This window comes from Ornithorhynchus anatinus, chromosome 8, assembly GCF_004115215.2.
Source record: "Ornithorhynchus anatinus isolate Pmale09 chromosome 8, mOrnAna1.pri.v4, whole genome shotgun sequence".
NCBI lineage: Eukaryota > Metazoa > Chordata > Mammalia > Monotremata > Ornithorhynchidae > Ornithorhynchus > Ornithorhynchus anatinus.
The window spans coordinates 55,107,835-55,176,954 of record NC_041735.1 but is presented as its reverse complement, the minus strand read 5'-3'; the positions used below and the strand labels follow the sequence as shown (position 1 = coordinate 55,176,954).

Below are 69,120 nucleotides of genomic sequence, written 5' to 3'. Positions count from 1 at the left end.
ACGCAGGGAAGCGAAGTTGGCCAGCGCCGTTCGGACTTGACGCCGGAGACAGCTTTCCTGCTCCATCCGGGCCAGGGTCTCAATTATAGAAATTTTCCCTGTTTCTAAAACATTAAAGATAAATGTTCCACCTCGAGCCCATGCTGCCGAAGGGGCAGCCCCATAAAAGTGGGAGCTGTTTCCGCACACCCGCTTTATCTATGGCAGCCAGACAAAACAAATGAAAAGGCTTTTGTGGAAAATCTTAATTGTGGCTGGACAGTTGTAAACTCATTAAGGGCCGAATTCCAGACAGTTTGCAGACCCGTCCTTTATTACACACTCTTAATGCTCATTCTTTGAAGTTTCTTCTGTCTGCAACAACAGAGGGCGTCTCAACATGGATCAATTAAGGGTTTTTTCTTTAGCCCAGCCGAACTATTTCCCCTTTAATTATAACACATTCAGCTTTCCAGAGCTCGCTTTTTTTTTAAAAAAAAAAGGAAATAAATGGTGACGATGCAACCTTCTCCCGCACTTTTGCACATCTGTAAAGTCCTCGCGGCTCCCTAAGTTTGGTCTTCGCCTGCAGCGCGTTACACCCCATAAATGCTAACAGCAGTCATTTTCTTTTATGGCACTCCATGGCTCTGAATTTTCCTTACAGCATCTTCTGCCAAGACTTGCCACTCTGAATGTTCTGGCTTGTTTGCCCCTGAAAAACAAACCCACATTTATTCCCTGGGGTTGCCAGCGCTGCGCTCTGGGGCTGGAGCAAAGGCATGGATCCGGGTTCATTCATATTTAGGAGCCGAGGTCTGACTTTCTAGGAGCCGTAAGATGTCCGCCCAGGCAGGAATAACTCTACAGGCACCGGACGTCGGTATTTTATTCGTTAACGGCCCAGTTCGCCCCCAGTCATTCCCCTCCTTTACCTCTCCGGCCCCTCCGGCTCTCCGAGACCCCCAAAACAGACCCGCAAGAGTATTCCTTTGGCCTTTGGACTCTTTCAAGTTTTCTTTCGATGCAGATATTTCTGTCTCAAGAGGAAGCTCCCCTTGGGGCCATCTCTTTTCCTTGGAGCTAAAAAGAAACCAACAAACGAGACACAAGAAAGGAGCCTCGGTGACTGTCAACGGAGCCCGTCAGGGACCCTCTCTCTTTCTCTCTCTCTCCGTCTACCTGATGGGAGGCCGTGGTGGGCACAGGCCCGGTGGGCACCACCAGGAAGCCAGGGCTATAGCCCGGAGAGCGGGGCTTGCTCTAAAGAGGAGCTTTCCTTTTCCCACCCGACTTCTACCCAGCCAGTCGGGTTCAAGCCTGGGCGGGTGGGGAGTTTGGGCTTTGTCTATTCAAGTGACGGGGGTTGGAGGGGGAGACCCTAGATTCCTGGGTCGGTCCCCCGATCCTCCCCTCTCCGCCCGGAATTCATTCATTCATTCTTTCAATCGTATTTGTTGAACGCTTACTGTGTGCAGAGAACTGTACTAAGCGCTTGGGTCCCCCGGCCCAAGAATAGGGCCTCTCGGCTCAGCTCTCCCGGGCTGCCCAACACCGCGCTGGAAACCGTCCCTCCTCCTGCCCTGGGAGTCGGGAACCGGACGACAGGCTCGGGCCTCGTCCATGGGACGGGAGAGAGAAAACGAAAATTCCGGGCCGTAAGATTTGTTCCCTGGCTTGACTCGGCAGGCTGGGCAGGGAGAGGAGGAAAGGAGCGAGGCAGTTAGCCGGGCCCCCACCGGTCCTCTCTGGGGTGGGTCCGGGGAGAGAGAAGCCGCCATCCCCGCAAGAAAATAACGCGCAAACAGCCACCCGGAAAATAGAAAAGAATCAATATATTTTATTTGGCAAAAAGTTAAATATCATTTCAAGACAGCGATTTGGTCAATAGGCCATGAGGTAACTCTATTGCGAAATATACAGTGTATGTTCTGCCCGACAGAAGTGGCCCAATTTCATCTAGTGATACAAATCTACAGTAGCCCAATGGCAGGTTTCATAGTGTATAATTTATTATCAATAAAATTAACTCCATTACAATAAGCATCATTTTTTTTCGGTTAAAATTAAACGTAAACCATAGGTAGTTACCTTCTTCACATAAACGTATAGCTCCGAAATCTGATAACTGTTTACTGGTGCAAAAACAATATTCAAGCTAGTCTGATTATTTATTTTTTTTCTTTAATATATAGAATATATATACAACTGACAAAGACAGTACTAGAGATCAACTGTACATACTAAAACGTCTTGCTTGGAAAAAGTTGGGATGACCACGATTCCTTAAGGATCTTGGACCAAATCCTCTTTCTTTCCTTTCTTAGTTTAACTGGGATAGATATATATGTATATATTACAATCAAAGGTTAACTGTCTAGTTATACAGAAGAAAGACTTATTACACTACAGAGCTATACTCTATGCAACCTTTCTCATAAACAACCTGAGTTCAAATTGAATTCTAGTTTACACACTCACAACTGGTACGGCACCCAAGTACATAAGTTGAGTCACAAACATAATCACCACAATAAAACACAGTGTTCAAGTATTACAGCAGACCTCTCTGCCTCGCAAAGAGCAAATAAAATTAACTACACAGACTAAACTCTACAGTCCATCAATCGTTGTGCATTATGAAAAAGGTAGTTTTTTTTTTAAGTGAAGAACAGGTAGATTTATTTTTAATACAAGCCAACACACAGCCATCAGCGCTAATGCCCCCTTGTTTTTCCTATAATAGAAAATTAAAAGCTCCACAGTACCTCCTCAATAGCACGGGGAAGCCAAGATCTTGGTGCTACTGTGACAAAGTACGATAATGATAAGTGTTTGCCGGGGGTGGGGGGTGTTGGAGGGAGGAGATTGGAGAGAAAATGAGGCCTTGGATTCAGGCGCATTGTATGGGGATGGGAGAGGTGGGGGCCAGGAGGACAAGATGGGAATGGAGGGGAGGGGGATTTTCCTTTTAAATGACCTGGGTAACATCATTCATCTTTTGCTCGATCCTTGTTGATTTTCTTCATTTTCATCCTTCTGTTTTGAAACCAGATTTTCACTTGTCTCTCGGTTAAATTAAGGAGCCTCGCCACTTCGTATCTACGGTCCCTAGTGAGATACATATTGAACAAAAACTCCTTCTCCAGTTCCAGCGTTTGATGCTTGGTGTAAGGACATCTCTTTTTTCGGGTGGACCTTGCATGCAGCCAGTTCGCAGCTGGATTATCTACAGGGAGGTAGCAAGAGATGTGGTTAAAGGGATTAGAAAGAGTCCTTTCCTCAGTATCCTCCTTAGCAGAGGCAGCAGCAGCCTTCAGCAGCCACCCAGGCTCACCCCTACGAGCGTCCCCTTCTTTCAAAGCCAAGCGGATCCGAAGGGAGGACGCCTCTTTTCTTTCCAAAGACGTACAGGAGGGTTAGACACAATAGAATCAAAATACAGACCCATGACGGGGTCACATACAATTGCATGTAGTAAACCTCAGCTCCCGCCTACTCTCTCCCCTTAGATTGTTTATAGAATGTAATTTTTAAAGAAACCTCTCCTCCTTTCCGCCCCGTGGGAAGCCCCTGCCCTACATTGGCATCGACATTTTTTTTCTTTTGCTTTCTTCCTTTTTCTCGTTTTGACCTTCCACTGTGCTCTGCCTAGAAGGCTGGGAGGAGCTAAACAGAATCTCTACAGCTGGCTTAATCAAACCTGGGTTGCTTATGAAGCTTATTTGCATAGAATGGTATTCGGAGCTGCAATATAGACCCTATGTGTACGGTCATAGGGAGGATTTATATAGCAATCAGCTGAGGGAAATGAGTTCAGGACCACCTTTGCCTTTCCCGGCCCTGACTCTCCCAATCTCAGGCTGCTCCTACTACCACCGCAAGCACAATTCTCCTCACAAAAGAATTCATCAGGATCCAAGCGTTCGAAGAACCGGCCCAAAGTTATTTTGCCTCTGGAGCTCAGCAGGGAACTCCGAAAAGCCCAGGACGGCGTTTGTAGGAGAAGGGAGAGAAATCCTCTGGATTCGTTTTTGCACGGCCTCCACCCCACCCCCACTCTGTACAGCACCAACCCCTTCAGCATCAGCGCCGTGTCCGGTTCACACTGGCCACACAGTTAGCTCTGGTTGGGATTTGGGGTACATCTGACCCATCCCAGCCAGCCACCCCTTCGGGGGCGGGGGGGGGGGGAGATCTTGGTCGAGACAAAGGGGGGTTAAACAGAAGGAGACGAGAGAAGGAGCTGCCCGGGTAAAGGAAGAAGAAGGAGGGAAGCAAGAAGAGAGGGGTCAGAGAGAGGGGGAGGGAGAAAGAGGAGGGAGATTGGAATAAGAAGAAAAAGAAGACTGTGAGAGAGGAGAGCGAGAGAGGAGGGAGAAAGAAGAGGGAGATTGGAAGAAGAAGAAGAAGAAGGTGAGAGAGGAGAGCCAAGAGAGAAGAGCGAGAGAGAGAGGGAGAGGAAGGAAGGGAGGGAGGGAGGGAGAGAGATTCCTCTATGGCAGACAGCAGCAGTCTGCCCTGGTAGCCACGGGCACGGACACATCCGGTGACACTTACTGGGATCAATCGGAGGCTTGTCTCCGCCGGCCTCATTCTCCCCATTGTTTTCCGAGAACGCACCTTCGCTGGGCTGCTTATCCCTATCAACTGGAGGAGAACCACAAGCATAGTCAGACAGAGACAAAGTGTGAGTGTCAAACGTGGTACAGTCACCCCTTCTGGCCGAGAGCGGTTCAGGTTTAATGCCGTAATGCCTGCTCGAAGGCAACCCCGGGAAAGACAGGGAGCCCGGCATGGGTTCCAGCCAGGACCGCATGTACCTGCCGTCAGGCGCTGCCATTGGTGGCTGGTGGTGCATATACGGGTGGTAAACGGCGGGGACATTGTTGGCGCTCGGCGGGGGCACCGGGTTCCAGGAAGTGCCAAACACCGAAGTTTTCGATTGGAAGCTGCACGGGCTGAAGTCCGGGGGCTCGCCCAGCGCCGTCTGCCTCGCCGGCTGAGCCAGGGCACCCGAGGCGTAGCGGGACTGGACCAGGTCTTCACTCTCGTGAATGAGGAACGAGTCCACATAATAATTGCTGAGGGTCCCCGAAGTCGACATTGCCCCGCAAGCACCCCGGCGCCGGACCTGCGGAAATTATGAAACTGCAGATTTCATGTAACAACTTGGTCCTACGGAGAAGTACAGTCACCTAATAAGTTGAAGGCTGCCCGTCACCCCATTGGCTGGCCGAGTCACGTGCCGGGCCAGCAGAACAATAAAGTATAAATCACTCCGCAGGCTATTAATGGGCCAGTGTTTTCCAGTCATAATTTTTATAGCAAAGCCATATGTTTTTATGCAAAGGGATATTCGAGTTACACGATAAAGTTTGTTTTAATTGTGGCCAACGGAGATTAAAAGATCAGATTTGGTAGGACTACCCTTTTTAAGCGGACTATTTTATATCACAATTAATCATGCCATCAGTGAGTCGAATTCCCTGCGAAAACCTGGTGAGCGGAGACCTTCACATAAAATTATACAATAATTGAAGCCATAAAAAAAGCAAAATCGCATTCTCGGTATACTGTATTTAAATATATATTTATGATATTTCATAAGGAGTTATTGTTTCGGGAGCCACGGGGCTGTTATTAAGTCAGTAACTATGAGCGTATTCATTTGCATCGCTGTGTCTCACGGCAGTAAAAATTTACGAGTGCTTGGAAAGGTTAAATTATACTATTGTGTTTGGTTTGGGAACTCACTGTAAATAATACCGCTCCGTTTAGTTCCGAGCTACCCGGGGCCCCCCGCGAAAACTCAAATTCAACATATCCCCTTTCTGAGTCGGGACTGGCCCTCGCCTCCCGGGTCTCGGCAAGGACAGGGACCCGGGCCCGATTTCGCCTTCGAGTCGGAGATTTGCATTTTGGAAACCACCCTCCCCGCCCGAACATCATCACCACCCCACTCCCGGCTGAGGGCTGGAACTGTCGGGGCGGCTAAGGGGACAGTTGAGAAGCAGCGGCGTCCCCGGGTTGTGTCGCGGGAGAGAAGGCTCGCTAGAAAAGCCATGTAACCAGATGCACAAGAGTTAATGGATTTATTTGCACTACCTAACACACACACAGACACACGCACACACACCCACACTCACACACGCACACAGACAGCCAGTCAGGCAGGCACACAAACCGCATTTTCCTTCTCCCTGGCAGATTGGAGACAGCCACGTTTGCCGCCTCAAATTGGGGGACGGAAACATTGAGCGCTCTACCCGGCTGCTGGGAGGCCCCAGAGGGTCGGGTGATGTCTGCCGACTGAGGGACCCCCCGCCCTTCAACCCTCCTCAAAAAATATACATATATATATGTATATATATGCCCATCGCCCCTAACCAGTCCCTCCCAGAACTGGGGAAGTGGAGCGGGGGTGGCTGAAAAAGCTCAGAGGTGGACGGGGCCCAAACCCAAGGCCGAATCCTGTCTCATCCAACGGGGACTGCGGGGCTGCCCCTTGAGGCCTGGGGTTCGGTTCTGAGCTGGGAGGGCTGGGGATCCAGGGGAGGTCTGGAGCGCCCCGAATCGCAGCTGCGAAAGACACGGAAAGAGGACTCCCCGAAGCCCGGGAGCTCAAAGGGGAAGGGGGAGGGGGAAGTATTTAACGAGGACGAGTTATTCTTCAACAAACATTCACCAGCAGGAACCACTCTCTCTGGACACTTTTCCGAGGGAGCCCCTAATCCTCAGGGAGACCAGAAAGGGGAGGCTCGGAGGACGCCGGAACCCGGTTTTGAGGCATCGTAGGAGGGTTGGGGGAGGCGGAGGAGAAAGGGGAATATGTATTTGTTTGTTCATCTGCTAGAGGTGCTTGGCTTCTGTGCACGAGCGAACATCAAAACCAAGCGGAGGGTTACAGTTCCCTTCAAAAAAAGTGATACGGCCTTCAGATCAAGTCCAGTGCTATGAATTAAACTAAGGCTCGAGTGTTTGGGGCGGGGGGATTGGGGCCATTGACTTTAATCCCTTCTTTGCTACTCGGTTTGGGAGTCGTTTATCTCTTTTTTGGCCATCCAGAGGGGCGAATAAAAAGAGCGGGCAGCCACTCTGCTAATTTGAAAAACCCAATCCAAAACAGAAAGCAGCGACTACCAGAAACCGTATAATAATTAAATTCATGTGTGAAAATTCCGCATGCAAAAGTATGTTTCTCATTAACTTTACATCACTATTTGCTCTCTCTTCCTCTCTCCAGACCCCTTTTCCCTTCTTTTCAAGTTTTCCAACAGCTTTAGCAAAAAAAAATCTAAAAAGAACCCATTAGTCCCCTCAATTCCAAGGCTGATTTCAGGTGATAAAAACCATATGAATTTCTTATCTATCCCAAACAGTGAGAAAGGGGCAATCTCTAAACATTTTTTTTTTTTAAAAACCGGTCCATCCTCTTCCTAAACAAAATATGAGCTGGGAGTGAAAAAAGCTCCAGACACAATGAACTCCAACTCCAACTCTGTCTTCGTTTTTGGCTAACGTCGTTGGGATATCCTCAAGAGCACACTCATTGAGTTAATCTCCTTGTAAAATAATCAAAACAACAACAAGAAGAACAAGAACAACAACAACAACAATAATAGTAATAATAATAATAAATAAGCGCGGTATTTTTTGAACGGAAAATTAGGTGTTTTCTGACCGTCTTTTCACTAAGAAAAATGCTCTTCAGTGTAAACCCTAGAGTGTTAATGAACTACGATACATCGCCCATTCTGGACTGCGGCATGCCTTGCTTTCCCTTTTAGTTGTACCAGGAAAGAATCGGGGTTTAGACGATCAACAATCCGCAGCCTACTCCTCCCTAAATTGGACGATCGCTGATTAATTGATTTCAATGCATGAAGGCGGGTTTTATTCATCTAGAAATTAAAATATAAACAAAGACATGTTAGTTGCAAGCGGTGTGGCTTGTGGTAGGAAAATTGAATCCTCTGACCTCAATTTTTATTTTCCAGATTTTTTTTGTTCAAAAAAAAAGGACAATAAAATGGTGAAATTAAGGCACGCCCCTGCTCCCTGAAGATAATTCTTTGCGAGTATGCTGCATCCCCAATAACCGGACATAGCAGCAACAGCGATCGCGTTCCCAGCGAGGCTCCAGACCAGAGACATCAGCGGCTCCTCCAGCCCGCACTGTGGCCTTCGGAGAAGAGTGCGGCAGGTTGGAAAGTGTAAACGATTGCTTTCTCGCGGATCCAGCCCGGACCTCCTCCTAGCTCTCTGACCTCACCCGCTCGGCCCGGAGAGGAGAAGAAAATTTGACTTTTCCCCGAATTTTCCGCCTCGCGTGACCCGGACGGGGACCCTGAAATCTCAGATCCCGGTGGGTCCGGGCCCGTCCGTGACCCTCGAAATAGACCCCGACTCGGGGCAGGAACTCGGGGTGGGAGTGGGGGTGGTGAGGGGAGTCTGGGGGCGGGATTATCAGCCTCCTCGAGTTTTTTTCTTTAATTTTCATTCCCCCCTCCCCGCCCCCCAGCATTTTAGCCGGCCGCAGCCGGTCGGTCGGCTTCTTCCTTAACCTTTATTTTCCCTGCCACCGCACCCTGTCCCCCTGCGACAAGCCAAGCTCCATGTTTACAGATCTCCGTATCGCTGAGATCACTGAGCCTCGGCTGTTTGCATGTGGGCGACAGGATCCCGCCTGCTCCGGCCGGACGAGGGCTTTCCCCGGAGCCTGGTCCTAAACTGCAGGCCGAGGCAGGGGGCATCGCCAAGCCCCTCTTGCTCCCTCGGCAGCCCGGGAGGCCAACTGGGGAGCCGGTTCCTTCGTCGCCCTTGTCCCGTTCCCTCGACCCCGCCGGCCCGGCCGGGGTGAGCGGAGGAGGCCCCGAGGTGCAGGCAGGGGTGCTGGCGGCCGGGGTTGCGGGCCCGCTGGGCTGCGGGGCTCCCCGTTCCCCGCTCCCGCTGGGAGCTCGGGGCTGCGCGCACAATAGGCCGGAGCGTGGGGCTCCCCGCGTCAGGCCCAGCGAGGTCGCTGTTGCTCATTCCGCCTCAAAGGAATGCCGGCGCCTGGCCGCAGTCTAATCATGATCGTAACCGAGGCCTTGTGAGACAGAGGAGGCAAATTATGGGGTTGCGTCCACTTAGCGACCCTCCTCGCCACCCCTTCCACGACGCTGGTCCAACCGTGGGGACTCCTCTCCCCCAGGAAGCCCCGAGCTGGACGGGGGGAGCGAAGAGACCGAGGCCGGATCTCAGGACGTTTGCCCCCCTCTCCCCCTCGGACAACACCTCCTTTCCTTCCCCCCACGCCCAGCTCCCACACAGTCCTGCATCCAAAAAGCAAAATGAGAGGAGAGAGAGCTCGAGAGAGAGAGAGAGAAGAGAGAAGGAGAGGGCAAGGGAGAAAGAGAGGGGACAGAGGATGCAGTGGGAGAGGTAAGTGATAGGACCAGATCAAGGCCCTTCGCCCTTTCCCCTTCCCTTCCCTCCCGGGCTCTTCCTCCCCCGGCCCAGCCGCTCCTCTTCCTGGGTTGAGTGGCCACCTCAGCTCCGGGCCCGGTTCCCGGGAAAGGCCCGCTGCGGGAGAAACCCGAGACCACGCACCCGAGCCCGGAGTCACCAGCAAACCGCACCTGACCTTGAATGCCCCTTGCCTAGAAATTCATAACCCTCCCTAGCCGCGGAGTCTGGAGGGCCCTCGCTCCCTGAACCTGGCTACTCCTTCCGGAGGAGGAGGAAGAACCAGGAAAGGGGTCTCCTTTCCCCGCGACGGGGATCCGGGAAGAGCCGAGCAACGGGGCTCCCAGAAGAAACAATGGCTTTGGGATTTGACGCCTGAGACCTTTTTTTTTTCTTTACCTGTCTTCGGACCCCAGCTCCCATCTCCCTGGCCCTATATACCTGGTGATGATTTCAACTGAAGTAATGAAGGCAGTGTCGTGCTGTCGAGAGAAAGGTGGAGCCCCAACAACAGGAAACTACCTAAATCACAGACCAGTTCTGGTGTTCTAATGAGTACGATTCCCCCATGGCAGGCTCCTTTACGCAGGGTTCCCGCTATTGAAAGAAAGAAAGAAATACAAAGCGAGAAACGTGACTCCAACCTGTCCCCGCCGCCGCCACCGCAGACTTACAACGGTTTAAAACTGTGCCAACCGAGGGTGGGGGAAGGGTGGGAGGGAGATTGAGGGAAGGGAGAGAGAGAGGGAGGAAAAAAAAGGGGAGAATGAGAGCGTGAAAGGGAGACAGAGGGGGAGAGAGAATTGAGCGAGGAAGAGGGATGAAGGGTTGGGGGGAGGAGAGAGATCCGGTGTGTGGGCTTGTTTTCCCAAACCTTCCTGGAGAGCGAACCGTGGAGAAAAAGCGAGGGCGGTAATGGGCGATCATAAAGCGCTCCGGGGCTGCGCCGAGCCCGGGTTCAAAGTCTGTCCTCTGAGAGGAGAGCCGGGCAGGCGGCGTGGACGGGCAGAGCTCGGCCTCCCCCCACCCCCCACCCTTCCACTCCCTCCCCCTCCCCCGCTGCGGCCCCTCAGCCACTCACCCACACCCCCCTCGCCCCCCAAGGCGGGCAGGAGCCGGGCAGGAAACGCGTCTCTCTCGCTCAGACAGCCAGGTAGCCAGGGGCCCACGAGCTCGGCCTTGGGAGAGGACAAGAGCTCGGTGGCGTTGAGGTTGGGGTTGGGTGGCGGGGGAGTGGGGAGAGAAAAGACGACTCTGCCTCTAAGCTCCATTCCCTGTCCTCCAGAAATAGTATTTCGCTTCCTCGGTCTATGCAGCTCCACACTCAACTGAAACCACTCGTCCAAGACAGCAACAATCCAGATATACTAGCAAGTCATAAAACTGAACAAAAGCCGACAAACCTTACAGCACCATTGCTATATGGCCCAGACAAATTACGACCGTCTAGGTAATATTTAAATAGATGCCTAAAGTAATTGCAGGGGGTACAGGCAACTATTCCTGTTGTAAAAGTTGGGGAAGAGATAAAGTGGAAGGTGAAGATAAACAGTCACAAAAAGAGGTAAAATTAAAAGACTTCATTCCACGGCTTTTATTCTTCTATAAGAACATAAACATCGTCTTTTTCACGCACAGCAGCATTACAATATTAATTTATTCCGATTTAAGGTAAGAAGTAAATAGCGCTAGAACTAACATTTATAATAACGATAGAATGCATTTGCTTAAAACAGTATCGGCATTTTTAATAATAATAGACATTTATACAGATTTGTATTTATAGCTTTTTTGCACCTATAGGTTTGACCCTTTTATGCATGTAACTTCACAGTATAAAGGAAATACGAACAATGTCTCCCTTTCTCTCTCCTACTTCGCCTGCCAAAGCCCCCCAAACTGTTCCTTGAATTTCAGTGAGAAAAAAAAAAGATTGTTTTTCCTTGAGACAGGGAGAATTGTTGTGTGCTTGTCACGTGTTACCAGTGGTAACGTTACTTATAGACAAAAATCCACTAATTTCACATATTTAAGCAAAACTACATTAGGCAAATATCTACAACCCGAAAGATACTGAAATTCAGAGGTAAGTGTAATCATTTAAGTCCAAAAGCAACACAAGAGCTTGAAGGTTCTTGGAAGAGAGGGCGTCTCATTTTCCTGGTCAATTTTTTAAAGCTGTGATATCGAAAGGAGGGAGAAAAGTCCCTCTTTCATTCTCTTTCTTTCTCTCCTCTCTTTCCTCTCTCGCCTCTCTCCCACTCTTCCTTTCGGCTCATCTCTCACACCAGCTCACGCGAAACCCTAATTTTCAATCTGCGTTTACCAGAGGGTCAGTCGTTCTATTTGCCAAGAAAGCCAAAACAGACAAGGTCTAGGTTTCCCTGACCTGCCCCCAGCCAGCCAGGAAAGACTTCGATTACTCACCATTCACCTAAAGCCTGCCCACAGACACTTTAGCGCTTACAATGGGAGTGCTCTTTTCACTGGGGGGTCGCTTCGTCTCTCAACTCAGATACGTGAAGCCCTCCGAGATGACAGTTGTTAGTTCAAGGAGTGGGATACCGTGAGACGAACCAACCCTCGTCAGAGTCACCGCTTTACATACATGGCAATTTTTTTTGTTTTGTTTTGTTTTTTCGCATTATGGCTTATCCCCCCAGAAAACCAAAATCAAAACCCTGCACAGATGTAATGGACAGATCGCGAATGTAGAAGGGAAAAAAAACCAAATCGGGGCTCCATACAGGTGCGAGTTCCTATCGCCTAGGAAAACGATACTGGCTCTTTCGACCGTAAAAACGGGGTCGTTTTGGACGTTCATCAGGAAAAATTAAAGTTGGCTGTGAGCTCTCGGATTCTATTTTCTCGGTTCATTTTCTTCAGTTTCATCCTTCGGTTCTGAAACCAGATTTTTACTTGTCTGTCTGTGAGATGGACGCTGCGGCTGATCTCTAGGCGACGCTCTCGAGTCAGGTACATATTGAACAGAAACTCCTTTTCCAGCTCGAGAGTCTGATGCTTGGTGTAGGGGCACCGTTTCTTCCGGCCGCTTTTTGCCGTGAGCCAGTTGGCTGCGTTTTCTCCTTTGGTGTTGCCTGAGTGTGGAGGGATAAGAGAAAGATGTTACCTCCAGTCCCGAGTGGTCCCGCGGGGACGCCGCCTGCCCTGACCTTGCCTGGCTCCAAAGACACCCAGCAGCTCTTTCGGTTCAAGGTGGATGTGGATTCAATGGCTTTGGGCTGCCTAATCCCGAGTTCCCAGCCAGTCAGCCCGCCAGCTAGCCAGCCAGGCAGCGGGATGGTGGGAAAGGCTGACAAACACTCCCCCTAGCCCGTCCCCGTCCCCCCTCCCCCCGACCACCACCACCACCAGTCGAGGGTGTTTCCAATTTTCCCTTTTCGTTAGAAGAACTGGCTGAGCAGCGGCAGGGCTGAGTTATCAGGAAATGGGACATTTTCAAAAACGCCTCTTGGTTTCCTTCTGCAACCCTTTCCCCACTCCCCTCCCCAAAGTGGATCCCTTTTAATTGATTTCCTAACCACCTGTTTTAGCCCAAGTTGGGGGAGGGGTGGGAAGAGAGGAGGAAAAGGTTTTAAAAACACGTTGGGCAGGGGACAGGCGAGCAGTATATCTCAAACTTAATGCCTTTTTCTGTGCCTTTCCTCCCTTGGCAGACAATTGTTTCCTCCCCGCCGGGCCGGGCCCTAGTGAGCCCCACTTGCCAAAGGGTCAGGAAGGAGCAGGAAGGGCCGGATCCGGAGGCGGAAAGGGAGCTTTGGGCCAGGCGGAACCTCCTCCCCCCCAACCCCCCAGCGATGCAACGGCCTGGGGTCTGGGGGTTAGGGGTTGGGGTCTGGGATCTGGGATCTGGGGTCTGAGGTCTGGGGTCTGGAGGTTGGGGTCTGGGATCTGGGGTCTGAGGTCTGGGGTCTGGAGGTTGGGGTCTGGGATCTGGGGTCTGAGATCTGGGGTCTGAGGTCTGGGGTCTGGGGGGTTGGGGGTCTGGGATCTGGGGGGGGGGGGCGGTGGGCAGGGGCAGCCCTAGTTAAAACGCATAAAGCGTCCGATCGGTACGCTTCCAGTTTCGCAGCTCGGGAAGGGGGCGCGATCGTCCTTCATCCGTCTCCACGGATGGCTTCTCGCGGAAAGAGTATTTCAACGCGCCTGTTAGTTGGAAAAAGCATTCGGGATCGTAAAATAGAACTTAGCCCGTTAATAGGCGTATTTATGGGCACTGGCGGCTGCTTGTTTTGGATGCTTTACAAACATCCGTGTTATCTGCGAACCACCTTCTCCTCGGCCGGGGGGCTCAGCGGGCGGCCGGGGGTGGGACTGAGCGGGGGGTCCGGGCTGCTGCTCCTCGGACTGGTGCTGCGGGAAGAGGGGGGTTGCGGGAGGGGGGGGGGTGTGGGTGGGTTGGGGGGGGTGGGGAAGCTCTCCCGCCCCGGGCCCTCCCCTTCGTTCGAGGCGAGTGGCCGGAGGGCAGGCTTTGGAGCTGGCTCTTCCCCACGCCCCAAGGCTAAAAAACAAGTTCACCGGGTTAACTCGGCTCCCTCCGGCCTGGCAAGGGGTGGGATGGGGGGAGGGGAGGGGTGTCCCCTCCCGGAGGCGCCCCCGGCCCCCTCCTCTTGTCTCTCTCTGTGTGTCTCTGTCTCTCTTTCTCTCCCCTTCTCCCGGCTGACTGCGGCGCTTACCTACGGGGTCTTTCTCGGGCGAGGGCTTGCTGGCCTCCGAGGGGGCCGGAGACAGGTCCTCGGCGGCCGAGGACGAAGCCTGAGCCTCTTCCTCGGCCTGGGAGCCGCAGGGCAGCGCAGTGGAGGGAGGCGAGTCGAGGGCGCCGTCCTCGCCGCCAGGGTCGGCCGAGCCCTGGGCCAGCGTCGGCGGCGAGTCGAAGCGGACTTGGGGCTGCGGCGGGGGGAACGGGGCGGCGCCGAGCGGAGCGGAGCTGTAGCCTTTGGAGATGCCATAGGCTTGAGACAGACGAAAGTAGCCGGGCACGGGCACCCCGCTGCCGCCGCTGAGGGAGCAGCCCTCCGGCGGGCCCCGCGGGAAGGAGCCCGCCAGGTCGGGGGCTGCTGAACTTTTGGGACATTTGTCCGAGTCGTAGAGACAGTAAGAGTTCTCTTCTTTGATGTTCTGGGCGAAGGAGCAAGAGGTTGCCTGCTGCTGCTGCGGCTGCGTCTGCTGCTGAGGCTGCTGCTGCTGCTGCTGCTGCTGCTGTCCTTGCTGCTGTGCTTGCTGCTGCTGCTGCTGCTGCTGTTGCTGGGGCGGCTGCGGCTGCTGCCCCTCCGGCTGCTCCATCCGACAGGACCTGGGGGTGTCTAGCCAAACCTCCATCCCTGACATGTAGGCATGTGGAGAGGACACCACGCCGGGCGAGCTGCCGTCATTGCGCTTGCTGAGCACGGGGAACAGCCCGCAGCTCTGCAGCCCGTAGGACAGATCGGACGCCTGGGGCAGGTAGACCCCACTGTGGGGGTAGTAGCCCCCTCCGCCGCCCCCGCCGCCGCCGCCGCCTCCTTCCCCTCTGCCCGTGCTGATCAAGGAGTCCACCAAAAAGGAGTTCGCGGCCGGGCTCTCCGAGCATGACATTGTTGTGGGATAATTTGGCGAAGGGAGCAGATAGCCCTTTCTGGCTGACATTTCTTGTGCAAAACATGCTGAATATGATTAGAGATCCTCCCGCACCGCGGCGGGCGCCCGCAGCCAATGGAGAGCCGCGGTTTCCCCGCGACCCCTCCCAGTTTGGTTTCGTAGGCACCAAGCTGGTCTCAGGTCGACCTCTGAATTCAGAATTTATATAAATATGTAATGGATATGGATGGACCTGGAGGCGCACACCCCCACACCTAGGACCAGAAGCGCCTGGGCTGCCGGGACAGAGCGTGGACAAGAGCGAGCCGGTCTCCCCCCGCCCCCCTTTCTCCGCCCCTGCCCCTCCCCCTCCGCCCCTGCACCCCCATTTTCCGAGGGGAGGAGGCCGACCGCGCCGCTCCCCGCAGGACCCCCCTTACCCCAATCCCGAACAGTAAACGGGAGGGTGTTTATGACACCTCAGACGGGGCGCGATCCGGGAGACGGGGAACCCAATTCCCTGCGCCCTTGGCTTCTCCAGGAGCCGGGCCCCTCGTTGACCCTGGTGGGGTTTGGCTTCGACCTGAGCCAAAGTGGTGGTCCCGTTCCACTCGCCCGGGAGCCCCCGGGTTTCTCTGCGGCCGGGCTTGGAGCTCTCCCGCTCGCCGCCGGCCCGCTCCAGGCCGGGGAAAACTCGGAACTTGGCAGCCGCAGCGTTAAATTCTTGGGGAAGTAATCCTTTCCCAAAGAGTGTGGCCGGCACCGACCCAAATGTCGGTTATGGTCAAGGCGACCCCGCTCGCAGCAGCGAAAGCCGGCGGTCCGGGATGCAGAACCGAGCGGGGAGACCCGGCTGCTGCGAGATGGGGGAACCGAGGGCCGTGGGGGCGGGCGGGGACGGGGAGAGGGGTTGTCTCCAGACCCGGGACACTGAGGCCCGGGCGATGGAACGGACCCTGCCGGAGGAGATCGCTGATTCACTGCTTGGTGAGGGATCTCCTCCTGCTTGGAAGTGGAGAAAGGACGGCGGCCTTCACTCTCCTCTTCCCAACCACAACCCCTAACGAAATAATCCACCCGACGCCCTCTCCCTTCATCTGCCATTCCTTCTGCGGCCTGATCTCCAGCCAGAGCTCGGGCCGATCATTCTATTCCATCTTCTTTTCCTCTGCCTTCTCGGAACCCGGACCTGGGTTCAGAGAAACGGAGTCCGATCTGAGTATATATCCCGGCGGAACCTGCACTATGAGGTCTCCCTGGGAGAGAGGCGCCAAGCCGGGGATCCGGGGAAGCGGGGACCTGGAGATCGTGGCTCTGGAAATGGTCCGGTGAATGATGTTTCTGCTCTCCATTCTTCTTTCCCCTTTTCCTCTCTCTTTTGCCCTCTCCTTACCTCTCTTCCTTCCTCTCTCCCCTCTCTTTTCCTTCGTTCTCCTCTGTTCTCTTCTCCTCTCCTTGATTTTCCCTTCATTTCTACCTTCTTATCTCTCACTTGATCTCTTCCCTCTTCTCTCCCCTCTATTCTTCCCTCCACTATCTCTCTCCGATTCACGGCCGGTGGATTCCGGGCCACCGGCCTCCTTTTCCCAAGCAGAGAGATCAAAGCTTCAGGTTGCAGGAGTGGGGCTGTTACCGGCGCCTGTTTGCCCGAATGGAAGACACCACCCCATCGTCTCCAGAGTTGGCATCCCATAATGGGGGCCCTGACGCCTGTCTCGTAGACTTAAAGCCCCCTTCCCGGGGACCCAAGTGGGCCTAGCTTTCCGCAGTGTCCCCGGTTGCTGGCCGGCATTCTAGGTGGAAGCTGAGCGGGGAAGATCCATCCGGCCGGCCATTCCGAGCCTTCGCTTTTACCCTTGGCGTTCACTCTCCCAGAGCCAGGGACCAGATTCCCAGGATGGCCGCTCTCCGACCAGACCTCCCAGCTCCTCTTGCCGGCCCCCTCCCTTTCCCAACCCTATTGATCCGTCAGGCCACTGCTGTTTGGGTCTGTGCCGTTGGCCTTCCAGGAGGAAATGCACTCGGAGTTTTTGACAGGCCCTGGGGCGAGTTATTGGGGACGGGCATGGAAGGAAGCGGGACATGAGGTAGGGGGCTCTGAGGGTAGCCCTTCAACCCCGGGCGCTTTGTTTGCCAACTGAAACCCCGGGGCTGAGAGGTTGTCATAACTTTGCCGGCTCACCGAAGCTTTCTGGAAAGGCTCAAACCGACCCAAGGAGGCGGCCCCTTTCCGATGGCGGGGGGCGGCCGGGGAGCCGGAGGCCGAGGTGGGGTCTGAACGCGGGCCACTCCCATTTCCTCCGCCAGCCCGAGCTCCAGGGAAACCATCGGAATCCCCAAGGCGGCACCCCTAGGCCCGGAGAAATCCCTCAGTGAGCACCCCTCGCCGTAGTGACTCTCGCTACAACCGCAGTAGCCCTCCTGCCCTCCAGGCCCCGGCTTCAGGCCCTCTCTCTGTTCCATGAGGTCCAGCCCGGGTCCCAGGAAAATGAGCGCCCAGCCCTCTCCCTCTGCCGGGTGCTGGACTGGCTAGGGCCGGAAAGAGTTCCGGGGGGAGAAGAGGGAGAGGAAGGGAGAGAGAGGATGGGCCCAACGAGGAGATCGCGCTCGGGAGCGGCTCCTCAGCCCCCCAGCAGAGCGCGGCCGAGAGCTCGGGCCCGAGCCTCCGCCTGCGCGCAGACCGCCCTCCTTCTCCACTCCCCCTTCCACCCTGTGATTTCCCTGCGACCCAACTGGATCCGTTTGCACAAGAGGTTCCCTCCGCCACCCCGAGCCCCGCGGTGGAGAGAGAGAGGGAGGCAGAGACAGAGAGAAAGGGGGAATGAGACCGGGAGGGAATGGGGCCGAGCTGGGCCGAGCGCCGTGCTCCCTGCGGCTGTGGGACTGGGATTGGGCCTGAGGTTGGGCCTGGACCTAGGCCTGGGGCTGCGGCGGCGGCCGCAGCTGCGGCTGTTCGGGCAGCGGAGAGCGTTGCAGCTCGGGGCACCGAGGGTCAAGTCACTGGCGTCTGGATGGTGAGATCATGAACTCCGGCCGCTCGCCGATTCCCGATGCTTTCTTTAATCGCCCCCAAGGCCAAGGCAAATCGTAACCCAGCTCGTCAAACGCAGCGGAGGAAGACTAATCACGCTCATTTAGGCTGTAACTGGCCGAGGCAACGGTCCACTGCAGAAGGACGGAGCCCCGGGCCCAAGATGGGACTGGGGCAGGGGGGCTGAGAGGCATCCCCCATGCTCAGACCACCAGCCAGGGCGTCTCGGACCTCGGTGGTCAGAGCAGAAACATTCAGGGCGGCTCAGGATAGCGGCACGGGGACAAGCAGAATTATTGAGTCCCACTGGCCAGTCTGAAAGTTTGGGGGCGGGGGAGGAGAAGGGATTGAGGCCTACTCTCCCCTATACGGAATATGGTTGTTTTTGAGTGAAACCAAAGTTTCGGATAGAGAGCAAACCGAGCAGCCCCGAACTCCTTACCTATTTGAGCAATTAAATGCCACAGTTTAAAACTGATCCGTTTTCTCCAATTCACTAATTTAATCCCCGGACGAGTTGAAGGGTTTTTTTTCCACTTTTAGAGCAGCTCTTCTGTTATTTTATGCTAATACAAAGTGTGTGTCTGTATATGCGTGTGTGAGTGAGGGCGCGCGCGCTCTTTACCTTCACTTGGCCAATTACCGTTAGAAAAAAACAAAACCATCTAAGGGATCTTAATCTCCATGGGGAGCTCAACCTGGGTAAGGAGCCCGCGGGCGAGCAGCCGTCCGGCCAGGCAAAACATAGGGAGAAAATCCATTCCGGCCTTTTCGATTTCAGCCGGTTTCGCAAAATGAATACACTCGTTGCGGCCCTATTTAAATCGCCTTGTCAGTTGTCAAAATCTTGCGAAGGAGCCAAATGGGTTTTCGGTCTGGATCAGATCCAAAATAGGCGGCTTTCCATCAGCCGTTTTAGGAACGCTGACTGTGCCAACAAAGGTGACAAATGACAACCTCGCTAATTTTTATCTTTACTAGAAATCCTTTCACGCTGGAGCAGCGGCAGGGATAAAGCACGGCCTGGCCCGAGGCAGCGGGGAATTCCCTGGAAGCAGTGGAGGCAGTTTAATTGTCCCTTCAACATTCTGGAAGTCTTTAGTCCATCGGAATGGCTTTATACCTTGTGGGTGGCGTCTCTGATTGCAATAAATTGAGATTTTTCTCTCGTTCTCCATATATCCAGTGCCCACCGACATACCACCATACGCGGTCCAGTTGACTGGAATCCCACGGGGCACGTTTGGAAATGCAGCCCGGCGGGATTCCGGTATAGTAGAAGCTCAAGTTAAACGCCATCCTCTGATCTATTTGCCCTTCGCTCCCTGCCCCCGATGCCGCAGGCGGACCAGCGGAAAGCTGCCCGTCTGGGCTCTGCCCCAAAGCCAGCTCAGCCTCGAAGCGGTAGGGAAGTAGAGGGGTTACTTTCACTCAAATATTCCGCGTCTTGAGCTTTCCTTTCCTAGCTAAGATTCTTACCCGGAGACTGGGCAGGGACGGTAAATAAAAACGCGGGGCTCTACCTCCTGGCTATCTTTCCTCCTCTTTTTTTTTCTAAAAGACTTCTTTGACTTAAAATGCTCGCTTCCTAGGGTACCTCTGCCTCAAACAGTGCCTCCGTTACGGCATCGCTACGGTAAAACCTAATGTCGCCTCTGTCTCCCCGATTTTCCCAAATCTGCAGCACTATCAGGACCGGTTGAAGCACAACCTTCCAGGCGAGGATATGAACTCATACCGCTTACCGGCGTTTCTACCGCAATCTCAACAGCTCTGGTGCACTGCCTTCATTCTCCCTCTTCCAAAATGGTCCCTTCCCGATAATGAGAAATAATAAACCGTTATCATAAGAAACGAGTTTGTTTGTTTGTTTGTTTTTTAACTGGGTCCCATGCCCGAAAGATCCGGTAAACACTGTGTAACCAGAGGGCGTTTTAGCTGCTGTTTAGGGCTTCTTGAAGTATTGGGATGGGAGCTTGGGACCGGAGAAAATAAATATTTCATCCATTTTTCTGGGTCCAACCTAGTCCATGTAAACTAAAAGGAAATCCACAACTTCGCCGTCCTCTCCCATCCCTGTTAAGAAGGAGTTTTCGTAAGCAGTGATGTTCTTTCTCGTTTATGTTTGTAAAAAGTCAACGTGCCCAAGGAGATATTCATTTCAAAGCTTTAAAACGATCCGAGTCAGATTTCGCCTCCCCAAATCTATTTTAAAATGTCTACCCCAACGCCCAAGTCAGCACCTTTCCCTGAGTTTCGTGGATTGTAATGTCTTCATTCCACACAATACCACCCTCGAGTTTAAACCGAGACTACCATCGGCGTTCAAACCAACGTCCCGCTCGAGTGAGCAAGGCGCACAGGGTCAGAGCTGGGTCTCACTACAGCCACCAATACTCGGCCAATTCTGAACCCCAGCGTCAACAAAGAATTGGGGCCCGAGTACTGAGCAGCACTGGGTACTGCAAATTCCGTTATCTGGGCTCATAATGGAGTTAGAGCTGGAGAAACCGAGGCCCTTTTTTATCTTAGAAATGTAAAGGATGGCGAACGGGAAATGGGAAAAAAAATAATTAAGGAGAAGAAAGAAAAAACATGGATAGCATGGAAAGAATTTAAGAAAGAAACAGGGTAGGAAATTTGGCCCAGAGCATATAAATAGTGAGTTATGTCCATTTAAATCTAGCTGGACGAAAAGACTGATTTGGAGATTACTTGAGCCGAGTTCAAGCCTAGTGCAAGCTCTGGAAAATACCTATTTACAAAGAGCGGCTTCCAAGAGCAGTTGCAGAAATAAAACGTGTTTGCTCCCAAATGGCCTTTTCTCGAACAAAGAGTCCCAGGAGTACGGACTGGAGACTTTGAACCAGAAAACAGTATGAAAACTTGACGCTCCAGTACAATGTGCAAAGCAAAATAGTCCGCCCTATAGTAGGTTTAGCAAAGGATTTATTTCTCTCTCTCTCTCTCTTTCTAACCGAAAACTCAGATAGAGATCATTTCTAGCCACTGCATTTGACCAGTAACCCTGCGAAATGACCTTACTTTCTTAAAACTTTCACCCCGCCTTCAGAATAATACAGAATGTCTTGTATAACTCGATATAGACATTAAGTATTCATTTAGTTGAATTTTCAACTTTAGAACTGTTTCTTTCTCTTCCCCGCCAAGTGAGGAGCTTCTCGAGTGGAGTAAATACAAAACACTACCCGTAGCCTCGGAGAAACTCTGTGAAAACACTGAATTAGACTTGAATTTTTAAACTTGAGGGCACTTACCTTGACGCATTTCCTAAATCACTGCCAAGAAGGATTTCACTTCACCTCGCAGGAACGCCCTTCCCAGCCTCGCACATATGTTTTTTTCTAAAAAAAAAAAAATAATCTTTCGAGGACACTTTTTCGAATGGTAGCGTGGAAAGTGGAATTATTTAACGTGCTTCTCCTAGGATCTGTAGTGAACAAAGGCCAAGATTCTTGCAGCGGTTCGCTTCTCCCCCGGCGGCATTGACATTGATCTGAAGCACGCCATCTCGTGGTAGCAGAGATCCTAAGGAGGAGAGACTAATGAATTCAAACTCGGGATTCTAATAAAGGGATGCCGGAGAGGGTGCCCAGACCACTGCTATTCAGATCTAATTTTTACATCTAAGAAATTGCTGCAAAACCTCAGCTGGGTTTATAGCAGCGCATTCCAATATGCAAATGGGCCCGTCTCGGACGGGTTTTATGACCACATTGTCACAGCAGCCTAGAGGATGTGCTTTTATTGGGCTAGGAAATCATACCCCAACCAGAGAGCAACGCTATGACTCAACTGTCTCTAGCAACTTGCAGAGAATCTCAGTTAATTTTTAACCAGCAAAGGAAGCCCCGGCCTATGCACCGGCCCCTCGATTTGTCTGTCTGTCTGCTTCCACATCCATCTCTCTCTGTCTGTCCGTTTCCCTTTTCAGCTTGCATTCCATCCGATCGTGCCAGGGGGACAAACAAACAAACACATGTAGAACCCCCTCCCTCCACCCCCTCACCAATTCTTTTCCAATTTTGTCCATTTCCCCGGTGCCAGACGCTGTCCCACTGGGTGGGGGGTGGGGGGGGGAAGGGGTGATCAACAAAAGGTACAGCCGGTTCGCCCTTCCTCTCAAGGTTATGGGTGATGTCCAAAGCAAGAGAGAAGTTCAAAGCCAGCAAAGAGGGAGAAAACACGAGGTTCTTTCTTTTGCCCGAAAAGAGTGGAAGGAAAACCCGAGTCGAAAGCTCCCTTCGGAGGCCCAGCGGACTCTCATCCCACTAGAAGAGATCCCAGGTCCCCATCATTTTCCCAATTCCAGGCCCACTCCCCGACTCTCAGTTTTTCTCTTGGCCAGGGTCCGCATCCTCTCGTTGCTCACAAGTTGGTTGGGACTCAGATGTGCTTTTGGGGGTCCCCCCTCGAGCCGGGGCTCTGCTCCCCAAGCATCGCTAGGAGGGGGAAATGGGACGCCAAGGTTCTCAGGGTTCACCGTGGCCGGGGGAAAGGCGAGGAAAAGGGTGTTGGCCGAATGGGCATGACCAGCGAGGTTCTGTCCTTCCCTCTGGTCTTGGAACGACAGAGTCTCCTTGTTGGGCCCCCAAAATCCGGCCACGGCATAAAGTGGCCAGAGAAGACCTCCGCTTGCCCAGACCGCAGACCAGTTCTCCTTGGACACCCTAATTCCCACCCATTTCCTCTGCCTCATGGATTGTCTTAAGAAAAGAACTCAACTCCCTCCATCTCGGGATCCGCCGGTTTCTTTTTGGCTCGTGGATTGGTTTACCAGCATTAGACGGAGAAGAGCAATCAGGGAGAGGAAGACACCACCAAGATAAAAAATAAATTTTCCACTTTTTTATTTTCCTTGTGCCCTGTTGCAATGAATACATGCAGCCCAATTCGTTCGCGTATGAAAAGAACACTGTACATACATAGAGATGATACATTTCTTAAAACAGTGATGGGATATAAAGATATTGCCTTTCGTGAACCGTGTGAAGGAAACTACATCCATTTGATAAACTGGTTGTTCCCAAATTCCTTTATCGCCATTCAAGTGTAGCACAAGTTTAAAAAAAAAAGGCCATCCCCTAATCCCCTCCCTCCAGTCCCCAAAAGTAAACAAAAAAAATGTAAAAAAGTATTCAAACAAAATAGGTTATGGTTTTATTTATTTACAAGTCTTGTAAAACACTGTTCCTGTATGAAACATACATTCAAATATTCTTAACAGTAAATGACCCTAACCATAGAACATCATTTCCTTTGTAAACAGATATAGATTTTTAAATATTTTCCTCTTCTCTTTTTCCTTTTTTTTTTAAATTGCATTTTTATCGCTTTGGTTCCGGCAGGGAAATATATATATATTTATTATATATATATTTATATATATCTTTTAAAATAACTCCAAACTAATCTCCATTCTTTGTGGATGCCGACTGAAGTCATCAAGTAGAGCTTTTATGACATCTAAAGTAGACACAACAACATATGAAAACAGAATGACCATATTTACATTGTTTTGGCCCCTGCGCACGTTGCTAAATTCCTCTCTCTCTGCCTTCTAAAACTCGACCCGATGAAAGTTATTTTAATGATCCGATGTTAGTGCATTGCACAAATCCAAGTTTCAATTAAGTGTTGTGTGGTATTTGCCAAACTGTCGCTCTCCACAGGTATTTCCTGAAGAAAGCTTGCGAGCCAGAAGCTTGGAAGTTAGTTGCTTTTCTTTCTCCCCTTTCCAATTGGAGAGTAAGTCCCCTCAGACCATTTTCGTTCAGGGATTTAACATACGCATCATGATTTGTCTCCGAACATTAGCCCACATGGACTGTTGATAGAAATTGAACGGGAGGGTAAACTCTGGGGCTACCATACTGGTTATGGGTTCGCTTTTGTTTTCAAAGGGATCGGGCACATCTTTACCTGAATGAAATCCATTTCAAGGGTTTCATTATGGTCATTTTCTCCTTCTTCTCGATAGAAAAGGTAATATCAGTAACTAAATCCGTACACATTCTCCACCTTGGCCTTCTGAAAGAATTCGTGTTTGTTTTTTCTTCAGTCATTGGGGGGGGGGGGGTGAGGGGAGGGGGTAAACGGGGCACTGCTCTAAGACAGGAATTTCCCCTTCCCTGTCCCCTTTTTCCGTCCAAAGATTATCTCTCCTCCCCGCCCCCCCAGTTGAATTTTGCAGTGGTCCTCCACGTGTACGCTGGAGCTGAGGGGTTCACGTACACAGGCCATTCCTCTCTCTGGAACGAGGGACAGGAGAACTGGATAGCTAAGTATGTTCTGACTGGCTTTATCCGCCCTTTAGAAACCTTCTCAGTTTAAGACTGCAGTGTCTATCAAAGTAAGAGGTATGAACCGGGTTCTGAGAGCGGTAGAGGGGCTGGCCTGCTGGAAATGGAAGCCACGAGGGCCAAAATCCAATGGATCCAGTTGATATGTAAATATCAAGACAACAATAATAACAATAGCAAACCCAGTCCCCAGCTGATGCTCTGCGACGGGAACTTTGGTTCCCAGCGTCCCGGCCAGTTACACACCTTTTTAAAAATAACCCTGTGTCTCGACAGTGTCAAGGGCGAAATATGAATTTAATCTCATCTCCAAAAAAAAAAAACCCAAACAAACCTGGAGAACGAGCTTTTTTGTTTTAGAGTAGTGGGTTCGCAGAGTAATATTGTAATCGGTCTCTGTTAATTTTTTTTTCTTTCATTCTTCTGTTTTGAAACCATATTTTGACTTGACGGTCGGTCAGGTTGAGCATTCGGGAGAGCTGCAGGCGTTTCTCTTTGTTAATATAGACACTGAAGAAGAATTCTCTCTCTAACTCTCTAATCTGATATTTGGTGTAGGGGCAGCGCTTTTTACGGGTGCGTTGTCCACCTGTGGAATGGAAAAAGGCAGAAACTACTGAGATTCGCAGCACATGGCCGGGAGTCCACAACAGCCCCGGGCCCGGCCAGGCGGAAAGGCCAGCAGGAAAGGGTCTGGGCTCCCGCCGGCCGGCCATGGACGGTCTTCCTCCCCCCCACCCCACCCCAACAACTCCCCTCACCTCCTCCCCCACCCCCTCCCACCTCCACTGACCTCCTGCTATCAGGCAAGCCCGTTCCTGGCGGGCTCGGACCCAGCAGCCCAGCCAGACAAACTCAGATGAAAGCCAGCCCGGAATCGGATGGAGGCAGCCCCCCACCCCACCCCCTCCCCACCCCCAGGCCCCGTCAGAAACGCCTGTTCTCCAAGCAACAGGCTGAGCCCCTGCAGTTTTCCAAGCCAGACAGGGGCTTTTGTGCCTTGTGCCCCTCCTGCCCTGAGACACTACACAAACACCCTCTCGCTGAAATTTCACCCTCAATCACCTGGCCCAACCCGGCCGAGGGCCTGTTATCAGGGGCAGTAAACACAGCTCAATCCCAGTCTGTCCCCGTGGCCATGGCCATTGATTTCAATTTTGCAAACATCTAGTGCTTTCCTCTTCCATGAGCTCCTTCCCCTCCTTTGTCAGGGCGAATGACACCGCGGTCTAGACTTGCGAGTCAGTCATCACAGCCCCAGCTAAACTGCTGGTCGGAAATAGAGAGAAAGCTCCTTTTTCCTCCCTAAGAAAAACAGGCTCCGGTTCTCCACTCTGGCCTGGAACTTTTTCCTCGCCAAAAAGAATAAGAAGAATAAGAAGCAGGAAAAAACCCCAAAACACAACACCTAACCCCAAACTTCTTCCCCTTCCCCGAAGAAGCCTTTTTTAAACCCGTTCCTTAGCAGGTAGGGTGGGGAGAAGAGGTGTTGGTCAAAGCTGCATGCACGCTTTGCCCTTTTTTTAAGGAAAAAAACCCCACCAGACATAAAAAATCGGACTTTGACAGATTGAATAACAATTGTAAGTAACACGCTGTTGGACAGAAGGCAGCACGTAATTGCCATAGTGCCTTAGGAAAATGGCTTCCTTTAGACAAAAAGGCCAGCTTTGGGTTAATTTGTTTCTTTTAATATATTGCTACAGTTCAGCCGGCTACTTTATCTGTTAAACACGGATCTCGTGCAATCGTTAAACAGCGATGGCTTTGAATCCAGCCCCTAACTAGACTCCAGGCTCAACACATGGCTTTTATAAAAATCGCTGGATTACCTTGATATCAAAGGCTCGCGATCCCTTTCGGGGTGAGTTTACAGGCACCCCACGGCCGCTCCTCTCCTTCCGAGGGCTGACCCCGGGAGCTGGGGTTTCGGGGGGAGGGGAGAGGGTGGGTGGAGAGAGAGAGAGAGACTGGTTTGGGGTTTCTTTTTTTCCTTCTTTCTTTTTTTTTTTTGGTCGTTGTTTCCCAAAAAAAAAAGGGGGGAGAAAAGAGTTTGGGGGGCTTTTAAAGCATCCATTGGCCGGTGGGTATTTCACGGCCAATTTCTGGGCTCGCCACGTGATCCGGCCTTTTATAACAAAGTTTTGTTGGGGGAAATCTAAAGGCCCTTCATAAACCTTATATGCTTATAAAACAGCATATAAAAATTTAACAGCGGTGGTGCGCGAGATTTCAAACTCCCCTTTCATAAAGCGCTGGGCGCTGGCTTTATACGTACTGGAGCCGCTGGATTTGTCCTCATTGTTGCCGGAAGATGACTCGGGGCTGCTGCTGCTCTCGGTCCTTCTCCGCCGGTCCTTCTCCTCGGCCGCCGCCACCGAGGCCGCCGAGGCCGCCGCTGAGGCCGCCGCCGAGGCCGCCGAGGCCGCCGCCGCCGCCGCCGCCGCCGAAGCCACCGCGTCCCTGCCGCAGCCGCCGTCCGAACTTGAAGTTGTGGCGGCGGCCGCGGTCGCCGCCGGAGGCATTTTCTCTCCGGGCTTGTCGCCCGGGTAGTCCGAGGAGCTGAGGTTTTCCGGGGCGCCGTAAGCCGTCTCGAAAAACTGGTCGAAAGCCTGGGGCAAGACGCCGTTCCGGCCCACCGTGCTATAGAAATTGGAGGAGACGGTGGAGGTGGGGTGGTGGTAGACGTTGGCCGAGTTCTTGGCGAGCATGTCGCCCACGCTGGCCGTGTTGGTAGCCGGCAGGCAGTCTCTGTGCATGATCTCCTCCGCTGAGTAGCAGTGGGGCAGATTGCTCCGGGGATGCCATTTACTGGAGGGATCAATGGCGTACTCCCTGAAGGTAACTTCTCTCACAGGTTGGACCTGGGGCAGGTTGGAGGAGTAGGAATATGTCATAGGGCGAGAAGACGGGGTCTGGGGTAGAAAAGAAGGGAGGCTGGAGAAATCAGGACCCGAGACGTAGTAAGTACAACTTGGCAAATACATGTTAGAGGAACAAGGAACACGCTCATCAAAATCCATCATTAGGCTACCTCGGGCTCTCCGCATTAGCTGAGCTTAACATGATTCTCTAATGCAGCTGCCTCTTTGAAGCAGATCCGTGAAGTAGAAATTTGGAGACGTAAGCTGACGTGGAAATCTATCCCCATCCTTAGCAGGGAGGTGCTGGTCATGTGACCAAATGTTGAAATTGACAAGCTGCGAGTCTGGCCCTTTTTTTTTTTTTCCCTTCCCCTTCCTTTCTTTGTAGCCATCTCAAGGGAAGCCGCAGATCGTCACTTGGTAATCTCACCGAAAGCACGCAATCTAAAATGCCACTCGTGTTTGCCTGGGGCACCTTCCGAGGACGAGGAATCGTGTGACCCTCTATCCCGCTTACCAGCCTGATCGGTGGCAACCCGGCCTTAGGGTAGTCGGCCCCAAACCTCACCGCCCCCCCCCCCCATAGCCCCCGATAGTGCTAGCCCAGGGCTCCTATGGGGCTGGGATTGGGGCTGGGGCTGGGGCTGGGGACGGGTCTCCCTTGGGGTCTCTGGCATCCTCAGTCCCTCCCTCCCCTGCCTCCGATTTCTTTGAGATCCGTCTCCGTGGAAGACCCTTCATTCGGCCCGTTCCGGAAGGCGACTTTCCTGGGTGGGGACGGCCCTGTTTGGGGCAATAGGATCCATTTTCCAAGGGACTTGGTGACACATTAGGGGTCACTTGGGAAGGGTTGGGGGGACGATCCCTTTCAAGCTCCCCGCGCCACTGCAGTCGAGATTTCCCGACCCGTTCCGCCCTCTGTGGCGTTCGTTTCACCCGGGATCTGTCTCCTTCTTCACCCCACATTCCCTCTCCTTCCTCTTCCTCGGGACCTTTAACCGACTCCATTTCCAGACTCGAAACTCCCTTCGTCCACAGAGCCCGGGACTAAGGAGCGGTGCCGCCGCCTCGCTTAAAAGAGCAACTAAGGGCTTGGAAAACCAATGGACATGAGCGAGCCGGCTCAGCACATCGTCCAAGTCTAATTGCCAAAAGTCTAGTTAAACGAGTTGACAGTCTAAGAACCTCCAGGAATAAGCCAGCCTCTCGCTCCATCCTCTACCCCCGTGATTTCTCGTTGCGCTGAAGACAGTCGCGGGAGAGGGGGAGATCCAGGGAGACCAGTTTGCAAATGGGTTGCCTCTTGTTGCATGAGCGGGATGAGAGAGCAAGAGGACTGTGCAGGGCAGAGACTGGGAGGTACTGTTGCCAATAAAATTGTACACCCCATCGAATGAGCAATGCCAAAAAAAAAAAAAACCAAACAGAAAGACGCCAAAGCCTACAGCACCTCTGGAGGCATGGTCACCTTGAGGAGCCGAGCGATAGCTATGGGTAGAAATGCACCCGCGCACAATTGAATTGGATTGCCACTTTGGCGCTCACTGATTTTTTTGTGTGTGAGTGTGTGTGAGTGTGTGTGAGTGTGGGGGGGGGGCGAGAGGGTTGAGGGAGGGCAAAAAAGAAAAAAAAATGCCTGCAGTCCTGGCCGGATTTAATTAGCGATGTATTTTTGAAAGCCCCTGGACCAGCAGCAGGCCACAGACGGCGCTGAGGAAGTTGGGGGCTTAAAGAGTGATCCCTCGTTCAATATCTCCTCTCTTGAATCGGTGAGGGCACTCACATAAGGAAAGTGGAAATATGAAAAGGATAAGCCTTTTCCATGTTCCCGTCCAGGAAATGGTCGAAGGTATTTACATATCTGGGGAAAATTTCGATTATAAATTTTAAGATCTTCTGTATTTAAGTGTCAACATCGATTTATTTATTTATTGCTGAGCTGATCGTAACTGACTCAATAACAAATCTAATCATGTTTTGCCCTGGAAAAGAACTATCCTCATTATGTATTTTCGCCAAATTATAGCACACTATTCCACTTGAATACCAGCTGTAAATATCAATAATATCAAGTAATTACTTTGCAGTGGAGTAAACTAATTTATTCGCATTAATGTTTATATGCCTTTTTTTACAAGGGTTACTGATCACAAATCAAAGCCTTCGGACACATCCGTTTAATGAACTCTTTATTTTGGGTTCGCCGAGAGAACTTTTATGCTTTTGAATGTTGGCAGGCTGAACTTGGAATTATTAGTTCATCTTCCTCTTGACAAATCTGCTTGGGCAGAATAGAGGGAATGTGTGCGTGTGTGTATTTGTGTGTTTGTGTGTGTATGTGTGTGTGTGTGTGTGAGCATTAGAAAGGGTGAAACGCACCGAGAGCCAGAGAAGGGAGACAGAGAGTTTCTCTCTATGAAACTGGTATCTGTAGATTGTGTTGCAACGAGATGACAAATATTTCCAGCGGCAATTGAACGGTTGCAACATGTTTGTCTCTGTCTTGTCCCCTGTCTATATCTCGGCCTTTCCCCGCTCTTGGAAAAAGAAAAAAGGAAAAAGAAGAGAGGCCATTTCAGATCAGAAGAGCGTTTCTCCTCCGATTTAATTTTGGATATGAAATTATATACCCCTACCCACCCTCCCAACCCCCGCCCGGCCCCAGACTCCCTCCCCACGCCCCCTAACAAAAGGAATGTATAAAGGATTTCAGTGACTTTGAGATAACAAAGGCGCCACCATTGCCCAGCTTCGCCCCGCCTCTGGGTGCTGGCAAACAAATTCTTGCACTTGTATTAGGGCTTTTAAGGCTATAATTGAACCCGGGGCGTCTAGGAGAACCGAAAACAGTTCTAGACAGACCTGCGGTTTTATAGCACTGTTGGCAGTCAACTTCAGCTTGGGTCAGAGCAGACATACCGGAGTTGACCAGCGGCGGAAAGGACCCGCCACCTCCCCAGAAACCCTTAACCGTTCATCCCCCCTTTCCCCACAGTGGGCTCCAGGGACTCCTAGGACAGGTTGGTTGGTCTAGGGGTGCTTCTCTCTTAGCTTCTTCGAAGATTTCCTCTCCCCAACACTTCCCGGCGAGGCGAGCGCGAGGCGCTGGAGGGGGATTTTTCCCCCCCTAGGTGTCTATGTAGGAAACAAAGGAAATTAAAGGAGGGAGGCGAAGTTCGTAAGGGAAAGGGGATGAGCAAAGACCGGCTGAGGTTGACCGTGCCACCGGGAGGGCCGGCCTAGGGCCTTCAGACCTCTCGCAGGCAGGGCTCCTCCGGCTGCAGGACTGCGGAGAAGGCGAGAGCCGTCGGACTGTTACAGTTTCCCGGGGAGTCGGGACCAGGAGACCTAGGGCCGAAAAAGGCTTCCGAGCCGGAGGGAAGAGACTGCGCCTGGCGTGAGCATCTGACCCAGCGATGGGGACTAGTTGTAGAAAGATGGAGGGGGGTGAGCGGCGGAGGAGGGGGGGTGAGGTGGGTGGGGTGGGTGGGTGGGAGAGGGAGGGGGCCCCAGCCCCGGGAGCCAGAATTAGTAGATCCAGCCAAGGCAGCGTCCACAGCTTTATTTGCTGTTAAATGAAACAGAGCTCATTTAGCCTCCCAGCCTCGGAATGCACGCGCAATTACCGTGAGCCTGCTGCTCGGGCCGACTTGGCGACCACGGTAGAATATTCCGAATGGAGAGAGGGTGGGGGCTCAGGGCCTGGGGCTGGCGGGGAGGGGGCGCCGGTTCTGACTTTGCTCCTTTCCTAATTGGAGCTGCTTCCGCCTTTTTTCCAACAAATAACCCAGGGCAACACCGGCCCGGATCCGAGGACCCAAAGCGGCCGGGGGAGGGCAGGGGTTTGAAGAGGCAAAACCCAAAACAAAACAAAACAAAAAATCCGTTATTCTTCCTTCCCCGGCTTTCTGGGCTTTCTTAGAAAACGCACATTCAAGGCCAGGACGTTTGCGAAGTCGATGTGGCCTGTCTCAGGTTCATTTTCTCGGGGAGAGGTGGTGGGGGTGGGAGGTGATGAGAGGAGAGGGAATGGTAAACAGTGTCGGGAGAGCACTAGTTGCTTTTCTTTTTCAACATGGAGCCACCAGCTACTTCTATAAAATGCCGAAAAATGCTTTGGAGGAAGAAAAACAAAGCCAGGAAGTCTCCTCTGTCTGACATGTGTGTGTGTGTTTATGTGTGATGAGCGGGAGGGAAATATTGCAATTTCTTCTTGTTGTTTTGAAAAATATCAAGGTCTCCGTGACTTTGCCGGGCTCCATTCTATGGGCACTGTGAGTGCCTCTGGAGAAAATCCCTTTAAAAAAAACCAACGTCGCAGAAATCTATGTAATCTAGGAGCGTAAATCTAAAAGGAACTTTGAAATGCGGAAGTGAATGAAGAGGGAAGATATCTATAGAAAACGAAGGTTTTCAACGGCTTCATATTACTTGCCCGAAAAAATTAGAATATGTCGTTTTCTCTGCGCGGGGATGTATCTTTGACATGTAAATTATCTTGTGTGTTGGTGTACGTTGTCCTTGTGCTACTATTCTCCACTGGATTGGATAGGAGAATAAAACTGGTAATTTTTTTTTCTAAATTCACCATCGTGTCCGGTTTCTTTCCCAGTCAAGAGACCCTCCGAACGGACAACCATTTGTGTGGGTGGCCTAACGGGGCCAGAAAAGTGGGGAGTATACCTTGGCTATTATGACATCACAAATGTCCACACTGTAATTTTTGGAAAATGCACCTGGCTTTGGTTACTGGTCTTATTACATCTTTCCTCTCGCTCTTTGTGGCTTTTATCATTAGAGGGACACGATATTCAATAACAATCAATCACAGGGCAGCTTAACACCTCCACCCGGTTTCAGCACGAAAAATCAGGGGGGAAATCTCCTCCTAATATTTTGATGAGGAATTGAAAATTTTCGTGTTATTTGTCTGCTGCCTAATGGGCAGTGACTTAACACCCCCCTTCCACACACACACCCCCCCCACACTCACTCACTCACACACACACACACACACACTCACGCACACCCCCCAAAGGACTTTTGTAATGAGACCAGAGTTGTTCGATTCAAAGTCCTTTCGTTGAACACAGGGAAATATGCGTCTCCGTAACGCCAAGGTAAATATCCAAGTTCGCCCGGTTCTTCTCCATTGTCGCGTCTCGGACCTCTGTTTCCATAAACTTACTCTTTTCCCCCAGGTCAGTCACCCCGGTTTTCCATCCCCGATTACCTTCTTTTTCGCAACCTCAGTCCTGCAGGGCTCCCGCTCCCCAAATTTAACCTTCGATTCGGCTGTCGGCTTTCGGGCCTAGGAAGAGCAGAGGGGAGACACCTGAGATGGCTCCGGCTTGAGCTCTGCAGGCTGCTTTTCGCTCCACGAGAAGAGGGAAGAGAAAGATGAGGAAAGGGAAAAGAGGAAAAACAGAAGGAGAGGGACGAGGAGAAAAACGACAAAAAGAGAAGAAAAGAGGAGGAGGAAGAAGATGAGAGAACGAAGAAGACGGAGATATCTCCGTTTGCACTCCCATTGGAACATCAAAACAAAGACGCGGACGGGGTAGGAGGGGCGCTCGGGGAGTTGGGTGTCATTTCGGTACCAACACCAGTCACATGAATCCATTCAGGGTCATGCCCTGGATCTCAGATATCCTCTGCCTCAAGGTACCATTATCCAGAAGCACGGCTTCCTGCCTCCAGCATCCTTCCCTGGACTCTTCCCTCCTCCCAAGGTCCAGTGGCTTGCCGCATCCCTGCCCAAGCCAAGGAATTGCCAGGCAGCCCGACCCCTCCAGGCTCCCCCTTTTACCGCTCATACCTCTGGGGAGGTCGGAGGAGAGAATCCCGTGGAGGGAAAAGGGGCGCAGAAGGACTGAGGGGGAAAGCAGTTTCTTTAACGTTAAAGCGTTTCTGCCTTTGCTTCCTAAATGATTGACTAACGGTACCCGGTACCATAAATTTTTCGCCTCTTTTCCCTCACCTAGTTGGTTCTCTCCAAATTCCTCTCTCTCCCCCTTCACCCATCTCCCCTCCCCAGCACGGGAAAACCCATTAACTAATTTTTCCAGGATCTCGTAATACAGGTGCACATCACCGCTGGCGCGGCTAGGGGTGCAGAGGCCTATAGGGCTCGTCAGAGTCAGAAACAGCCAAATTTCCGGGTAATAGGCCCTGGTTATCCAAAACCAGCTCCCCTTCGCCAATTTGGGGGGTCGAGTTCCCCCCATATTCTGCATGAGAGAAGATGAGGGTCATGAACGTCAGCCGTAGTAAACAGGTCCACGGCCCTTTTCAAGGAGACCCGGTTTATGGGGAGGAATCAAGGCAGGTTAAAAGGATCAACCCCAACATTGCTTCCATGGAAGCTAGAGGTATTAGCAAACAGGCAGCCCCATTCGTCATTTTTTTTCCCAGAACAACGCGGAATCGGGGTGAGGCTCCTATGACAATATCAAGAAGGAGACTCTGATCGCAACCAGGTGGACGAACTATTTATTCTCGTGGTTGGGATTGCTTCTCCGCCTCCCTCTTGAAAAGACAAACACCATGTCTCAGTCCTAGAGCTCCTTCAGGTAATACCTTGAACTTGACCTCAGGATCATTCCTTACAAAATGCGGAAGGAAGGGGCCCGATGTGTGTGTGTGTGTGTGTGTGTGTGTATGTGTGTGTGGAAGAGGGAGACGAGGAGAGTAAGCGACAGAAACCCAGCGCGAAACACTCTCTACAGCACCCCCCACCCCGCCGCCGCCCCCGCCTCCAGTTTTCTTTTTTCTCGCTCCAGGAGACTCTGAAGACCCTGCTTCGGGTAAGGGCTGTCTGGCTCTCTCTTGGAGGAGAAGAAAGGAGACAACTTTGTCCCCTCCTCCTGCTTCTCCACTCATTTCTAGTTCTATTATTGGACTCTTGGCACCAGGACATTTTGTTTTGTGATCCGGCTCAGAGAGGTTAAAAAAGGGTCCGTTTTCTGAAAGCACTTCCCAGTCGCCCGGCACACGGAGCCATTCGCCTTGAGTTCCACGGCTCGGAAGGTTTACCCCAAATTTGGCTTTCCTCTCTTTTGAACAGGAACAAACAAGGTTCCCCCACCCGTCCATCCGGGTGGGTCGCTACAGAACCAACTCTCCCTAGCTCCTTCCTTCTCCGCCGGCGGTCAGAACCGGGTCCAGGGAAGCGGAGGCCACCGCTGGGCCCAGAGGACACGACTTTCTCCGGCTATCGAAGTGGGGGAGGGCGAGCCAGAGCTGGGCGACGCAGAGCTCGGCCTGTTCTGCTCCGGGTGGGAGCTCTGCGTTGCGGTCAGCCGCGGGTTTTCCTACATGAACGCGGAACCCCGCGTTAACCGGAGAGAGCAGCGACGCGAGCCCCTTGGCGACTCCAGCCCTGCCCTGGCCTGGCAGCATCCTATCTCTGCCAAGCACCTCTGTAGCTCCGCATTAAAGATCGATCGGAACTATGGTTTCCTCGCTGAATTCGGAGGACCGGAGATGGGGAGTTGGATTGGGGGAAAGGGGAATTCTTTAATAACAACAACAACGATGATGATGAGGATAGTACAACAGTAATGTCATTTGCTAAGCGCTATGTGCAAAACTCTATACTGAACATGGGTATTCTTGGTTCCCGGTTCCTAATATAGTTTCTCTTTCCTCTGCTCCGCTCAGTACACATTTCAGCACTGATGTATATAAAATCACGATACGGCGCTACGGTTCACCATCAGCGGCCTGGACCAGACACATCACATTCTTTTTTTTTTAAAAAAAGCAACCCCCTCCCACCCCTCCCGTCCTCCCCGCTCCCAAAGCAAACCCACACAAGAATTCTGCAGCCCAACGGAGAGACCGGGGGATTTCTGAGCATTTTTTTTTTTAGCTTTCCTGGGGCCTTTTTGATTCATGTCGCGCAATCTGGTTCGATTTAGACGTGTGCCAATCATTACCTGCAGCCGGCCGGGATTCTGGATTGAAACCTGAAGCAGCCGGCGACGGAGCGAAGCGAGCCGCCTACTCGGGGAGACCCGATTGCGAAAGCGGTTATTTTCCCATTTCCCCAGCTCCGGCGAAACTCGCAGAAACGGAGCAAATCGGCTCCAGGAAGAGTGCTTCGAAGGGCGTTTAGGCGCCCCCAGAAAGGGGCAAGGGCAAGGGCTAGCGAGGGCGACGGGGTTTTCGGTTAGAAGGTGGTGTTGCCCAGATAGAGGCCCCGCTGGAGGATCTGTTTCGCAGCCCTCACTATGGTTCAAACAAAGCGAAATTGAATGGGGAAAGGTGGGTGGGGGGTCTGAGGCGGGTGGGATTCGGGGGAAGGGGATCAGGAGAATGGATGGAAAAAATGAAAGAATGAAATAAATGTAATGAAATGAATGAGAAAAAAAAAAGGCGTCGCGGGGGCCCAGGCCCGTATAGAGCAGCTGGTCCGCCTTCCCCAGCGTTGGCCTTGGCGCCCCGCAACCAGCCTCCTCAAGAGGCGAACAGGGCCCGGGATTGGAGGACTCCGGGGGCCCAGACAGGGGGACCCGCACCGAGCCCCTCCGGTCCCGTTCGGTGTGGACAGGAGCGGGTGGTGGGGGAAATGTTAGAACGCTTCCCGTCTAAAAGGAAAGAAGAGAAACAGAGAGAGGCGCCCAAAGACCCAGCCGATCCTCGGCGGCCTCTGGTCATCTAGGACCAGAGGGACCACCCGATCCGGCTGGGCGCCTTGCCCCCGGCTCATCTTCCCTCCCGCCCTTGCCAGGCCACCCCTGGCACCCCGTTTGGTTTTTTTAGGCGCTTACCGGGATGGGAAAGCTGTCGCCAGAGTGGTTGCCCGGAGCCAGGCCCTGGCCATCGTCTCCGCCGGGGCGGGCCAACCATCAGCCTTCCCGCATCCCGGAGCAGCTTGGCCCTCTCTACCCCTCCAGCCCCATCCATCTGGAGACGGGGGCCTGAGGGTGACTTTTGTGCTTTCAAATCTGGGCTCGATTCCTGCCCGTTCCCCCGGGGCCTGCCGTCTCCCATCAGGGGACAGAGTAGGGTCGGGGGAAGGGGGGCCGGACAGCAAGGCCGGTTTGGCCCTGTGGCCGTCCCCTAGACCCCCAAAGGGCCCAGCCCCCCGGAAGGCCCAGCCTCAGAGCTGCTCCGAACTGGGAACCGGCCCACAGCCCCTCCCGTGCCCTCTCCACAGGGACAGACGTGACCATGGTTGGCGCTGGAGGACTTGACCTTTAAGCCGCCGAGGAGGGAGGGTTCTTTCTTTCACGCTTCAAGGGAAAGGGGGCAGGAGAAGGCGGGTAGGGGGGAGAGGGAGGCGGGGAAGCCATGGCTTTTTATCTCGAGAACTTTTCTGGGCCGCCCCACCCAATAGAAACCCACACAATCCCCATTTCTGGCGGCGGCGATGGCTCCCTCCCACCCTCCTTTTCCCCCCTCCCTCTATCTTTGTGTCGGCTCGACAACCATCCCCGCCGTCCCGCGGAACAATGAACATGGCAAGAGGGGGAAGGCGACTTCCAGCCAAATCAGCCTCCCGCTCGGTCGGCGGAGGCCGACTGCAGGCAGGCACATTTTCCTCTCTGGCTACCCCCAGCCCCCTCCGGCCGCGCATCATCACCCGCCACAAAATCCACATCGGGCGCAGTCGGAGAGGGAAGAGGCCCTCAGTGATGGAGCGAAGAGACAAGACCCCTCGAAGCAGGCCACTCCCCCGCGGGCCTCTCCGCTCTCGGTCTTGCCAAGTCACAAAACCCCTGGAGGATCCTGGCCTTTGGTCTGCTCTTCCTCTTAGAAACGCAGTTCCACCCCCCTACGACACCTCCCCAAGTTTCACAGTGCTCTGCGTACAGTAAGCGCTCAATAAAAACGATTGATTGATCGAGTGAGCCGGCCCCGGACTCGGGGAGGCGTGGTGTCTCGGTGCTTGCGGGTTCCCACGGATTGCGGCCCGAATGTGCGGGTGCGTGTGCGTGCGTGTGTGGGTAGAGTAACCCCAGATGTCAGAGGGGCCGACAGTCGAGGGGCCGACAGTCGAGACCCAATCAGCCTCTACCACATCAATTCCGCTATTCCATCCCCCAAGGTCTTCCCAACCAAAGAGGTCGAGTCACTGGTGATTTTCAAAAGAGTCTCCATCAACACGGGAGTTTCAAACGGAAGAATGCGAGGGCGAGAAATCCAGTTTCTTTTCGGCTGCCCTGAGAATCCCACTTAGGAAACATGTTCCTGTCAAGTTTTATTTCCCATCGCAATCCTCCTGCCACGCTGCCAAGAGTAAGGCGGGGAGAGATTAAATACCCGATTAGTCTCTTTCTCAGAGGAGGGAAAAAACCAACCCCCAAACATTCGTTTAACTGAGTCCATTCTCATCAGATATCACTTAACGGGTACAGTCTTTCGAACCTAAATATAAGGCTGCGCTGACGTCAGCATTCATTAACCTAGGCAGAGCCGGCGATCTCTCTGCACCGGAGGAGTTTGCAAATGCGCTGCGCCGTTTTTGAGACGGGGTTGATTATTGGGCCTGTCATCGGGCGGCGCAACTGCCGCCCCCCCCACGAACCACAATCATCCGCGGATTTCGGTTTTCCCATCGCACCGGGCAAGAAAAGCCGGGCCTGAATGCACGGAGCGGGAGGAGCTGGAGGAGCTCTCCCTCGCCCGCAGCCATTTCAGAGCTGGCGTTTCTGGTCTCCACTTGCCGGAGAGTTTCTGGGGACCCACCGTTCGGCAGAGGGAGACGCCGGGCCAGGGAGTCCCAGCCCGCTGGCCCGTGTGCTCCCTGCATCGCCACCTGGGGAAACGATGGGAGCCGTTTTCCTAGCCCCCCCACGAGTGGGAGATGGCCGAAATATTTGCCATTCCTATTTGCTAATGCTTTCTGGTGTGCTGGCGGGGGGTTCAGGGCTCCGCGTTTCAGAAATCAGCCAAACTGTTGAGAGGCAAGCAGAAAACCTGCCCGTGGTTCAGGAAAAGAATTGTGTGCGTGTGTCTGTGTGTGTGCGTGTGTGTGTGTGTGGGGGGGGGGTTCGGGGTGTTGGACGAGATATTTATATCCCAACAGCTTTTATCGTCTTTAACGGCAAATTAAAATTACAAATAACACACGCATATATCACCGATAGGTAGGGTGCATTTTCATAAAGAATTAAGCAGGCTATTATTTACTTCATGGCTGAACAGATGAAAACTTAATTAGCGTGCCTGTCCTAAAATCATGGCATAAATCTCCCGCTGCCTCTCCGATATCGCTACATCTTTTGGTATGAAAAATGGGACATGAGCAACGAGTAGCGAATTTTCCTGTTTCTCCGGGTCCCAGGCTGTTGACACGCATTCGATCAACTTTAAAGGAATGCGCATAAATCAATTACAGAATAGAGTTCCGTGAGCCAAGGTTGTGCCTCGGATCCAGGACGTTACTTTTAATAACAATCGCTATTCGACTCCAGCTAAGCTCTGAAACATTGTGAATTTGGAGCGAGGGCAATGCAAGGCATTTTAGAAAAATTAAAAAAAAAAAACAAACCCCACGAGCTTGGAAGTTTTAATAACATGCATTTAAATGCATGTTTTCAACGGTTTGCAATTAAATTCGATACGATCTTCGTAGCTGAGAGTCTGCGCGCCAGAAAATTTGATGCGGCATTTAATTTAAAGCTTGGATTAACCAGGTCACTTTAACTCGGACTTGTTTAAAATATAAATTTGGTAAATTTCGAAAGACCCCTATTTAAACATTAGGGGGAAATGCATATACTCGGATACCTTCGCTAAAGCGTATAAAATTCTTTGGGAATTCTTAGCGCCCCCGAAGCTAAATCTCTTGAAACGTATTTTTTCTTATTCTTAAAATCTTAAATTTTTAAAAATTAATTTTCAGCTGTTTTATTCTCTGATGATTAATAATTGTAATGTACGCCCGAAATCCTCTGCTTTTCTGTGAGGAAGAGAAAGGACAGATATCTGAGTATTAAAAGATCGCTGTTCTTTCAATGCACGTCATTATTCCACCGGCCACCAAGATGATTATTTCCCAGGTTAGGGGCCATTGCAAATGGGAGGAACACAAAGCATCACACTGAACAGCAGGCTTGAGAAAATTATAAATATAGTAACAACGGCGGGCAGGTCGGGTTTTCCCTTACACTTCTGAAAACTCAAGAAAGGCTTTAAGATCCGTGATTCAGCCATGATTCACAAGTTGGTTTGCCAAGTGCCAGTTTTTATCACGGACTGCGTCTCCCTCCTAGGCCGTAATAATTACTAATGACCAGGTTTCTTCCAAAACAATATCAGCGCAACCGAGAGAAGTTGATCGATGCATATGAATAAACAACAGTTGGAGGACAGCCTCCTCTAAATGTAGGGGGAAAAAAGAGACCATTTCGGGGAGGAAGTTAACAATTGACTGCTAGTTGAATCCCTTGGAAATATGTTGAGAAGTTCTGCCTTTTTAGGGATATTCATTTAGTTGACGGTCCATTAGAAAAATGAAACCTATATTTATTTAACTGATTACAAACGGAGAACAATAGGCTTCTGTTTTGTGACACTTATCCGACAAGAATTTTCCAGACAGGCATCTATTTTGCGATATTTATCTGATAATAAGTTTCCAGATGATGAAATTTTAAATGAATATTTTCAGTCACTTTTCTAATTCTCATTTTAGAGCGGGATGGCATTTCCCAAGGAGTAAGGGACAATAATTCCGAATTGATCCTCTAAACGGTCTGGGTCATCATTCTTCATTATTCCTCCGGGTGGAAGGAGCCAACCAATTAGCCAACTCTTAACATCTAGGATCATTCCGCTACAACATAAATGCAAAACAACTTCCTCACACAAAAGCCTCCTTCACACAAGACTCCTTCGAGCTTCCCAAACATCTAGCTCCTCTAGGTACACTGGGTGTTTTTTTCCTCTCCGTTTGTCGATCAACTGATCGATTCACAAGCATTCGAAAACCGATGACCATATCGAGCTTCTGACAAGCGACTCGTCTGTAACTAAGCATCATGATTAGGTCCGCGCTGCAGAACTAAGATCCTAAAGAGTCTCCATATTGACCTCTAAGAAGGTAGGCTCCTTTGAATTTCTGGAACATAATTCTAGCGGCCTATAGACAGGCATAATGAAAGACCCTTTCATTAGTTGAAACTGTTTATCAATCATTCTAATTAGGGAGGCAGACCACCTTGGGAGACATGGGGATGGAAAGAAGGGTTATTTAAGAAAAGTTATCAGGTTGTAAAAAAAAAAACCAACTCCGTCAAAACACATCCAAAAAAACATGACGTAAGGAAGGCAACTCATTTAGATGGGTCAACCTCTGACTTAGGCTAACCACGGAAAAATATGTCGATTATATCTCCCACGAAATACAGTTAACACCTTAACTCTAGATATCACTACATACTACATACATTGAGATAGGCAATCAACTACGGCGTAATTGTATAAACTACTCATAAACAGAAAAAACCACATCCACACGGCGTTATAATGCCTAGATTTGTTTCCTCTAGAGCCCAAGACCTCCTGAGGAAAAGGCCTGCAGAAACATATTCAGACCAGGAGACTCGAATTCATATCCACCGTCGCTGGTACCGTACAACGAAGCTTTGAGACGCGAGGTGGCGCCCTTGATCCACTAATCCTAAAGATGCCAATTCATGAGCTGTCAAAAGTCAAGGTCACAAATTGTCTTTTTTCGTCAAGGTCAAGGTTTAAGGCCTTTCCTAGTCCTGTCATTTCAACAAATATCAAAACCTGCCCGTTTAGACACATTCAACTCTAGCAGCAGATCTTGAAATACGGCGAGTTGGCATCTGCGATACTAGCAACTGGTTTTGATTTCCCTGCAAAAGCACTAGACTTTATTCTTCTCTCTCTCTCCCTCCTTTCATATTCCCTCTCTCCCCCACCTTTCTCGCTCATCTATCCCTCCTCTCTGCGTCTCTCCTTTCTTCAAAAATACTTGGCACCTTAAATTTGATCATATATTGGATGAAGATAGTCCTTGGAATTTTAGCTTTGACTAAAAAAAAAAAATAAAGATAGGAACTGAACAATCGTTTGAAAGAATGATCGCAGGTTTATAAGTTAAGATAAACCTTTTTTTTTCTTTCCACACCGTGTACGCAACAGCATATAAAAATAAAGAATATGTCTTTTCAGGTGTTATGACAGTGACTATTTTATTAACAGAATTGATACCACTATGACTATCTACACGTCTTAGATTTTTCATTTTCAGTAGAAATATAAAAAAATGAGGGTGCACAAATACATTTTCACAGTGCGCTGAATGTCTTTATTTACAAGATAGCATTTTATAGTGAATAAGAACAAAACTAATGTGCTGGTTGAAATAACTGATTGATTAAAAAGGTGCTGTAAAACGAATCCCTACACTTTCTAATGCGGTCTCATAACAGACGATAAACACGGAAAAGAGACTAATTACTTATAGATCAAAATATAGAATATAGAAATCAAAATATTTCTGTGAAAGTATGAATTTTCTGATCGGAGTTTTCTAACCATTTTTTCTCAGCCAAAAAATATATATGTATATATATATATATATATATTTAAGACCTTGTAAAATGCCAATTTTACTGTATTTTTGTCCAAACAGGAGTCGGTCATTTTCGAATTGTGGTTTCCTGGGAGTGAAAAGAATTTTAAGCCTTCTTATTGATCATGGTGTTCTAAATTGTAGAGCCCTTTAGAAAAGAAATGATTTGGGGCAGCAAATACAGTTCAAATGCCGCGAAACCTGTTTGTTACCAGTAATTCAAAAAAAAAAAAATCCCAGCAGGGATATTTATCAGCAAGATTTGATTTCCAACCCCTATAGGTTGTGATGGGTTGATTTCGCTACCAGAAGCCTAGTCATCTTCCACAGTTATCTTTCTTGCCTGTTGATATTTCTGATATTTTCATTTCAGTACCTTCCTTTTCCTCTAGCTCTATAAAAAATGCATTGCTTAAACATACAGTAAGTGTACATTTTTCACTAGGAGTTACCTGAGCAGTCATTCCACATGCAGTTTGAATTGCCACGTAAGAAAAGCAAATGTTTACAAGGACCTCTTACTTTTTTAACCAGCTTTCAGATTATAACCGTTAAAGAGAACGTCCTAAAATACAAAGGTCACATAAATACTTACAAGATTTCAGTAAATGCGAAACGTATCTGAAATTGCGTATTGGGGGGATGACGTTTGGACTCTACAGTTTGTCATTTTACAGTCTGGTCGGGTTTTCGAGAGAACTGTCAATCTTAACCGTTTCTCATCGCAAGGTTTTCGAAAACGTTATAGATTCCACCAAAGATACAGGTATCTTGTTGGGAAAGAAGAGGGCCATTGTCTGTCTGTCTGTCTCTCTCTTTCTCTTTCCTTTTAATTATTATTAATTATTATTATTATCTTAATCTGGGCAAGGCAGTGAGTTCTGAAACTTTTTTTTTTCCAAGATGCCACTCTCTCCATTTTTAAATCCATTAACTGGTCGTCTTGAGTTTGTTGATGACTTTTTTCTCTTTGACCCTTCTGTTTTGGAACCAGATTGTGACCTGTCGCTCAGACAGATTTGTCGTGGCGGATATCCTTCTTCGTTTGTCCTTGGTAATGAATTTATTTGTAGCATATTCCCTTTCGAGTTCTTTTAACTGCACCTTGGTATAAGGCACCCGTTTCTTCCTCCCACGCCGGTAAGAGTTCGCATCCGAGGGATGCGAAACCACGTCTGCGATTAAAAAAAAACAACAGAGAGCGAGAGAAAAAGAAAGAGAGTTACGCAGGTATCAGAGGCACGACTCCAGTGGCCGAGGCGCCCGCCCTCCCCCGTCCCTTATCTCCGCCTTCCTCTCTCCTTCCCCGGGTGGCCGTGGGTCGGTCTTCCAGCCACCCGCTCATGCCGCGGCCGTTTCGTTTCTCTTACAGTGCCCGGCATTGGGCAGAGGTCAAGACGGCCGGTCGGCTTTCCAAGCCGCCAGTCGTTTCTGGGGTGGGCAGCCTTTCTGCCCGGCGGGGCTAGGCCGGGGTCTCCCCAGTGGCCTGCCTTATACCTGGGAGTCAAGTCCTTTGGCCACCGTCCCCCTCTCCCTCCCTCGTCTACTGCGGGATCCGAGCGGGCACCCCTGGCATCTGGATCGACTTTCAGAGGGGGTGGAAGGGCGAGGGAAGAGGGCACGAAACGGAGCTGGGGGAAGAAGGGCGAGGGAAGGGGGCGTGAAACCGAGCTGGGGTGGAAGGGCGAGGGAAGGGGGCATGGAACTGGGGTGGGGGTGGAAGGGTGAGGGAAGGGGGCATGGAACTGGGGTGGGGGTGGAAGGGTGAGGGAAGGGGGCATGAAATGGAGCTGGGGTGGAAGGGCGAGGGAAGGGGGCATGGAACTGGGGTGGGGGTGGAAGGGCGAGGGAAGGGGGCATGGAACTGGGGTGGGGGTGGAAGGGCGAGGGAAGAGGGCATGGAAAGGAGCTGGGGATAGAAGGGCGAGGGAACGGGGCATGAAACGGAGCTGGAGGTGGAAGGGCGAGGGAAGGGGGCATGGAACTGGGGTGGGGGTGGAAGGGCGAGGGAAGGGGGCATGGAAAGGAGCTGGGGATAGAAGGGCGAGGGAAGGCGGCATGAAACGGAACTGGGGCTAGAAGGGCGAGGCAAGGGGGCATGTAGGCCAAGGAAGGACGGGGCATGACCTCCCTCCAGCCTCTGCAGCAGCTGCGTTGGAGCTGGGCACCCCGAAGGAAGGGGTGGGAGGGGGTGGGACGGGGAGAGGGGGGCGCCCCGAAGCCCCAGCCGGCTCCGGGGATGGGACGGGGTCGGTGGCCGGGGCCCGGCTGGGGGCAGGGGGTGGCGGAGGTGGGCCAAGGTGTGTGTGTGTGTGTGTGTGTGTGTGTGTGTGTCTGTGCGCTTGGTGGGGGAGAGCGACGGAGCAGGGCAGAGGGGAGACCCCGGGCGGAGGGGCTGAAGGGCGGCCGAGGGGTGAGGGTGGGCGGAGGGCAGGACGGAGCCCCCCGGGGCGGGGCGGGGCGGGGCGGGGCGGGCGGAGGGGCGGCATTTACCGGGCAGGGTGGACTTCCAGAGGTGGGGAGGCTGGGGCTGCTCTTTGGGGCAGTACACCTGGCCGTTCCAGCCGTTGGGCAGCGCCCAGGGCTGGTAGCTCTCCATGGGCAGCCCCAGGGGCTCGTGGCGGGGCTCGGCGGGGCCCCCCAGGCCGGGCACCACGGGCATCTCCAGGTAGCCGGGCACGGGCTGGTGGTGGTGGTAGGGCCCGGCCGCGTAGCCCTGGTGGTAGAAGGCGAACTCCTTGGCGCGGGAGCCGAAGTCGTCGGCGGCGGCGGGGCCCGACGTGTCCATGTACTTGTCGGCGAAGGCGGCGGCGGCGGCGGCGGCGGCGGCGGCGGAGGGCTGGGCGCACGACTTGATGGCGTTGGGGTGGTGGCCCATGCGGGCGCAGGGGTAGTAGCCGCTGCCGAAGTAGCCGTAGGGCAGGGCGGCCCCGGACGAGGAGGACTGGGCGGCGGCGGAGCAGGGGCTGCACTGCTTGACAGGTTCGGCGGCGGCGGCGGCGGCGGCGGCCCCGGGAGGGGCTCCGGGGGCGGCCCCGGGGGCGGCTCCGGGGGCGGCTCCGGGGGCGGCCCCGGGGGCCCCGGGGGCCGAGGCGGCCGAGCCCGAGCCCGAGCCCGAGCCCGAGCCCGAGCCCGGCTCCCCCGGGCCGCTGTAGGCGGCGGGGTTGAGGGGCGCCGGGTGCGCCATGAGGTTCCGGCACTGGTTGGCCGCCGCCGCCGCCGCCGCCGCCGCCGCCGCCGCCGCCACCGAGAAGTTCCCCCCCGAGGCGGCGGCGGCGGCGGCGGCGGCGGCCGGGTGATGGAAGCCCCCGCCCCCCGCCCCGGCCGCCGCCGCCGCCGCCGCCGCCGCCGCCGCCGCCGCCGCCGCCGCCCCTTCCATGTTCTTGCCCAGCTCGTCGGCCACCAGCCCGCCGCCGTTGTCGTACAGGAACATGACGGTGGGCTCGATCCAGCGGGGGTGGAGGAGCACGGAGGCTGTCATAGCCCGAGCCGCATGCACGGAGACCCCGGTGGCGCTGTTTTAAAAAGCCCCCGAGAAGTGAAGGGCGCGCTCCGCGCCGCCGGGGCCCGAGCGAGGGGGGCGGAACGCGCCCCGCGGGGTCGCGCCAGCCCCGCGCCCATTGGCCCGGACCCCCCGCTCCCCCGTCACGTGATATGCAAAGCGGGACGCTCCGGGGGACGCGCCGCGACGCCGCGGCCCCGGGGAGCGCGCCCGCGCGCGCCCGCGGTCCCCTCGGGGCCGCGGGAGGGGGGGGGGCCGGGGGCGCGCCGCGGCGGGGACGCGCCGCCGGCCGGACCCCGGAGTCCCCGGGCGCCCCGCCGGCGGCGCGCCCCGGGGTCCCTCCCTCGCCTCTCTCTTCTCTTTCGCCCTCAGCCAGGGGAAAGGGCGGAGGACCGGGAAGAAAACGAGAGGAGGACGACGACGAGGAGGAAGAAGAAGAGGACGACGACGACGAAAGAGAAGAGGAGGAGGACGGGGACCGGCACCGGGAGGAGGGAGGAGAGGGAAGAGCCGAGAGCTAGAACATGTTTTTTTTTCTCCCCCCCTCCCCCCCCCCCTTAGTTGTTTATGAACGTATTTCCGAGGCTGTGAGAGAGGACAGGTAACGGGTCGTTTCCACCTCAGCACGTCTCGAGGCGACAGGACTTCAGTCTGAGACAGGAGCCCCGATTGCTTTATTTTTTTTCTTAAATCTCTCCGGCCTTGGGCTTTCCGACCCCTTGCTCCGGGTCGATGGGGGTGGTGCTGCTGATTGGGGGTGGGATGCGCGTCGTTGTTTCCCTCTCTGGGCTTCTCTCTCTCACCCAGATCCAGCTCGGGCTATCTGTCTGTCGCTCTTGAGCCGAGCCCAGGGCAGCCCCGCGGTCCCCACCCCCGCCCGGGTCGGATGCGAGGACGCCCGGCCGGGATCAATCCATCGGTTGATAGCACGCTCATCCCCTCTCCGCCCGGCTCCCCTCCCCAGAGGCATCCATCCGATCCGGGATCATTTGGAGCCAAATTGGAGTGTGCACACACGCGCGAGCACCCCCAACCTTCCCCCTCAACCCCCGCCTCTCCTCTCTCTCTCTCTTTCGCTCACACACGCACATACACACTCTCCCCCCCACCCCCAGTCTCCCTTCGCAGCCTCTCCCCGAGAGCAATTGTTCTCCAGCTAAAGATGCAATGCAGCTCCACCGTGTCCTCCTCAACGCACTCAAGCTGCGGCTTAATAGGGAGGAAGGACAGTTTGGTCGTCATGAGCGGAGTGGGAAGGAGAAGCAAGACAGATCCCATTAGGTTAGGTGGGGCCTAAATGTTCCCTTTTCGGCTGCAACGAGACCCCCGCTTGCTGCTCGGATTACCCATTTGTTCCGATTTCTAGAGTCCGGGGTGAGAAAAAAGATTCCCCCTTCCTCGCCGTCTGTCTCCTAAAGCAGTTTGGTAGAGGCAAGAGAGATCATTTCTCTTTGGCTGCCGAGTACTCGGGACCTCACGTATGTCACCCGCAAGAGACACTAGGAAACTCATTTTTTCTTACGTTTGGAACAACGAAGCCCCTTTCTTTGGAGCAAAGGTAATCGGGGGTCGGCAGTGTGTTTTTTAGGCTGACTGATGCTGCCACATCTCTCCCGGAATCCGTCCCCCGCAATTACACGTAGATACCCCCGCCGGGGAGGGGATGGAGGCGAAGCGGGGTATGTGTGTGTATGTATGTGTGTGTGGGGGGAGACTCAAGACCCCGCGATGGAAAGACAATTGTCTATAACTGTAGAGCTCTCGATTTCCTCTGCCTCTGAAGGGCAGAAATGTCCGGTCGTCTGGGGTGCCACCCTCTCATATTTTAGATAGTCGAATCACCTCTTCTTGGGCCAGGGAGCCTTCACGGGAGGCTTTTGGGTTTTGAAAACGAAAGCGGACATTTCGCATCGAAATCTCAATTTCTGGGCGTGGGTGGAGGTGCCGAGAAGAACTCACTTTGTTCGCCTGGATCTTCCCCGGAGGGACGCAGACATTTTCGAATTGTGCGGGGTCGGGAAGTACGGCCTGAGCTAGGAAGGACTAACTCTTTGATCCAGGGAAAGTGTTTTCGGGGATCAATTCGATGCCTCACTTGGAGTGCTATTGTCCGAGAGGGATTGCATTGGGTGTGGATAAGGATACTCAATAGTTATTGTCATCTGCTCATTGCAATCTTCAGAATCTGCGTGAATTGTGTCAGTTTAGACCCAGTGAAGACTCCTCCTTTCACTTAGCGCACCTCTCCCCTTTCCTCCTTGCCGCCACAGGCAAATATTCATTTACCGCACATGTACCTCTTTTTCAGGTTGGAGTCTGAAGCCTCTAGAACTAAGCCTCCTTCTCTCTCTTCCCCTCACCCCCGTGGGTGGGGGCATTTATTTTCGAATGCTTCGCCAGATCTCTTTTTTTCCCTCCTCTTTCTTTCTCCACCTCCCCCTTCCAGTCCTCCTCCCCGCCTCCTCCCTGTCCTCTCCCGCCCCACCCCCACTCCCGCTACCCCCCAACCTCCAGTGCCTCGCTGTAAAATGCATTGCAGCGAAAAGAGAGGGGAAGAGGCTGTGACTCCATGGGCAGTGCTGTTTTACATACGGGTTAGACACGGCTGGGGGCCAAGGTCAAGTTGAAAGTTGCAGTCTAGCCAATGTGCGAACTGTCATTCAAGCCCCGAAGACCCTGTCTGATTAGTTTAAAAAGAGCGTCCTGAAAGAGGCAATTCCGCCTTTCTATCTTCTCGCTTTATTTCTTTCTTTCACTCTGTTTCCTCCCCCTCTGACAATGAACCCCCCCAACCCTCCCTCCACCCCCCCCACCACCCGAGACCAATATTCTTCCCTCCCCAGCCGCTGACCCAGCCGCTCCAAGCCCCTGTCAATCTCTTCTTCCTCAGCCCGAGGATCCCAGGAAAGTCACCGCTGAATCCGATTCAGACTGACCCGGGAGTATTGGCTCGGAGAGGCTTTTTTGGTGTCTTCTTTGTTGTCGCCAAGTATATGTCCCAACTTGAGAGCGGCGGTGAGATCGCAAGTTCTCCTCTCCCTCTGGGGCAAGGCTCGGGAGGCCCGACTCTCCGGCCCCTTCCCGGAGCCTGTGGGATCCGTCCAACCTCCCGCCGGGACCGGATCACTCCGAGCCGCTCCCGAAGGGTGGTTCTGCTCTCCAAATGGAAATCTGGCATCCCCGGAGCTAGAGGGGTGGCTTTCTGCCATCTCTTCGATTGGGCTTTCGTTCAGACGCCGGGGCAAGGATCTCCCCCGGCGCGGGGAAATGGAGAGCCCCCAGAATGATCCTCAATCGCCACCCCAATTTACCTGCTGCGGTCGGGGAGTAGGGGAGGGGAGAAGAGGGTGCTGCTTTGGCTTCACTTCTCCAGCTCGGTTCTGCGGAGAGATTATTGTTCAATCTCCACTTCATCGTTTCTCTCTCCTCGCCCCCCAAACCCAGTATTGCACCATGCGGGGACCCTCAAAGACATGGGACGAGATCGGCAGGGTAAGCGAGAAACCAAGGAACACAAACATTTCTGCTTTATCAGGGTAGTTGAGGCGAATCTCACATAAGCCGTCAAAGGCTTTCTGGGCTCTACTCTTCAATGGCACTTTTAAAGGTCTGCAAGTCTTACTTGTTGTCGAACTGTACTTTCCAAGCGCTTAGTACAGTGCTCTGCAACCAGTAAGCGCTCGATAAGTACGATTGAATGAATGAATCAAGTCTTGAGAGCCGTTGAGTTGTATACAACCGTGCTAGAAAATGGTCTGTGGAATGTAACTAATAAAGGCAGTTAGGGTGTAATTATGCGTTGGGAGTCGATCTCGGTTCGAAGGTGCAAACCGCTGACCTATCCCTCTGCAAGATATCGCTCTCCCTTGCCTTTCTATCTGTGTGTCAGTCTCTTTCTCCCCCCCCAACCCCCGCCGCTCCCGCCCCCACTCCACCACGCGGAGATAGGAAAGCATTTGAGTCGTGATGACTTCTATCAATTGCTTTGCCTCTAATATATTCCAGGGACAAAGGATGGAGCTCACAGATATCGCCCTTCTGAACCGCGAGGTCAAGTTCTCGTTGGGTCTGCCCCGGCTAGCCTGGCTGCCTAAACTTATACGGTTTTGACCCTGGCTTGGCTTTTCCAGGAGTTTGTTAATGCCTCTCTCATTCTGGAAAGAAACCCGTTCCAAGGGGACTCTGAAGAGGTGCGTTCGCCTCACTCTTGAAAAGATGCTGTTGGTCTATTTGTTTTCCCTCACTCTCTGAAGGTCTAAAATATAAGTGACCACTCCCGCAACCCAATCGCTCCCAGCTTCTGAAAATTGCCGTTCACTTCTTGAATTTGTCCGGAGCCGGCAAGTAAAACTGAGAGGCATCAAGTCTGGGACCTCGAGTGACCGAAGGGGCAACCCAGTCACGGGGAGGGGCATCCTGGTTTTCAATCCCACATCATAATTTCGGCTCCCCGGAACGTCCAGGGAAAACAAACCCGTGTTTGCCTGCCCAGCCCGGTCAGCGCCAGACTCTTCTCGAGAGGCGCTCGCATTGTTCGGACCAGCTCGGGGTGGCTGGCGGCGCGGCCATTGAAGAGATGCCTCGCTCTCTTTCAAAATAACCTTTTGGAGGCGCCGGTCCCTTCCCATCTCGACCCCGAGCTCGCCTCTCGGAGGCAGCCGCCGTCTTTTGGACCTCTCCCCGACCCGGGAAGCGGCTGGGGGCACCGTTGAAGGGCCCCTTCTTCCAGCCCGAGATTGCATTGTTCCTCCCGGGTGATTCTCCCTTCCTGGCCCGGGCTTAGATGCCCTTATGCTAGCGCCCCTGGCTCAGTCCTCTCCATTCTCAAACTCCGGATTCTCAGCTAAGAGGGCCTGGAGTTAAAAGGACAAAGGGAAACCGGTTTTTAATCGGATTTGATTTTCATTAGCAAATTAAATTTACCTGCTCTCACATTAATTCGGAGGAGGGCTGTCAACACTGGTTCCTTTCCACAATTTCTTGCATCGAGCATTAAGATAAACATTCCTTGGTTGGGTTTAAAGACACTTTGTATTTCAGGATATTCATGTGTTTCTAATGTAACCAAGCAGCTTTACGAGCCGCATTGGCAGAATGGCTTAACCCTCTCCTTCCCACGGTGTCCTGGGGCTTCTGTGATCACTGCGAAATGGGAAGAATAAGGATGAGAAAACTCAGAGTCTCTCGCTTGGGGGCCGGGATGTCGGGGCGGAGAACCAGGAACAGAGGCGGTGAGGAGAAAGGACAGAGATGACCCGGAAAAGAACCCCAAGAGCCTGGAGTGCATCGCACCCAAATGGGAACGTGGATCTCAAAGTACTTAGCTGCCAAGGCCGGGGCAGGGGTGGCTTGGGGAAAGAAGCCGTTTTCCTTTTTACACCAATAGACGAGATAGGATGCTTAGTATAACGGAATGTTTATTGTCGGGATTGTGATTGGTTTGCTATCCTGGCACCGCCGGGATTTGGAGCCCTTTACAGACATTCGACTCTGCTTCTCCCGAGTCAAGGAATGATTCTCCCTGGGTAACGAGCTGATCCCTGTCGAGTGAGGGGTGGAATCCCTCTGAATAAGGGGTTGATAACTCCGCCATAAGTGCCATCTTCCAGCCCATCCTTTCTTGCACGGGTCCTGCCAAATTCGTTCTTTCTCCCGCCTATAACCGAATCTGCCTTTTCGGGTCAGGTTAATCTAAGAGATGAGTCCCGGAGTCCCAGTGACTTTAGATAGAAATAATCTCTTTGAGGAGGAATTTATTAGACGGGAGTGAAAATGCCATGACGCACGGAAAATCGACGGCTGCAAAAGCAGTTTGAGAGGTGGAGGCCGATACAGAGTCACGACCCTACTCCCAGCAGGGTCGCTTTGTCTTCCTAATCACGAGGGAGAGGATCCTGTCGGTTCGCCCAAATCCGCTCAGGCAGCGATGGATCTTCCGCAGGCTCAGAAAACATCTCCCACCAGTTAATTCTGCCTTCCTCTTGCAGAGGTTCAGCATGAACCCATGGCAGGGCCCAGCGGCTAAGAAAGGGGTCTACTACTGAGTCTTGGCCGAGTGAAACGCTGCAGGAGTTGGGGTGCAAAACTACGTCGGTGTTTGCCGTCGCTTATTGTTGCTGGACACTTGTGGAAAGCTCCCATTAATTATTAACACATGACTCCACTTTGCTTGGCCTGATCGAGGTCCCTGAGTGTTAGTCTTAACCAACTTCCCCCACGCCACATGCACCACGGCCCCTTCACTTCCCAATCAAGGACAGAAGGGTGGGAGGGAGCCCAAGGAAGTTGAAGATGCGGTGACCTCGCCGCCATCCCGTGTTTCTCTGGCCACGCGGCTTCTCTGCAGCACTTCCCCGTGGGTTAGTTCAGTCTCACGAGTACACTGAGGAGAGGCCATTTCTTAGCTTCTTGACGTCCCTGTCTGAAATCCAATCTTTACCTATGGAAACAAGGCGGTCTTCAGAAGTGAGGAAACGTGAAAATAGTTCACAAAGGAAGAGAAAGAGAGAGAAGCAGAGAGACAGAGGCAGAAAACGAGACTTCCCCACGTTTCTGGTCAACACTTTTGCTTATTGAGAAGCTATAGAAACCTTGCAATGATGGATTGACTCTACTGAAAGAGCTGTGCGCGTCCCCATTTATCGCCTTTTGTAAGATTTCTCAGGATCTTAATTTAGATGACACTGCACAGATTTTGCATCCCACGATAACGTCCTCTTACATTTGCTTTCAACACTTGTAAATCACTGAAGTGAGATGAGTGAGAGTTGTTGCTCCTTCCCGTAAATGCAACGCGGCACATTAGAAGAGTACACAGAAGCATACACACACACACACACAGAGGCACACACAGAGGCACACACACACACTCTCTCTCACCCCCCCCAATTATTCATCTAGGAGTATACAGGTGTGTTTCTGTGTACCAAAACACAACCATAAAGCCCCGAATCTCTCAACTAGACATCTTGATTGTAGCGTCGTCCTTCGGTTCGATGTGTTTATGCATGATAAGTATACATAAAATCAACTTAGAGGAATAGTTTAAAATGCTTTGAGCTACAAACAGAATCTATTTCGAGGATGACAAGTTACAACAAAGTTAATAATATTCATTCTCTTGGAAAAAGAAAGAGGAGGAAGTCTACTGCGGTCGTTGCAACTTTTCGCCGCTGAATGACGGCTGCAGATAATACTGGCCCCTAAAGAAATCAACCTCGGATTCGTCTGCGAATTAAAACGTGCCGAGTGAAATTCGTTCCTTCACCCGGTCAAGTTCAACTTGGATTTAGACTTCCTTTAGAGTACACACCGAGGTGTGATCACTGCTGGCAGACTGATCGTATTTGAGTAATAGGATACGGGGGCGTCAATATGCACACACACTCTCGCATCTTCATTCTCTATGTATAGGTGCTCAGCTTGTGTGCTCCTTGGCACGGGCATCCGTCAGATAGACGCAAATGCCATGGCGGCGAAACAAACTCGGCAACCACTGAACCAGGAAAATACGCTTTTCTACTGGTCGAACTAGCCGGTTCGCATATTTCCTGGCTAGCCCAGGACCTGGATTGTTGGAATCCTCTCTCCCCGCGATGCTGCTTGGTAAATACACCTGTCCCGGAGAAAGCCAGGCAGATTAGTTACCTGATTCTCGGCGCACCGCATTTGGCGGGGAGACCCGGGGGTCGGGAACCAACCGGTTTCTCTCTCTTTCTCTCCCTTTATCTCCTCGGGAAGGGCGGCGATGAGCTACCTCCGGGACCAGCTTCACCTCTTCCTCTGTCCACGCTGCTGCGGCCGCCGCTCGGTCCAGGAGAGGAGGTGGAGGGTGGGGGAGAGGGAAACCTAGGGGGCAATAAAAAACTTTTGATATTAGTTTTTATAGGTATTTACTCCCTGGTCAGGGTGAGTTCAGGTCCTGAGCCTTCATTAATCAGTCCCAAAGCCTCCGGTTTTGATTCTCGGTTTATGAGTTGAGAAAGTCAACTTAATGACGAGAAATCATAGACGTGGATCCCGCTGCCCGGATCCTCGCCTTCCCGGGGCCAACGGCTAGCTGGAGGGGAGGATTTATATGCCACATTTACCTTCACGTCTGTCAGGAGAGGGGGCTTTTTGGCACCGGCCAGAAGGACGATTTTCGGGAAAAAAAATTATAAGAGAATGCGCTCGAGGAGACGTTGCCACAGTTATTTCTTGAAGGCTGGAAGGAGGGGAATATGAATTTTGGAGGTTCGAGCATAATCCACAGGGTCCTGGGAAGCTGAGAAAGAAAGCATCAGGCAGCAGGCGTGAGCGTGGGGAAGGCAGGGGACAACAGGGCTGCCACGTCCATATCTGGTCCGAAACCTCTTTGGTCCGTTATCAAAGTCGTAAATTTACCGGGGAAATTTATGTCATCTTCTTTCACAATGACATCCAAAAGTTAATCAGGATTTCTGCCTCTGCATCAGGACATTTTACGTGATTAAAACCATACTCGAGGCCTCTCTGGACCCTAAATTCAGACATATTCAGGTACAGATGAATGAATTATCATTGTTTCTGCCGTTTAACGCGTCCCCCATACGCCACAAAAATCGCACTTTTGTAATTAAATGGATTATAGACCAAGGAAATTTATTATGATGCAATTAAAAGCGTAAACCCGGTGAAAAATTTTCCTGAAATCACATCACACCTAAAAGAAAATAAAAATAATTTCCACTTCTAAGGCGCCTGCCTCTTCACCAGGGGTTTACTAAATGAGTTAAATTGTGTCCTTCTCTTTAAAATGAATTAATTGACAAGCACAATAGCTCGAGTCCGACCTACCTCAGTAGGCACAGAGGGATGATTTCATAATATAACATTTCCGAGAGTAAGAAAAAAAGCCCACCACACAGTTTAAATATAAAACTCTAACAGGAGCCAGCTTCCTCATATTTACAACTAACGCTCCCCCGAGTGACTACATTCGACTGTAGTATTTAGTGTGTTGAATCATTTCGCGTCTCTACTGTTTATGGTATTTTAATTACCTTTTTCTGATGAGTTGTTAAATATCTGGCTTGGTGCATACTAAATATGCAACCGCTTAGGGCGTTTGAAAAAAAGTTGTTTGCTAAAACTCGTAAGAAGTTGTGTGTAAATTAAACCCCAGTAGAAATAGATCTATACGTTTTAATGTAAATATCCAACAACCCAAATCTAATGGGTTCCAAGCGAGGGGCTGCGACTCTCCCCTCCCGAGACCTGGCATACAAGGCGGCAGCCGAAAACAATAACGGCCTTGGAGCAGGGCAAAGCTAGGCTTCCACTGTGGGTTGAAAACATTACAAAAGCCTGTGCCTAATGGTTTGAATCTACTTTGTTTTGGGGAAGAATTGAGACTGTATAGGTATTAGGAACAGAAAAAGGCAGAGAGAAAGATACAGACTAGGAAACAGGAATAGATAAGGAGCTATACCAGACAGACAGAAAGAAAGGAAAAAAGAAAAGAGGGAAAGAGGGTAAGAAAGAAAGGCATAGAGAAAGACAAAAGGAAAGAAAGAGGATGAAAGAAGGGGGGGGAAGAAAGAGAGAGAAATGAAGAAAGAAAAGACAAAAATTTAAAAAGGAGAGGAAGAAAGAAACGGAAAGACAAAAATAAAAGAAAGACAGGGAGAAATAAAGGAAAAGGGGAAAGAAAAGGACAAGGGAGAAAGAATGAATGAAGAAAGAAAGAAGGGCAAAAAAGAGGGAGAAGGGAGAAAGAGATGGAAAGAAAAAAGAAAAGGGGAAAGAAAGGTAGGAAGAAAGGAAGGGGCAAATAAGGAAGCAGCAGACAGAGAGAACTACAGCGGGAAAACACACGGCATACAAAAAGCTTAAATGACCCTCTTCAAGAGGACCAAGTCCTTTCAGCGAACAAGGATGCATACACGCATACACCCCCACACAAACACAACACATGCTAATATGCACACACACACACACACACACACAACTCGAAGGGGAGGAAAAACGTTTCGGCCAGCATCTCCCAGCGCCTTTTCTAACTGCGCAAAAGACTTGGAATTTAAAAACCTCGATAGAGGCCTGCAGCGAATCTCCCAATCCCGTCTATTCCAGATTCCTGAAGCTGGAGCAGTTCAGCGGGCTCCGTGCAAGTCCCTCTACGGCCTCTTCGTGCAGATTTAACTACAAATGCGTTAGATGCAGATCCTTTTCGGGTCTTACTGTGGGGCAAGTCCTTAGTGCCTGCTAGTAATTACCTGCTTTCAGCCACTTTTAAAAAGCCATATTTCTTTACATTTCTGGGGCATAAGGCGGGGTTATGTCAGGTCATAGGACCCTCGCCTGGTGCAAAGTAATTTGATGTCACCTAGAGCGATCTGACTCATTTGTCACCCCGCAGAGGAGGGGTAAAATCAGATCCCGCCCGGGAGAAAACTCAGCTTAGCTGTGGCTATTTATTCTAGTCCTGTGGTCAGCAGATCCCCAGCTCGGTGCCGTTTTCACCTCCACCTGGTCCCAGTCCATTGCCCTACCCTGGTTGTCCGAGTCCGGAGAGGACGGCTGCAGCGATGGCGGCTGTGAGCCTGAGTTCCCCGGAAAGCTTCCCTCAGGCATAAAATGCTAAAATCGGGCTGAGGAAGGAAACGGGTTCTGATCATGTCCAGGGTGGGCAGCTGTCAGTCCAGTAAAACCCCAGGGAGTCTCGGCCAAGGCCAAGGCTACGGCGTTGTAGACAGGGCCTTGAAGGCTGGACTACTGGGGGACGCAAGGGGGGAGGGGGAGGAGAGGGTCTCCTCCAGCTTTCCGGGTTGCACCCACTCTGAAAAGAACGGGAAAGTGATTTCGGAAAGAACCTTTAAGTCACCCTCCTCGCGACATTCTAAAACCATCTCTATTCCAGAACTTTTTAACATTCTGTTTTGGTATGATAAACCACCACTATCGTCTAGACCCCTCCAGTCTGTATGCTCGTGTCAGCAAATTCTGTTGTAATCTGTTCTCCCAAGCGTTTAGTAGAGTGCTCTGCACAGAGTAAGCGCTCAATAAATACCACTGACTGAGGATACTACTGGTAGTAGTAATAGTTTTTGAGCTCCCACTGGATGCAGTGCATCGCTTGGACTAGGTAGTACAACAGAAAGAAGGGGCACGTTTCGTGCCCACGAGGGACTTAAATTCTAACGGGGAAGAAGACAGACAAAAATATTTTCCAATAGGGTCATCAAAATACTGAATTGAATGTAAAATTAAATAACTGTCTGCACACAGTGCCGAGATAGGGAATAAAATAAATACGTAAGTGCTAGAGAGGCTGATGAGTTGAAACCACTAGGGACTTTGGTCCAAAACGTGAAAAGCTCCAGACCAAACTGAAAACAGCCTTTCAGGAATATCTTATCGGTTGAACTAGCACGAAGGGCCCCCAGTGCGAGGGATAGGGAATTCTGAATCCAAAGGAGATCGGAGGGTCAGAGGGATTCGACACCCTCCCCCACCTCACCACCACGAGGTCTAGGAGGGAAACCCGGGAAGCAAGTGGAACTTCAGATGTTGAATGTTCAGCCCTTGCCCGAAGAGGAGGCATCAGTCTTATACCAGATTTCATAGTTAATGGTTAATGGTTGAACTAGGGGACAAGAGACGAGGGACGGGACCCTCCTTCCAGAACGTTCAGAAATCTCCCTTCCTCCCCTTCCCGCTTCCTCCTCCCCTTTCCGCCGTACCCTTTTGGAGGTGGGACGAGCCGGATTCGATGGAGTTAAAATCTGTTCTCTCCTGAAGGTTTCTCAGGATCCCAACCCCCCGAAAGACCTCAGGAAGCAATCTTGAGGCCCGAGCCGGAGCAACAGTGCCAATGCGATCTAGAAAATTAGATGTGACCTATGATATAACACGACAATCATGCGTGCCCAGTAGCGCATGTGTCATGTTATAGGGTGCATGCCATGCTTAATAGCCATCACTTGCTCCACATTGGTGATAACAACTATTCGCCCAGTGCGATTGTGCGCCAACACTGCTGAAACCGGAGGCGATGGATGCGGGGGCGGGGGGGGGGGGCGGGGAGGAGGGAAGCGGGGAGGAGAAAGCCCTCTTTGGCCGATGGACCTTGTTTTCGGCTTCGTGGCGAAGCGAGGGCCCCGAGAGGGGACGCACGTCGCGTCCGGATCGTCCTGAACAAGCGGAGAGGAGCCCAGGAGATTCTGCTCCGGCGCCAGGAACGCAATCTCCGAGATCAAGGTCACCTGTCAGCGGAGTCTGGCCCGGGAGCCTTCCTCCCGAGATAGGCATCGGCTCATGGCGGGGGCGCAGCTGGGGAAGTCAGGGCCCCCCACCTCCCCCTCTCCCCACCCCCAACGGCCCCCATCCTATTTCTGCAGGGTCGCTGTAAACACGAGGCCTATAAACAAACTCTGCGTTCTGTCCCCGCTCGATGGGACAGCAGATAGGGGGACGCTGGTGGAAGGCCTTCATGCAGCCCCAGCGAGTTTAAACTCATCTACTGGGTGTCCGGTGGAGCAAGCAGAGGGCAGGCAACCCAGGCACCGAAAAGGGGGTGAAATGCCATTGGAAGATCAAAGAAAATAACCCAAAATCTTCCCTCAAGCCCGACTCTCCTTCTTCCTCCCCTCCCCGGCTGGGATAAACAGAGTAACATTTTTTTTTAAATCGGGTCTAGTTTGGAGATTCCCTCTGGGGAGAAAACCATTCCCTCCCGGACATGAAAGCCCCGGGAGAGGGTCTAGAAGGGTCGAGGGTTCGGCTCTCCTGGGTTCGGCTGAACTTGACCTGGAGGAGAGAAGAAGGGGAGGGGTAGGAACCAGAGGTCCTCCGGGTCTGTAGGGGGCGCTCCACCAGAGACCGGGGGAGGGGGGTGTCCCTGGAATGAATAACGAAGTCTAGGGAGTCCCTGGAAGCCCCACCTAAGATAATAATGTTGGTATTTGTTAAGCGCTTACTATGTGCAAAGCATTGTTCTAAGCCCTGTGGGGGATGCAATTATAATAATAATAATGTTGGCATTTGTTAAGCGCTTACTATGTGCAAAGCATTGTTCTAAGCCCTGTGGGGGATGCAATTATAATAATAATAATGTTGGCATTTGTTAAGCGCTTACTATGTACAAAACACTGTTCTAAGCGCTGGGGGGATACAACAACAACAACAGTAATAATTCTGGTATCTGTTAAACGCTTACTCTGTGCCGAGCACTGTTCTAAACGCTGGGGTAGATAGAGGGTTGTCCCACATGGGGCTCGCAGTCCTCATCCCCATTTTACAGACGAGGTAACTGAGGCCCAGAGAAGCGAAGTGACTTGCTCACAGGCACCCAGCTGACCAGCGGCGGAGCCGGGATTAGAACCCATGACCTCTGACTCCCCAGCCCGGGCTCTTTCCACTGAGCCACGCTGCTCCTCTACAAGGATGGGGGAGGTGGGAGAGTGCAATACCAGGTGCTCAGTTCGGGAAGGTGACGCAGCCAAAGCAATGGAGGGAGGGAGGATGGATGGATGCCCTTCCAAGGCGCACCGAGAAGGGCAGCGGAGGTCCTGGGCAGCGGACAAAGAGGCTGCAATTGCGAGCCGCTCCCACTAGATGTCTTCCCAGTAAATGATAATTGAAAGGCGCTGTCTTTCCGCGCCTCCCGGGAGACTGGGTTCCTCTGGCCGCTTTTTGAAGTCTGGCGTTCCCTGTGAAATCAAACCCCTTTACTTTCCTTTCTTCTCCTTTCCTCCCACCGTCCTTTACAGGGAGCTCTGGAAATCAGGCTCGGATCAAACCCGGGCTTCCCAGCAGACCCGCTTTGGTGCATGGCTCAGGCTATTGGAATCTTTTTATTACCTTTGATGTGTTTAAATAACACGGGGAGGCTGGGTCCACACCTCGGATTAAACTTTAATCAGCTGGAGTCAAGGACGCCCAGGTGGTAAACGCGTTTACGCTGACATTTCTCCTTGAGGACCATACCCGGTCCAAGGTTCAGTTTATACAGCTAGAATGGGTCCTGGAGGCGTAGAGGTGCAGTTCATCTCTTATCTCGAGTCGCGCCTGAGCTGGAGAATCACTACCGTAACTGGAAACAGAGCTCAGGAAACGGACTTGAAATCAATTGTGTCAAATGTCTGCAGGCAGGCACCCGAGGTGGTTTAACATGGTGCAGTAGCTGCTAACCTGAGGTTTTATAGCCAGGGGGCTTGGTCTTTCACCGGGCTAAAGGTCCGAAAGTCACTTCAGTTGTCAGTTCAGTGGATGGCTGAAGAAAGCACAGTCCGACTCATTTCTTCCGGGTCCCCTGCCTTTTTGCCAGGTTTGTTACTTAGTTTATGTGCATTTACACATATTCAGACATACACATACATGCTCTCTCTTTCTCTGTGTCTCTCTCTGTCTCTCTCCCTCTTTTCCTCTTCAGTGACTGGGAGCTCTGACTAGATTCAGTCACACGAATTCTGTCCTCAGGTTGAGGCCAAGGCCAGGAGAAGGCGGACATTATTCCGGGGCAGCCAACTCCCTGGGGGAATTTCGAGTGACGAGCGGGGTTTGAGCCCATCTATCCCTGGCGACTGATCCGGTCAGTGATTTCTTCCTCGGTGTTGGTCCCAGAATATCCTGGCTGTTTCCTTTCCAAATCCCCAAACCTAGAGAGGGTAGGGGTTTACGCCGAGGTCTCTCTGTCCTCCCTGTTTGCCCTTCTCTCCCCCTTTCTCTCCCTCTGGAAAACAAACAGCTCAGAAAGTAAAATTCCAGTGATTGCCGGCGCCGAGAAGATGACGGTAGGCACCAAACGACTAAGATAACTACAAGGGCGCTAAAACCCACAGGGAAATCCACTTTCCAGTTTTCTTGGGACAGCTCCGCCTGCTCAGAATAGGCGTAAGAGCCTGGACGTTCAGGAGCTTCCTCCGCTTCATATTCTCCCTGTACACGCGAACCCCCGGCCCACGGATTGTCCCCGGCTAAAACCTAGCCGGTGCCCAGTCCGCGAGCTTTGGGTTGAGGGTCAAGGACAGGGAGGGTTTCCAAGACAGGAAACCCAGAGGGACGAGGCGAATGTTCTGGTGACTACTATGGACCAAAGGGACTCCAATCTCTTGTGGTCCACTAAGGAGCCGGCCAAACCCGCCAGTCAGGCCTCCAGTAAGGGATTACTCCCAAGGGCACCACCCTCCATCCCGGGGCTGGCCCAAGGTCTCCCCCACCCTCCCCCTTTCCCGCCCCCACTCCTTTGCACTTCTAGTGGCGGTTTTCTTTCTCGGACGAGTACGCAGCCCAGTGTTCAGAACCGAAGGGGCAATTAGATGGACGAGGACACAGAAAGCGGTTGTTATTTATTCCAGGCACAGTCACAGAAAGTTTCCAAAAATATCAAGCCAGATATTTTATTGTCCAGCCTGTCTGCAGTTTGTAATTATGAATTCAAGATGTTTAATGTTTGCAAATACATTAGTTGTTTTATATACAGTCAGCTCGGTCGCGGGTGAAACCTTCACTCCTGAAAAAAAAAATAATCTGGAGATAATTAGCCCGTACAGTCGAGAACATTATGTTGCTTATACTGCAAATGTGCCCTGCCACCTTTACAAGACGCTAAAAGCTCCTATAATGAATTGAAACGGTTTCACGGCAGGATTATGATTTTGCCAAACTCATTACGCTCCGTCGAGCTCCTTTTAATCCTTTAACAATATCGGGCTTTACCGATCACTGCGGCCGGCGGCAGCCTGGGGGAGCTGAGGGCTATTTAAGGGGCAGGGCCGGTCAGGGGGTCGAGGGAGAAGGGAAAGGGAGGCCTAGGAGAGGGGTGTCTGGGCAGCTACAGTGATCCCCCTCACTCCCCGCAGATCGCATCTCTGGGGTCACAGAGACTGGTTTGTGTCCAGGGTCGGTGGGGGGGCTTGCCTGGAGATGGGGAAGCTCGCTCGGGGTCCCCCTGGGGAGAATCAGACTCTAGCGGATTTCTGAGAGGGGAGTGTGTGTGTGTGTGTGGGGGGGAGAAGCCCCTGACACTTCCCTTGCCCCTTTCCCTTTCCCATCTTCCAAACGCAGCCGGAGGGAGGAAAAGAAGCGGGCTGGCTGAGAGGGCGAACGGGGGCAGTCACTCCGGTTAACCTGCTATTCCAAGAGTCATTCATTCAATAGTCCAGGTCCCTGCCGGGAAGGGAGAACAGCTGAGAGCAGGGCATGGACACTTGGAAGACACAGCATCCCTGGCCACCAGGCCGGGCCAAGGCACGTGTCGGTGTCACTTGGGGAGACGAGGGGTCACTTGGGGGAGAAGGGACCTTTTAAGGTGTTTTCCAAGGGCTCCCTTTAGGCCTGAGGGAGGCCCACCCATCCACGGAGCTCCCCGAGGAGCCGAACGGAGGAGGGAGGGAATTTCTGCCTTAGAACCCTCGGAGTGGAGCTAGCAACAGGGTTAAAGCAAAGGAAAAAAACCCGTTTTTTCCTTCTGAGCGCCCCCCCACCCCCACCCCGGGTGCGTGAAGCCCTAGACTCTTCCCCCGCAGTGGCCTAGCCAAGCAAATGAAAAGATCGGATCCAAACAATTTAAGAACCAGATGTTTTACGAAATCCCCTCCGATTTCAGTTCCGAATTACAAAAGAAAATTTGGTTCAGGGGCCGAGGGGAGCACTGAGCTTCGCTTTTCTCCTTTTCCCAAACACACAAATGCTCATTCCAAGATGCCAGGCCATAACTTTGGGCAGGTCACTTAACTTCTCTGGGCCTTAGTTACCTCATCTGTAAAATGGGGGTTAAAACGTGAGCCCCACGTGGGACAACCTGATCACCTTGTATCTCCTCCAGCGCTTAGAACAGTGCTTTGCACATAGTAAGCGCTTAACAAATACCATTATTATTATTATTATAACCCTGCCTGGTATCGTCATTGGCTTCGATTTAGAGCGAAGCGGCTGCCCTGAGGCCGAACCCAGAAGTACTTTGATGGGTCAGTGGAGATCCTCTCATTTGGCATCTATATCTCTCATGCTGTGGCCCCAAGTGAAGCGGGGGGCGGGGGCATGATGGAAGGCGCACCGTTGGCACAGCATCGTGTTGTTTTTTTAAGTGTCTGGCGGATCGGGGCGGAGTGGGAGGGAGGTGCCTTTATTAGTATCGCATGAACTCATTCCTTCATTCAATCCTATTTATTGAGAATTTACTGTGTGCAGAGCACAGTACTAAGCGCTTAGAAAGTACAATTCAGCAACAGAGACAATCAATCAGAGCGCCCCACAACGGGCTCACAGTCTAGAAGGGGGAGACAGACAACAAAACAAAACAAATAGACAGGCATCAATAGCATCTATATAAATAAATAGAATTATAGATAGATACACATCATAAAATAAATAGAATAATACATATTTCATATATACACAAGTGCTGTGGGGCGGGGAGGGCGGTAGAGCAGAGGGAGGGAGTCGGGGCGATGGGGAGGGGAGGAGGAGCAGAGGAAAAGGGGGGCTCAGTCTGGGAAGGCCTCCTGGAGGAGGTGAGATTTACTGAAGAACCCCCAATACTAGAGGACTTGTGTGGCCGGAAAACAAAGGCACTGGAGCCTCAGGAAGAGAAATACTTTCCAGTGATAGGAAACCAGTACAGGGCAGAGTGATTCTGCTCCGAAGAGCTTCCCTTTGTGTTACAACAAAACAGGAAGATAAAATTACTGAGGCGCGCACTCCTGGCGCTGGGTGACGCAGCTCCCAGAAAAATAATTGTGGTATTCGTTAAACACTTATTGTGTGCCGAGCACTGTACGAAGCGCTGAGGCAGACACAAGATAATTCGATCAGACTGGGGCTCACAATCTAAGTGGGAGGGGAGAACAGGTATTTAATCCCTATTTTACAGATGAAGAAATTGAGGTACAGGGAAGTTAAGTGACAGGCAGATGACAGATCCGGGATTAGATACTGGGCCGATCGCAGGCCCAAGCTGTTTCGGCTAGGCAACACTGCTAGCTCCCCGAGGCAGCTGATTCCTTAGGCTCCCACCTCCGTTTTCGGGGGCTGGAGCGAGATCAAAGCGATTCACGGACGGCGTAATACGATCTCCAGGCCTATACCGTGGCACCGCGCTAACCGGGCTGAAGGACTTTTCCGTCAGCGGGAGGAAAGCGAAAGAGGATGCATTTGGTCCTGACTTCTTCGCTGAACTTCAGACAGGGCCACCGAGGCAGAAACCCCGGACCAGATCTCAGAATGGTTACAGGTGTTATTGACCTCCTAACCTATTGGGAGGGGGTGGGTGGTCTTCTGGTTTCCAACCTCCGGAAACCAAAGCCTAAACGAACCGGACGTCGTTATTAGTTGGTGTTCAACTTGTCTTCCTTTCGAAAAAGACTCCCTTCTTCCCTGACATCTCCACTTTCCTTCTGGAAGGAGATTCGATTTAGATCCCTAAACAGAGATAGACTTGAGAAGGACATTGCAGTACTTCCCGAACAGAATGAAACGGTTAGAGAGATTGTTTTTACATTGTTTCTTTGGCTGGACGGTTGAGCTTTAACGAGTTCACACCATTTTCATTTACAAAACACCCTCGCCTCAAACAATATTTGATTTCTACTAGAGGAATTATGTAGTTCCAAATTCCCTTTTTTTAAATTTTCCGGACAGTAAACCAATCCAAATCCCAGCAACAAATAAACCTCAGAACATCTGGGGAGAGGGTGAGACCCCCCCCAAGGTACACCCCCAAGACTGGCACTTGGATGAATGCCCTCTGAGTTAATGTCCCATCACAGTTTTCCAGACACTGAAAGCCAGTGAGAAGTGGGAGAGAGAGTGGAAGAAAGAGAAAAGGCAGAGAGAAAGAGAGTGTGTGTGAGAGACAGAGAGAGAGGCAGAGAGAAAAGTAAAGAAAGAGAGCAAGAAAGGGAGGCAGAAAGATACACACACAGACTCTGGATAAGACTTTGGTGTTCTGGAGGTGTCCATGGGGATTCCATATTTTCTGATTTCTGATCACCATTTACTGACAAGTAAAAAATCCTATATATACATTTCCCTCTAGGAAGTTCAGTACTCTGATTTCTAAATTTTGCAGGTTGGACTTAGTAGACACCTCTACTTTATATTTTTCTGCTATTACCCTGTTGTCTTTGAGATTTGTATTGTTTGGGGACTTTTAAAAAGGAGGCCCCCGTAATGAGAGCAACGAACAGTGAGAGTGCTCTCTCATTAATGAACACAACTGTTGAGAAAAGATTTCACTTTGATCTAGTTCCTGACCCACATTGTAGCCTAAAGAAGACTGCGCTGCTAATTGGATTTTTTGGTTGCCTTTAATCTCCCGCACAACATTTGGAACCGGACCAAAGTGAATTAAAATAAGTCTGATAAACAAGATGTAACTGGCTCCCAGTAAAAGGGGTTTAATGATCTCAGCTTGGCTGCCACCTCACAAAATCATTCGACTTCAGGACCTGAGAGCCCGGCAAATAAAGGCTCCCGAATCCATCCGCGACCCTCAAAACTCCTTGGCTGGGTATTAGCTAGCCTTGGGCAAAGCAGAGAACACTTACGGTCCAAGCAGGAAGGCTACTGGGTCAGTGCTCTCTTGTCAGGGCGCTCAAGAGCCGCCACTTGAAAGGAGATAATTGGGTCAACTTCCAGAAACCTCATGGGGTGTGGGCAAGTAGTCAAGAAAATAAAGAATGGTCAAAAGCTTCAGGCCCGAATCTAATAGTCATTGGACACACTAAATCTCGCGAGAGGAAGAGGAGGCAAGGATTGCGGGGGCGGGGGGCGGAGAGAGAGATGGACAGACAGAGACAGAGGCTAGAGCCTGAAATATAATCTAATAGGGATATAATGTGAAAGGAAATATCACTCCAGAAGCCACTGGTTTTAGCATGCAGTCACAATAATGTGGTAGTTCTAACTAGGTGGAGGCGGGGGAATTGCGGGGTGGGAACTAGGAGTGGGATTAAGGCACTGACCATGTTACTTGGTTGCTATTTATAAAAGAAGCGGTATCGTGGAAGTAGCCACATCACTGCTCCGTCACAGACTTCACTTCTGCCTCCGCCTTCGGAACGAGAACTCCGGGTTAGGACTCCAAAACTTTGGGAACGGCGGGGAAGCCTGAACCTGCAGGGCCAGGGATAGGGCCAGGGATAACGATGGGGCAGAAGTCGAGAGCTGAAGGCAGAGATGAAGCATGAATCTGGTCCCTGGGAGGGAAGATGGGGGATACTCAGTTCCTTCCATTTTGAGACTGCAGCGTCCTCTGCCTGTCCTGCCCTGACACTTAGCAGGAAAAAAAAGGATGAAGAATGATGTGAGAATCTCCGCCCTCCTGGGGTGACATAGGAGAACGATCTAGCCTAGGGTGTCTTGCCCTTGATCCCCAACAACCGCCAGACTTGGCTATAAGTAGTTTCTTCTTCATTATTCGGGTTCCCAAAGCAAAGCCATTTCCAAATTATCCCTTGGGCTAGCGGGAGTGTATGGTGGACTCCTATCTTGAAAGCTCTTGTAGCACCCGTCAGTGGATTTGAACCCTAACAGGGTAAGGTTGGGTCGGGGAAAGGGGAGGGGGGGAGGAGGGAGAGGGCTTCTGTGAAACCCAAAGGCATTTTCTTGGCGGGGGTGGGAGTGGGGTGGGGAGGGAGAACAGCGTGGCCCCTAGGAAAAAGTTGACCCGTCCGATTTGACTGTAGATTATCAGCAGCATCACCACTGAAGCAGGCGGCCAGTCGCTGTCCTCTAGAGTATCTGGGAGAGGAGACTTGGGTGTTACGCTTCTGTCCATGGAGAATCCGGTTCCTTTCCACTTCCAGATCTGGTGGTGAGTCACCAGCTCCAGAGCTTCTCTTCCGCAGTCTTGGAGAGGAGGGACCTGGAATGGGATTGATCTCCCAATCTCCTGTCCCTCCCCACTTCAGTCTATACTTCATTGTGCTGTCCGGATTATACGTTCTGGGCATGTTCCCCCCCCTCCTCAAAAATATCCAGTGGTTGCCTATCAACCACCGTATCAAGCAAAAACTTGGCTTTTGGCTTCGAAGCTCTCCATCACTTTGCCCCCCCCCCCCCACTTCCCTTCTCTGCTTCTATAGCCTAACCCTCACACTCCACTTCGCACTGTGCCTCGTTCTCTCCTATCCCACCGTCGACCCCTAGCCCACGTCCTACCTCTGGCCTGGAATGCCCTCCCCGTCAAATCTGCCAAACAATCACACTTCCCCCCTTCAAGGCCCTACGGAAGACTCACTTCCTCCAGGAGGCCTTCCCAGACTAAGCCCTCCTTTTCCCTCAGCTCCCCCACCCCTCCCCATCGCTCCGACTCGTTCCCTTTGCTCTACCTGCCTCCCCGCCCCACAACACTTGTATATATATCTATATATCTTTAATTCTATTTAATTCTATTAATGCTATTCACTTGTCTTCTTGTGTATATATCTATAGTTCTATTTATATTGATGCTATTGATGCCTGTTTATTTGTCTTGATGTCTGTCTCCCCCCTTCTAGACTGTGAGCCCATTGTGGGCAGGGATTGTCTCTCTTTGTTGCCGAATTGCACTTTCCAGTGCCCTGCATACCGTAAGTGCTCAATAAATACGATTGAATGAATGAATGAAAGGCGAGGAGGGGAAACGTTCCTTCTCCTTAGTTGCGTATGTCTCGGCCCCTAAAGGAGTGACTCGACGGGCCCACGCACAATTATCTACCTAACTGCACAGGCAGAGAGAGAGAGTTAGAGAGAGAGACTGGGGGAGGAAATGAACTTTTGCATTTACCTCTCCAGTGGTTCTGTCTGCTACCTTGAACCGTCACGGGTTCCCTAGGAAGGACCTGTCAGCACCGGCCTGGGAGTGGGTGGGGGGATGTAAGAGTTAGGGGTGGGGATGGGCTAGGAGTGGAGACCCTCTCAGACAGCCGAAGAGGCTGCGCGACTCGCAAACTGGGGAGGGGGTGAAGGGGCGGCCAAGAAGGACCCCGCTCCAGCGGGTAGTCTGGCCACTCCATCCCTCGCCCAGCTCGGGGGCCTGCAAACAGGCGGTGGGAAGGCAAGGGAAGGAGGATTTCCGGGAGTCCAGGCAGTAAAAGACAGAAGGCCGAGCCTCCGGGAGGCGGGGGCGGGGAGCCCGCCTCGGGTGGGAGGTTGTGTTTCCTTGGATTTCCTTTTCTAGAGGCTCGAGGCACCTGGAGGCCTCCGAGGATATATCCGGTCTCCCAGAGCGCTAATGACCGTCCTCTTCCAGCCAAGGAGAGACTTTCTGCCTTTCATCTCCAAACGCAGACGGGCCAGGTCTGGGTGGACAGCTTCCATCGCCCTGCAGATAGTAATAATTCCACAGGAACGGTAACTTCAGCCTGCTAATCATTGCGTTAGCAACATTTAAAAAGATATACAAAAAACTGCACACTTTGAGGGCTGAGCTTTGACTCAGATCAATGTGTCCGTTTATTGTGGTATCGTACTCTCCCAAGCGCTTAGTACAGTGCTCTGCACACAGTAAACGCTCAATAAATACGATCGAATGAATGAATCAACACATTATGGCTAATAAACGTTCATTCTTGTTCCTCAATGGAGAAATATTTCATGACAGTTCAATATGGGGATTTGGCATAGAAGTTAAAACAATGTGATGACTGAGATAAATCAATGACAGCTCGAGTTGGCGCCACAGTCACTGGTTGAATATCTTAAACAGTGGCGAAGTCGCATGACAACGAGAGGTGACTATTTTAGACTTGATCGATGTCAAATTTGCAAAAGAACGTGTAAAGCTCAGTGCAATACGATAAATACATACAAATGATGATGATGATTGAGGACAGTGATTAAGGTTAATCATAGTAACAATGATGATGATAATGACGATGAGAAAGACTTTGTTCCCCACTGGGTTGTCGGAATCAAGAAAAGGGAGTTAGGTTGTGTGGCATAGGGTATGGCGATGGCCTGGCTGTATGGCCAATGGTGGAAATGGATTTTCAGAATTAGGTACATTGCCCAGAAGTTGTAAAAAATAAAAAAAAAATCCCCAGAAAAGTAGAACAGCTAGGGTCAGAAGTTTGGGAGAAGGAGAGATAAGCCACAACTATTATTTTTTAAAATTATCTTTCAGAAATTTATCTAGCCCATTACACTAACCTATTTGCCACACCACTGGATCCAGCAGCAAATGAACAAATGATCTCCAAGGACATTGTTAACTGTTCTTGTCCATTAAATGTATTTTTAATGGCATCTGTAAAGCACTTACTATGTGCTGTAGTAAGTGCTGGGATAAATACAAGCTAATCACGTTGGACACAGTCCTTGTCCCGTATGGAGCTCACAGTATTAATTTCCATTTTACAGGTGAAGTAACTAAGGCACAGAGTAGTTAAGTGATTTGCCCAAGGTCGCACAGCAAACAAGGGGCATAGATGGGATTAGAATCCAGGTCCTTCTGATTCCCAAGCCCGTGTTCTATTAATGTTGCAAGAGATGAGAAAAGTACAGACTACAGAAATATGTATTAGGGCTCCAGTCTTTAGACTTTAAGCTTTCCTCTAGATGGTAAGCTCCCTTCCAGACTTTAACCTCATTGTGGGAAGGGAATGTTATTTTGTTACATTGGACTTTTCTAAGAGCTTAGTACATTTTTCTGCATATAGTAAACGCCCAGTAAATACGACTGATTGACCGACTAAGAATTAGTTATCATATGGATCCCGTAAATGCTTTGTCTCTGCTGAATAATAAGTTAATAAAAAACGGGCAAGCTAAGTTTTCCTTTGCCACATAGTGGCAGCACAACAAACTGATAAGGCACTCGTAAATTACTGGGAAAAGAGAGTAAAAAATTACTAGATGTAACTGCTTTTTTTTCCAAGTAGGTTATGGCA

General features: G+C 51.6%; 4 protein-coding genes, 1 long non-coding RNA gene and 1 other non-coding gene across 6 annotated transcripts; 1 reads left to right on the top strand and 5 right to left on the bottom strand.

The window, feature by feature from the left end:
• Positions 1-1,794: 1,794 nt before the first annotated feature.
• HOXA9 (homeobox A9) lies at positions 1,795-5,270 on the bottom strand. Its single transcript, XM_007667350.3, has 2 exons — positions 4,540-5,270; positions 1,795-3,208 (listed from the first exon to the last, which is right to left on the bottom strand). Exons 1-2 carry the CDS (start codon positions 5,084-5,086, stop codon positions 2,970-2,972), a joined length of 786 nt encoding a protein of 261 aa, XP_007665540.1. The 5' UTR covers positions 5,087-5,270; the 3' UTR covers positions 1,795-2,969.
• A 4,614-nt stretch (positions 5,271-9,884) lies between these two features.
• MIR196B (microRNA mir-196b) lies at positions 9,885-9,969 on the bottom strand. Its single transcript, NR_034826.1, has one exon. It is a non-coding gene; the product is annotated as a microRNA mir-196b (primary transcript).
• A 1,025-nt stretch (positions 9,970-10,994) lies between these two features.
• On the bottom strand, positions 10,995-15,273 carry HOXA10 (homeobox A10). Its single transcript, XM_001509534.5, has 2 exons — positions 14,127-15,273; positions 10,995-12,527 (listed from the first exon to the last, which is right to left on the bottom strand). Exons 1-2 carry the CDS (start codon positions 15,073-15,075, stop codon positions 12,253-12,255), a joined length of 1,224 nt encoding a protein of 407 aa, XP_001509584.3. The 5' UTR covers positions 15,076-15,273; the 3' UTR covers positions 10,995-12,252.
• Positions 15,274-16,502: 1,229 nt separating this feature from the next.
• LOC103170239 lies at positions 16,503-19,891 on the top strand. Its single transcript, XR_486046.3, has 3 exons — positions 16,503-18,020; positions 19,224-19,441; positions 19,722-19,891. It is a non-coding gene; the product is annotated as an uncharacterized LOC103170239 (long non-coding RNA).
• Positions 19,892-22,891: 3,000 nt separating this feature from the next.
• HOXA11 (homeobox A11) lies at positions 22,892-27,408 on the bottom strand. Its single transcript, XM_001509506.4, has 2 exons — positions 26,639-27,408; positions 22,892-24,949 (listed from the first exon to the last, which is right to left on the bottom strand). Exons 1-2 carry the CDS (start codon positions 27,384-27,386, stop codon positions 24,717-24,719), a joined length of 981 nt encoding a protein of 326 aa, XP_001509556.3. The 5' UTR covers positions 27,387-27,408; the 3' UTR covers positions 22,892-24,716.
• Positions 27,409-42,637: 15,229 nt separating this feature from the next.
• HOXA13 (homeobox A13) lies at positions 42,638-45,293 on the bottom strand. The gene is made up of 2 exons (XM_001510926.5): positions 44,275-45,293; positions 42,638-42,956 (listed from the first exon to the last, which is right to left on the bottom strand). The coding sequence occupies exons 1-2, from the start codon at positions 45,260-45,262 to the stop codon at positions 42,712-42,714; spliced, it is 1,233 nt and encodes a 410-aa protein (XP_001510976.5). The 5' UTR covers positions 45,263-45,293; the 3' UTR covers positions 42,638-42,711.
• Between the last annotated feature and the right edge of the window lie 23,827 nt (positions 45,294-69,120).

Coding starts and splice junctions, on each gene's coding strand:
- HOXA9 (XM_007667350.3), bottom strand. CDS start 5,086: ATGTCGACTTCGGGGACCCTCAGCAATTATTATGTGGACTCGTTCCTC. Junction 3,209..4,539: donor CAAGCCTCCGATTGATCCCA/GTAAGTGTCACC, acceptor ACCTCCCTGTAG/ATAATCCAGCTGCGAACTGG.
- HOXA10 (XM_001509534.5), bottom strand. CDS start 15,075: ATGTCAGCCAGAAAGGGCTATCTGCTCCCTTCGCCAAATTATCCCACA. Junction 12,528..14,126: donor GCCCGAGAAAGACCCCGTAG/GTAAGCGCCGCA, acceptor CTCCACACTCAG/GCAACACCAAAGGAGAAAAC.
- HOXA11 (XM_001509506.4), bottom strand. CDS start 27,386: ATGATGGATTTTGATGAGCGTGTTCCTTGTTCCTCTAACATGTATTTG. Junction 24,950..26,638: donor GGACAAATCCAGCGGCTCCA/GTACGTATAAAG, acceptor TCCATTCCACAG/GTGGACAACGCACCCGTAAA.
- HOXA13 (XM_001510926.5), bottom strand. CDS start 45,262: ATGACAGCCTCCGTGCTCCTCCACCCCCGCTGGATCGAGCCCACCGTC. Junction 42,957..44,274: donor CTGGAAGTCCACCCTGCCCG/GTAAATGCCGCC, acceptor TTTTAATCGCAG/ACGTGGTTTCGCATCCCTCG.